At 48.4% G+C, this 60,948-nt stretch overlaps 1 protein-coding gene across 2 annotated transcripts; it reads left to right on the forward strand.

Moving 5' to 3' along the window:
- The first annotated feature begins 26,063 nt into the window (after positions 1-26,063).
- On the forward strand, positions 26,064-59,277 carry LOC143839419 (glutamate carboxypeptidase 2-like). 2 transcript variants are annotated; one of them, XM_077341410.1, is made up of 19 exons: positions 26,064-26,457; positions 27,597-27,705; positions 30,335-30,521; positions 31,431-31,532; positions 34,404-34,529; positions 35,639-35,825; positions 37,087-37,180; positions 39,297-39,395; positions 42,140-42,225; positions 42,802-42,921; positions 44,960-45,042; positions 45,813-45,876; positions 47,944-48,011; positions 51,200-51,282; positions 51,583-51,673; positions 52,911-53,175; positions 55,158-55,239; positions 56,171-56,263; positions 58,033-59,277. In XM_077341410.1, exons 1-19 carry the CDS (start codon positions 26,337-26,339, stop codon positions 58,220-58,222), a joined length of 2,250 nt encoding a protein of 749 aa, XP_077197525.1. In that variant the 5' UTR covers positions 26,064-26,336; the 3' UTR covers positions 58,223-59,277. The 2 variants fall into 2 exon arrangements, with proteins under 2 accessions (XP_077197525.1, XP_077197526.1); XM_077341411.1 differs by lacking the exon at positions 26,064-26,457 and having other exon boundaries at positions 30,364-30,521.
- The last annotated feature ends 1,671 nt before the right edge of the window (positions 59,278-60,948 follow it).

Here is a 60,948-nt window from a genome sequence, read left to right on the forward strand (position 1 = left end):
CTCTGGCTGTGACTGTAAAAAGAGAGTCTCCCTGTTTCACTCCAAACAAAACGGTCCAGAAGATGGAAAAGATTAAATTTCCTTCAAGAAAATGAATGACACATAAGCCCATTTAGCAGGGCCACACATTGTCCTGAAAGTACTTCTTCCCAGCAAGGCCATAAAACAAATCTGGGAAGTCAGATGTAAAATGGAGGGGGAAAATCGTTTGCTTAATAAAAGGAAGATGGCACAAGAGAGGCATGCAGAAACAGGTTTGCACCACCTCCTTAGGCAGCCGGTGTCACTGCTGAACAATTCTGACTGTGAATCCCCCACTACCACCAATATATAGTCGGTACCGTTCTCCATGTACTTTAAACCCATTACTGCGGGTACAGTCCTATATTCCCAACAAGAACGGCTCCCTGCCCTCCTCTAAATGACAATCTTTTGAACACATGAAGAGAGCCATCATGTCCCCTTTCAACCTCCTCTTCTCCAGGCTGAACATTCCCAAGTCCCTCAGCCTTTCCTCCTAGGGCTTGGTCCCCAGGCCCTGGATCATCCTTATCACTCCCCTCTGCACCCTCTCCATTTTGTCCACATCCTTCTTGAAGAGAGGCCTCCAGAACTGCACACAAGACTCCAGGTAGGAGTTATACCAGGGGTAGTCAAACTGCGGCCCTCCAGATGTCCATGGACTACAATTCCCAGAAGCTCCTGCCAGCATTCGCTGGCAGGGGGCTCCTGGGAATTGTAGTCCATGGACATCTGGAGGGCCACAGTTTGACTACCCCTGAGTTATACCAATGTGGTATGCAGCAGGATTAGGACATCTTGCCATTTTGCAGGGATGCCTCTGTCAATACAGCCCAAGACTGCATTTGCCTTCTTTACTATCACCTCACACTGTCTGCTCCTGTTTAGCTTACAGTCCACAACTACCCCCCACACATGGCTACACAGAACCTTTTTTTTTTTTTTTGCCAAAGTGTTTGTTTAAAAAAAGATTCAAGTGGGTCGCCGTATTGGTCTGAAGCAGCACAGCAAAACAGAACCAGAGTCCAGTGGCACCTTTAAGACCAACAAAGATTTATTCAAGGCGTGAGCTTTCGAGGGCAAGCACTCTTCCTCAGACTAAGAACTGACCATCATGACAATCATAGAATCATAGAATCATAGAATCATAGAATCATAGAATCATAGAGTTGGAAGGGGCCATACAGGCCATCTAGTCCAACCCCCTGCTCAACGCAGTGGAAATATAAAGCTTCACGCTCCCTGCCCTGTGGCTGGCCCTCCAGACGAACTGGTTGAAGCCAGTATGTGAGACAGGATGCTGAATTAGATGGACCCCTGATCTTTTCTAGCTGGGCTCTTCCTACATTTTCTGTGACCGGTGAGTTTTTACCAGCTGGACTGTCCCTGTATCTTTAATGGCTGTACAAACTAAAAAAATTTCGGCTTATCCTGCAGCACTGAGGAAAACACCGCTTGCCGACATGTTCTCTTCTGCCGGGTAACGGTGCCAGAATCCCATCCCCCTTACTATGAAATGAGCACCATGTATTTGTACAGTGCCAAACATCTGAGGTGCTTTGTAAATATTAAACCATATTTTTCAGAAAATCCCCTCCTTTCTCAGCAACGTCATGTCAGATAGACAATCTAATGACGGGGCACTGAAAATTCGGTTGTGAGAATTTCAATCTGGGCCAGGTAAATAAATCTGCATGCCCCCCTCCCCGCCCCCCAAGCTGGGGAGATCCTCCTGTCTGCCTCTTGCCTGAGGAATGGAGAGGTGCCTGATAATTAAGTCTCCAAAGAAGATGTTTGTTTTGGCCAGCGCCCTGCTTTTAATTCACACTCTTGCTCTGACATATTTGGGAGCGCCACTTCCAACTCCCTGAATGCCATTTCCTCTTTTCCACTTCCTTGCCTGTTTTGCGGCTCGCCCGTGGAGTGATGAACAATCTTCGCCAGGTGTTAATGGAAGGCGACGGAGGAAAGCAAACGGCTTTTGCATGGGGAATTAGCAAACCCGATGGCAGACGTTCAAGCGCTTTTAGCCATTTCTGGCCTGGGGAGCTTGGCTGAGAAGAAATTTGCTTGCTCACAGCTTAGCCTGGGTCCATGGCAGGCTTGGGCAACTTGACTCACCAAGCCAAAAGAATCCCATTTGCCGCATATTGTGTTGAAGAAGAGCTGCAAGTTGAAGCTGGCTTTTTATACCTCGCTTTTTGCTATCCAAAGTAGTCAAAAAGTGGCTTGCAATCACCTCCCTTTCGTCTCCCCACAAAAGACACCCTGGGAGCTAAGTGGGGATGGGAGAGCTCTAAGAGAACTGTGACTGGCCCAAGGTCACCCAGCTGGATGCATGTGGAGGAGGAATGGGGAATCTGTTGGGACTTTTGGACTTGGGTTGGTCTGGAGTCCCTCCAGAGAAACAGAGGTGCAGGGTAACAGAGTGGGCCATTCCACACAACTTAAATGTAGCCGAAGTCTTACCTTTTGTAAACACTATTCATTTAACATTCCGCATGACGTTGTAAACAAACCGCAAAACTTCCGCCAAACTCTCAGAATTTTATAGCGCTTAGGGGGAAATCCAGAAAAGTGGATTCCCCCTGAAAAAAATGCTACACTTCTGAGCACAAGCCGCAACACATCAGCAAAATACATGTGCGTTCTCAAAATAGCGGTAGAAAGAATGTCCCTCCCTCGCTCTCACCCCCGAGCTTCCGGAGACGCGATCGCCATTTCCCCCCCCTTAAACTGGCGAAACCAACGAATAAATGAGGCTTCTTCGGCTGAAGTCCCTCCACAGAAGTGCTTAACAGTCAAACAAAGCTCCCTTCTGCAATTGTCTTTAAAATTTCCGCGCACAATACAGCCACCTGTTCGACACTGCCCGTAATTTCGGCCAGAAATTGCACCCATCTTTTTTTTATTTGACGAGCGTGTAAATGATTAAGCGCCAGCGCCTACACCAGCAAAAAAGGTCTTTTTGAGACACTGAATGAACAAATATTTCTTGCTACTGGTGTTTTAAAGGGAAAGGGGCTTTTTGGGAGCACAAACACAACAGTTCATTGGCTGTTCTGTTTGATTGAAAGCCAGGGGCAGGAAGAAGCGCAGAAAAATATCGCCTCCTTTCTAGCGATTCCAGCGAGACCAGAAACCTGTGGGGAATTAATAGGTCGGGACTTCAATATTCCGCTAGAATTGAAGGTGTGCGGAATGATGAAATTCCACTATTAAATATATTGTTTCTGCATACTGCAAACATTTAGCAACATTGGTCATTGTGCGGAATGTGAAGGAGGAATGGGGAATCTGTTAGGACTCATGGACTTGGGTTGGTCTGGAGTCCCTCCAGAGAAACAGAGCTGCAGAGTAAAAGAGTGTTTTGAAAGAATGCAGTTATTAGTTATTAGTGACTTAGGCCCAGTCCCAGTTCAGGCCCACCTACCTCACAGGGTTCCTGTTGTGTGCAGAGGAAAGGAAGGTGATGGTAAGCCGCTATGAGACTCCCCCATGTAGTGAAAAGTTGTGGGGAGAGAAAAGGGAAGGAGTTTGTTAGCCCCTTTGAGACTCCTTAGGGCAATGAAAAGCAGGATATAAAACCCAACTCTTCTAATGAGTAGGACGTTTGAACTTCCATGTTTTGAGACTCTATATTATTTCAAAGAGTTACAGATCCATCGAAAAGTCATTAAAACACTCAGAGCCCTGATACATGAGCTATTCGTTCTGTCTGGTCAGTCTTACCATTACTGAGGGCCTTGCTTTAATTAAAGGCTGTTTTCCCTGATAACTAATAGCAGAGTCTTCTGAAGGAGCGCTGGGTCTGAGAGGTCATTAAGAGAACACCTAAAGCAATCCAGTGGTGCTAATTTGAAAGCCATCAGGACCCAGAGTTTTATCTGTATGTGGTTGTTTGTTGTTGTTTTAAAAGGGACCCCACTTATTAAAGCACAGAAAACCTTTAAAACAAAGGAATACTGAAAAGGAAGTGAGGATATTGGCTCACTGAGAGGAAGTGTGAGGGATGGACTAGGGCCTAGTCTGCACACAATAGATAATGCACTTTCAATGCACTTTAGAAGTTGATTTTCCTGTTCTGCACAGGAAAATCCAGCTGCCAAAGCACATTGAAAGTGCATTATCCTACGTGTGCAGACTAGGCCTAGGTTAAGTCTGTGGGTTCGGTAGACACGGACCACCAAGTTCTTGCCAAACAACCATCTCTTTATTACTCCAGCACCAACTTCGAACACCGAACATGCAACGTAGACACAACACGAACTTATATACAGCTTGGCCAACCAAAGAACCTGCTAAAGAAGCACATCTGACCTCAACCAGGGCCAGAGCTTTCTCTGTTCTGGCCCCCACCAGGTGGAATGAACTCCCTGAAGAGATCAGGGCCCTGCCGGAACTATCACAGTTCTGCAGAGCTCTTCCGCCAGGCATCTGGTTGAGGTCAACTGAACCAACAACATTTGCTGGGGGCCCCAGAAACTCCATCTCCATAGAATCATAGAAGGGACCTCCTGGGTCATCTAGTCCAACCCCTGCGCTATGCAGGACACTCACGACCCAATCACTCATCCCCTGTAACCTGCCTTCACAGAATCAGCCTCTCCGACAGATGGCTATCCAGCCTCTGTTTTAAAATCTCCAAAGATGGAGAACCCACCACCTACAGAGGAAGCCTGTTCCACTGACTATCACATGGATCTCTGTGGCCAGACAGTCTGGGGGCAGGTAGGGTGTTAGCAGCCGTGCTTGGGAAAGATGATAAAATGGTGTGTGCACTACCCCTGTGACCTGCACCTCCATCATCAGGGAGGCATCCAGGATTACTCCCAAATTCCCTGCTGTCATGCCCCCACAAAAGTGGTAAGACTTGCTATGACTTGATGTTGGAATTGCAGTCAACAAGTAATTTGGTGAAGTCAACCCTGAAGGACTTTTATTAAACTGCTAGAAAGCTAAGCTGAACCTATGCGCTCACTAGTGACACCGAATGGTCACTGCTGGGATTGCAATGGAAAAATCCCAGGCACATGACTGGAATTTCCTTTGTTTAAGCATTGCTATGACTCACATTCTCTTTTTTCAGGAAGAGAAGGTTCTTCTGCTTGCAAAGAGGAAGGACTCCTCCATTACGTTCTCAGCTCTCTCCATCTACTGATGCGTGGGCATGTAGTCCTGCTTGCAGCCTAGCCATAGGAGCTTGCAGTGTGCTTCTTTGTACCTATTTTTTAAGCTTTTGTGCACTGCTTCAGTGAGACCCAAGAAGAAGAGTATGATATATATTCATGCATAATATTTCCAGTAATTATTCCTTTTAAACCTCAAAGCACTATGGCTGGGAATCTATGCCTCATCCTCAAAAGGTGACCTATAACTACAAAGCCTCTGCAAAAACTCTGCAACTCTATTTTTTCTGGAGGGACTCAGGGCCAAGTCTTGTCCACAAATCCCAACACCTGACAGCAAAATAAATAAACCAAGGCACCAAAGATTCTCTCTATCTAATTATTTCTGTCACTCCATAATCTCTATTTCTTTTGGAATTCTGCACGATGTGCACACTTTTGATTTCCTTTTGGTACTTCACATGGCATTCCTCTTTCTGCAAAAACATAAAGGCCTAAGAATGTATTCGATGTTCATGCATGCCTCGGGTGCACAATGAGAAATATTTATTTGGGATGACAGAAGGATGAAAAATTCACAATGCAATTTTTTTGGAAATAAGCAGCATTTTAAAAAACGAGTCATCTGGAAAGTTTGACTCGAAGCTCCCTCGTTCTCTTTTCTTTGAGAAGTTGGACGGTGCGAGGTCACGTCCTTATCTAGCTATCTTTTCTTGAGATGAGCAAAACACAGAACTGGATAGTCAAACTGGATCCAGTGGGAATGTCTGTGAATGGCAGGGAGAAGCCATTTTTTGACATTTCCTATGTCTTGCTGCTGACCTCCACCTCTTCCACGCTGTTCCTGGGGGGGGGGGTGTCCATGTCCAAGAGTATCATGGGGGGGCATCTTGAACTGCAGAGGGTGAGGGATGCAGGAAGTCTCATGCTGCTGAAAGTCCTTCTCAAAGGGTAGCTGTCTTGGCCTGCAGTAGAAGAGCTAGATTTGAGTCTGCGTTAGAGAGTGACAAGATTTGTGGGGTATGAGCATTCAAGGGTTATGCCTCCCTTCATCAGATACAAATAGGAAAGGAGATACCCATGTCCTTATATCCCACTCAGAAAGTAGAAGAGGCGGTACAAAGATGGGATTCAGGAGGTAGAGCAGCCTTTTTCAACCTTTTGACAGTGGAGGAACTGCCAAAATATTTTTCAGGCTTTGAGAAGGCCTGGAAGAGGTGTCAGGCCCCTTCAGAGAAGTAAGATGTGGAAGCCAGCCGGTCAATCGATTGATCATTTACCATTTCCATTGTGGAGAAGGAAGCCTGTAGAGACTTTCCCAAGCAGGGTTTCATGAAACCCTGGGGTTTCTTGACGGCCCTGGAAGGGTTTCCAAAATGGGTGGGAATTAATTCATGTTTATATATTTAAAAATCTCGTTAAACATTTATTGGGTGATCTGGCTGTATATGGCCATGTCAACCTGCCCCCTTCCCAAAACAGGCCTGGAGGAGGAGGGGAGGGGCCATGGATGGGCGTGTCCACAGCTCTGCTTCCCAACCATATTCTGCACTGATCGTACCACTTCTGGGGTTTCTCAAAGACTGAAGAATGTTTCAGGGGTTTCTCAGTGGGAGATAAGTTGAGAAAGGTTGCTGGAGAGCAACAAGGGAAGTGGGCTCCAGTAACAGCTAGGGATGTCAGTGGCCATCCAAATTTCTGGGAAAGGCCGCGTAACCCCTGGGGAGCTCCTGCACAATGGCAGGGCTTCCTAGGAAACATGGTTGGGAGTCCCTGATGTAGAGGAACAGCACTAAAATATAATCGGCTTGATTAGAGCAGGGGAGGAATGCTTAAGGGCAGAAAATTAGCATCTGTAGTCAGAAGAATTTTCTGATTTTCTGCCCCTGAGCACCCAATTCACAACTACCTCCCCACTCACAATGACCCCAATTCCTTGCCCAAATGAAAACCCCCAGAATCCCTGCCAGTCTGGCCTGGAAGAAATTTGCCTCCCCATCTCAAAATGGCAATCGACATTTCCCTGGGCTTGCAAGGAAGGGCCACAAGAGCCAAGCTCAGACACAATCCCTTCTGCCCACCATCTGCCTAAGTACATAAAAATCAGTATTTATGTCAGATGACCATCTAGCCTCTGCTGAAAAACTTCCAAAGAAACAGAACCCACCATGTCCTGAGGAAGCCACTCTCTGTCAGGAAATATTTTCTCACCCCCTCCGGCACACAGGGGCCGTTCAGGATTTCACAAACCTCTTGGATGTCCTTTTGCATGCGATGTGCACTGATTGATACCAGTAGATGTGTCATGTTCCATTATCAGCTTGGCGTGTGTGCCTTCACTCGCAAACAGCGCATTGTGTTCCTCTGAAGGGGCTTGAAAATGTTGAGAAACTCCACGAGGTGGTGACATATTTTCAATGAGCCGTCTGTCAGGAACGTCATCCACCCTGTCTCGAGAATGCCACAGACATAACAGAGAGATTTTATCTTGAGTTCAGCGCCACCTCTGCGAAATAATGACACACAGTTCAAGGATACCATGTAATATTATCTGATGATTTGACATGACAGGACCAGGAGTAGGACAAATGTTTCCCCTTGTATTGGAGTGGTTAAGAGTGGCAGACCCTAATCTGGAGAGCTGGGTTTGATTCTATAGTCCTCTACCACATGAAGCCTCCCGGGTGACCATGAACCAGTTTGGTGTAGTGGTTAGGAGTGTGCAGACTTCTAATCTGGCGAGCTGGGTTTGATTTCTTGCTCCCCCAAATGCAGCCAGCTGGGTGACCTTGGGCTCGCCACGGCGCTGATAAAGCTGTTCTGACTGAGCAGGAATATCAGGGCTCTCTCAGCCTCACCCACCTCACGGGCTGTCTGTTGTGGGGAGAGGAAATTGAAGGCGATTGGAAGCCGCTTTGAGCCTCCTTTGGGTAGAGAAAAGCGCCATATAAGGATCAACTCTTCTTCAGTAATATCGGGGCTCTCTCAGCCTCACCCACCTCACAGGGTGTCGGTTGTGGGCAGAGGAAAGGGAAGGCGACTGTAAGCCGCTTTGAGACTCCTTTGGGTAGAGAAAAGCGGCATATAAGGATCAACTCTTCCTCTTCTTCAATCGAGGTTCTCTCAGGACTCTCCCCACCTACCTCAGAAGGAACCTGGTGGGGGGGGGGAAGAAGGGAGGGCAATTGTAAGCTGCTTTGAGACTTCTTCAGGTAGAGAACAGTGGGGTATAAAAATCTGCTCCTTTTCCTCCAACTCCTCCTCTGTATGTTTCAGGAGCAAAATGTGATATTGGGGGTCCATAATCAAGCCCCCTAACATGGAACAGAGCAATAAAACACAGCTTTGGGGTGTGTGATATAGATAGGGCTGGGACATTGGGGAAGGAGGGGTTAAATCTTCCCATGCATGCAACTTCCCTGATAGATTTCAGTAAGGTAGTTTATTCTTCCCTTTCTTTTTCCCTGCAGCCCACCCTGAGTGTCTCTGTTAGACCAAGTGGAATATAACATACTACATAGATGTGAAGCTTCTGCTGGTTGCCACAATAAAATACCTTAATCTGGTGTAAAGATCAAATTATTGTAAAATTGCAAGCAGACCTTAATGATACGTTGCCAAGACTAAAGAAGATTAACATAAGGTTGTTGATATCCCTTCCCACTGCCTATTGCCCCTGACTCCCAGTCTCAGTGGGGAAAAAACAGACTCCTTTATGGTAATGTTAGCAAGGCCTTTGTAAACCAGCAAGAAGCTGAAGCCCTTTGCTTTTGCCATCCTTTGCAGAGCCTTTGATCTGACAAAATCGGGAGATGTCGTGCTACCTTCCCTCCCCTAGAACATGCTAAAACAAGAAATAAATAGAGATAGCCTGGAGGCCCATTTACAAATGAAGAAAATGGTAATCTTACGCCGTTGAAGGTAATCTGTGTTTGTAAAAATGGTAAAGGTGAAAAGAGAGTGTGTTTAAAGGAGGGCGGCAAAGATGGTGAGGGGTTTGGAGACCAAGACGTAGGAGGAAAGGTTGGGGGAGCTTGGTCTGTTTAGCTTGCAGAGGAGACGACTGAGAGGGGATCTGATAACCATCTTCAAGTATTTAAAAGGCTGCCATGTAGAGCAGTGGTCCCCAACCTTTTTATCACTGGGGACCGGTCAACGCTTGACAATTTTACTGAGGCCCGGGGGGATAGTCTTTTGCCAAGGGACGTCGCCGCCGCTGCCTGAGCCCCTGATCCACTTGCTTTCCCATCAGCGCCCCTGACTTCCTGTGGCCCGCTGGGGGGTGCTACCAGCAGCAGCTGTGCATTGCCATGCCAAGGGGGAGCCCCTGCCATGGCGGCCGCCGGTGAGCTGGCAGCAGAGTGGCAGAGTAGCCCCTGAGGCAGCAGCCAAGGAGGAGAACGAGGAGGAGCCATGGCCCAGGACCAACTGATCAACCGGCAGGTACCGGTCCCTGGAGGGAATGGACCAAAATCAATCGGATGAAATTAATCCAAAAGAAATTCCATCTAAACATCTGGAAGAAGTTCTTGACAGTCAGAGCGGTTTCTCAGTGGAACAGGCTTCCTCGGGAGGTGGTGGGTTCTCAGGAGATTTTTAAACAGAGGCTGGAGAGCCATCTGATGGAGAGGCTGATTCTGTGAAGGTTCAAGGGGGTGGCAGGTGACAGTGGATGAGCGAGAGGGTTGTGAGTGTCCTGCATAGATGACCCAGGAGGTCCCTTCCAACTCTATTATTCTAAACATCCGTCTAAACATCTGGTAGAAGTTCCTGACAGTTACAGCAGTTTCTCAGTGCAACAGGCTTCCTTGGGAGGTGGTGGGTTCTCCATCTTTGGAGATTTTAAAACAGAGGCTGGAGAGCCATCTGACGGAGAGGCTGATTCTGTGAAGGTTGAAGGGGGTGGCAGGTGACAGTGGATGAGCGAGAGGGTGGTGAGTGTCATGCATTGTGCAGGGGGTTGGACTAGATGACCCAGGAGGTCCCATCCAACTCTATTATTGGGGTAAGGAGAGTGGGGAGTATATCCTCTAATCTGGAGAGCTGGGTTCGATTCCCTGCTCCTCCCCCTGCAGCCAGCTGGGTGACCTTGGGCCAGTCACAGTCCTGATAGAACTGTTCTCACACAGCTGTCCTGTCAGAGCTCTCTCAGCCTCGCCTACCTCCCAGGGTTTCTGTCGTGGGGAGAGGCAAGGGAAGGTGATTGTAAGCCCCTTTGAGATAGTGAAAAGTGGAATATAAAAACCAATTCTTCTTTGGGCATGAACTTAATTTGGAAAATAAAGGAATGGGGAAAAGAATAGACTGTAACAACTGTCTGGAGGAGTCAATTTGTGATTTTAAAAAAATAAGAAGGCGGTGGAGAGAGTTATACCCCCTCCTTAAAGTTGCCAATATATGGTGGGGGTGGGGGGGGGGAGTAGAGCATTTTTTTTAAAACTCCTGGGCTCTTTGCCAGCTTACTTCTTTTCTCTTTCTTTTTCCGTGAAAGCCAGAAACGTGGGCTTCCTGCCAGAATTCTTTTCGTGAAACCAGAACTTTAGCAGCATAACTCATCATCAGCATTTTTTTTTTCACTCCCGAAACAAAAGCACTTCAAAGGGAGACTCCGGTGGGAGGGGGCTGGGCTCCCCAGTTTAATTGTTCGATGGCACTCACCTGGGTTGAAGGGTTAGGGAAAGGGCTCTTGCTGGGCTACAGGTGTTAAATGAGCTTAGCACAATGGCCAATTCTTTTGGAATCCTTCTTTCAGCAGTGGGAAGTGGCATCAGGTCACAGCTGAACTATGGTGACTCTGCATCATCATCATCATCATCATCATCATTATTATCATTATTATCATTATCATCATCATTATTATCATTATTATCATTATTATTATTACTTTATAAACCACCCCTCCCTGCAAGGACTCGGGGCTCTGCACAACGTATTATAATTGACACAAAACAGATTCGATAAAATCATATGCAATAAAAAAAAGCGTTTTAATACCATCAGCCTAGAGCTGGCCTGTTCTCCCCATCAATCTCATTGGCCAGTTGTGCTGGTATGTTTGGGGGAGGGGGAATGTGTTTTGGGAGGAGGGGGAGGCCCATTGATTTTGTCGCATGCTCCGTCCTCAACCATACGTCTGGCGGAAGAGTGCCGTTTTGCAGGCCCTGCGGAACTCTGATACTTCCCTCAGGGCCCGGATCTCTGCTGAAAGCATATTCCATCAAACTGGTGGGATTTCTCAGCTCTGGCCCTGATCAAGGCTGGACACACTTCTTTGGGGCCAGAGATGGACAGCGTATTGGCATTTGATGACCTGTGCTCTTCAGGGAGTGTGTTGGGTGAGGCAGTCCCTCAGGTGTGCAGGGCGTGGACCACATATGGATCACATATGTCCTTGAACCAAAACCTTGAACCGGATCCGGAATTCTGGAATTCAACTGGCAGTCAATGCAACTGCTGGAGAACAGGTTGACTATGAGTCCTCCACAGCAGGGGTAGTCAACCTGTGTTCCTCCAGATGTCCATGGACTACAATTCCCACGAGCCACTGCCAGCAAATGCTGGCAGGGGCTCGTGGGAATTGTAGTCCATGGACATCTGGAGGACCACAGGTTGACTACCCCTGCTCCAGAGTGTCCTCCTGAGGTCACTACTGAAGAGCATTTACACTTTGGTGATGCCAATACTTGTAGACCTCTGTATATTGGATACTATAGAACCATTTGGAGAGTGAAACATCTACAGTAACATATCACCATAGGATTAAGTTTATGTTCTTCTGATACATGTTCATAGAATCATAGAGTTGGAAGGGTCCATACAGGCCATCTAGTCCAACCCCCTGCTCAACGCAGGATCAGCCCAGAGCATCCTAAAGCATCATTGATCATTGATCATCATTCATCATTGATAAGAATTCATTTAAAGAGGATCTATTGATAAAAAATATTAAGAGTATCACATATCACTGACAAAGATACTGAAAACGAAAAATACCCAGGAGTTCGTTTTGATTTGGAAAGTTTGAGAAATTGTTTCTCGGTGGAATAAAGCCACTGCCAACTTGAAAATCATTTCTTTTGCTCACGTTTTGGACCAGCTGCAGTTTCCAGATCAAGGCTGGCGGTGGGCCTGCATAGAGTGAGTGACAGCAATCTAGCTATAGGCGATCGTCACATGGATCATTGTGCCAAGATTGCAAAGAAAACCCGTAGAGTTTTCTTTGGGTTGTCAGGTTCAGCAGCATTGCTCGCAGGGGATAGGAATGCTTTTCAGGAGCTTCGTGCCATGCTGAAATCACCATGGAGTGAGGCAGGCATGCCAGAGACATTGGGAGCGATGCTCTGGCTTTTGGGCAAAACTCTATGGTAGAATTTGCTTCAGCCCATAGAGTTTTTAGAGCCTCTTGTGGCGCAGAGTGGTAAGGCAGCCGTCTGAAAGCTTTGCCCATGAGGCTGGGAGTTCAATCCCAGCAGCCGGCTCAAGGTCGACTCAGCCTTCCATCCTTCCGAGGTCGGTAAAATGAGGACCCAGTTTGGTTGCTGGGGGGCAAACGGTAATGACTGGGGAAGGCACTGGCAAACCACCCCGTATTGAGTCTGCCATGAAAACGCTAGAGGGCGTCACCCCAAGGGTCAGATATGACCCGGTGCTTGCACAGGGGATTCCTTTACCTTTACCTATAGAGTTTTACCCAAAATCTAGAGTGCCCCTCTACCAGGTCTCACGTGTCTCAAAGCAGCTGACAATCACCTTGTCTTTCTCTCTGAACAACGAACACCTTGTGAGGTAGGTGGGTCTGAGAGAGCTCTAAGAGACCTGCGAATGAGTGGGCCTGTGAATGAGCGGGGAAGGAAACCTGGTTCTCTAGAACCGAGTCCACCTTTAAATAGATACATACAAGGGGTAAAAATCAAGCAAATGGTTTATGCATAATATCAGAGTCCATCTACCAAAGCAGCTGTTTCCTCAAGGGGAACTGATTCCTGTAATCTGGTGATGAACTGTCATTCTGGGAGTTCTCCAGCATATAAATCTCAAAATAAATAAGTACAGGGCTGGCGAAGAAGAATCCTGCAGAATGCCTTACATTTCTACCAGGCCTGTCTTCAGGAGACCCTGCTGCCACCTGGTGACGTTATGCTATACTCCTGCGTACCGTTTCCATCAGGGGTAGTCAAACTGCAGCCCTCCAGATGTCCATGGACTACAATTCCCAGGAGCCCCTGCCAGCGTTTTCTGGCAGGGGCTCCTGGGAATTGTAGTCCATGGACATCTGGAGGGCCGCAGTTTGACTACCCCAGCAACTTCTCATTTTCCGAAGTGTGTGCGTCTAACTTCACAGACAATTCGAATGCCCAGAAGCAAACAAACGTCACTGTTGTCTAAAATCTCCTGTTCTTTCAGCCAATAATTACCTCTCGAAAACATGAGAGGGCATTTTTATTCCAAAGTATTGTCTGGGCCGGAGGCGTGCTTTCAGTGCAGGTCTTTCTCAGTTGCCGTATGTTTTGTCGTGATTAGCCGCTCAGCTTCTTCCCCCATTTCTTTGCCTTGGCTTCAGGTCTCACGGAGTCCGTATTGCAGAATAGGTTTGACAGATTAAGTCCTGCTTCCACTTCTCCCCGGCACTCCCTCGGAACCCAGGTTTTCTCAACCAGGGTTTTGTGAAACCCTGGGGTTTCTTGACGCTTGGGTGATAGATGACCATATATTGTCATGTCAACCCCTCCCTCTTCCCAAAATGGCCAGTGATGGTCCCAGAGGGGGTGCGGAGTGGAGGGGCCCTGGGTGGGCTTATACACAGCCGTGTTTCCTGTCCATCTTCTGCATGATCGTGCCATGTCTGGGGTTTCTCAAAGCCTGAAGAATGAATCATAGAATCATAGAATCATAGAATCATAGAATCATAGAATCATAGAATCATAGAATCATAGAATCATAGAATCATAGAAGGGGCCATACAGGCCATCTAGTCCAACCCCCTGCTCAACGCAGGATTAGCCCTAAGCATCCTAAATCATCCTAAAAAGGTAAAGGTAAAGGTATCCCCTGTGCAAGCACCGAGTCATGTCTGACCCTTGGGGTGACGCCCTCCAGCGTTTTCATGGCAGACTCAATACGGGGTGGTTTGCCAGTGCCTTCCCCAGTCATTACCGTTTACCCCCCAGCAAGCTGGGTACTCATTTTACCGACCTCGGAAGGATAGAAGGCTGAGTCAACCTTGAGCCGGCTGTTGGGATCGAACTCCCAGCCTCATGGGCAAAGCTTTCAGACGGCTGCCTTACCACTCTGCGCCACAAGAGGCTCCATAATCATCCTAAGCATCCTAAATGCTTCAGGGGGTCCTCAATGGTAAAAGAAGTTGAGAAAGGCCAACATAATCCGAGGAAGATTCATATAGGATGTTGGGTTGGGTTGCCAAGCCTGGTTCCTCTGAGAGCTTTGGAAGCGGGGCAAAGGATAGAGATGACATCGCAGGATGCCTTGACCTGGAAATGACCTCAGTGTGCCAGGTGGCCATGTGCAGTTTCCCCATAACTAAAGAGGACTAAAGGGAACATCCGTATCCAGATGCAATAGGCTTCTAGGTAAGGAGGGGCTGTCAAGAGCATCTGTTTGACACGAGGAAGTTCCCAGGTTCAAACCCCAGCATCTCCAGTGAAAAGGACCAGGTAGTAAGACCTACTGAGTAGGTGATGTGAAAGATCTCAACCTGGTGAGCCACAGAGAGGGGCCATGGCTTCAGTGGCAGAACAGCTGTTTGGCATGTAGAAGTTCCCAGGTTCAATCCCCAGCATCTCCAGTCAAAAGCACCAGGTAGTAGGTGATACGAAGGACCTCTGCTTCACTTGGAAGATGCTGTAGCTCAATGGTAGAACATCTGCAGGGCATGCAGAAGGTTCCAAGTCCAGTCCCCAGTATTCCCAGTTAAGTTGAATGACCTCCAGTCAGGACCCTCGAGAGCCCCTGCCAATAAGAGCAGACAAGGCTGATCTCAGTCATTTAAAGCAGGGGTAGTCAAATGCTGGCAGGGGCTCATGGGAATAGTAGTCCATGAACATCTGGAGGACCACAGGTTGACTGCCCCTGATTTAAAGAACCAGTCAGGTGTGGTGGTTAAGAACAGCAGCCTCTAATCTAATTGAAGAACACCCTTGAAATGGTTTTGTTTAATTTTGTAAACTATCAATATTAATTGTTAAAGGGGGGGAGGGATGCTCAATGAACTTTTGCAAAAATGGAAAAAAAACAACTGCCCTTATATGTGTGTCTCCCCCCCCCCCCACACACACACGCCTTAAATAAATATGTTTTCTACTTTGGAAACATACAGTATGTGACTAAAGCCATAGTAACTAAAGAACCAGCTTGGTGTAGTGTTGAGAATGGAGTCCTCTAATCTGGAGAGCCAGGTTCAATTCCCTGGTCCTGGCCATGCAGCCAGCTGGGAGACCTTGGGCTAGTCACAGTCCTGTTAGAGCTATTCTCACAGAGCAGTTCTCTCAGAGCTCTCTCAGTCCCAGGATGTCTGTTATGGGGAAAGGGAGGGAAGGCAATTGGAAGCCACTTTGAGACTCTTTGGGTAGTGAAAAGTGGGGTATAAAAACCAACTTTTCTTCAAAACAGGATGCTATACACTGAACCTGGCATCCTCTACACATCGACATGCCAAGCAGATGCTGTACCATTAAACCATCACCTCCCCTCCCCTAGTGAAATTAGGACTTAAAAAAACCACAGATTGTCCTTTCTGTTTTGCTTCTCATCTGGCTGATTCTCTGTCGTCTTCGTTCTTTCGGAGGCCTCCTGTGCCTTCTCCTCAGTCCTAATATAACTTTGTGAGGATCTGTCGCTATTCTATTAGAAAGACAAGTGATGAAAGATGGCTGACGAATTCCCAGGGCCAGATGTTCTCTCCAACTGCTTCTGGGAGAGACAAAGACCCTCTGCAGATATGTCACTGGGTAATCATTCTGTGCTCGACAACATCTGGACCACTTTGAGATGCCTCAGGTAACCCTCAAGGGCATCGCTCCCAACGTCAAAACCTTCTGCACCTGGCGGCTTGGGGTAATGGATGTCTCCATCAGGTGACGGTTTATTCAGAAGGGAGAAAACAAACAAGTGGGTTGAGAAGAAAACAACAACAACAACAAAGTTAGACAATTCCGTTTTGTTTTGGGTGGTTTTGGGACGTGAGCGACAGGTTGCAGGGAAATATGGGCCCATATTCAGCCGGTGCTTTGTCATCTGCACTGGTTACCAGTCTGCTTCCGGGTCAAGTTCAAGGTATTGGTATTGACCTTCAAGGCTATACGTGGTCTGGGTCCCACTTACCTGCGGGACCGCTTGGTTGCTTATGCCCCCCACAGGGCTCTTTGCTCTGTAGGTATGAATCTACTGGTAGTCCCGGGCCCTCAGGACACTCGCCTGCCCTCGACCATGGCCAAGGCCTTTTTGGTCCTGACCCCAAGCTGGTGGAATGAGCTCCCAGAAGAGCCAAGGGCCTGGTTGGGATTGTCAGCTTTCTGCAGGGCCTGCAAGATGGAGCTTTTCCACCAGACATATGGTTGAGGCTGGGGTGGAGTCCCGATGTTTCAATCTGAGGATCCCCTATGGCAGAGGTAGTCAACCTGTGGTCCTCCAGATGTTCATGGACTACAATTCCCAGGAGCCCCTGCCAGCGTTCGGGAGAGGAAAGGGAAGGCGATTGGAAGCCACTTTGAGCCTCTTTCGGGTAGAGAAAAGCGGCCTATAAGAACCAACTCTTCTTCTTCTTCTTCTTCTTCTTCTTCTTCTTCTTCTTCTTCTTCTTCTTCTTCTTCTTCTTCTTCTTGAGGGCCAACAGCAGGGCTTAGGGGCTGAGGTCTTCTCCTGAGGCTGTTTCCTATCACCAGTCATCAGAGGGTGACTAAAGTTTCCAATGCCAGGATGGGAAATACCTGGAGATTTGGGGGGTGGATCCTCAGTGGGTTGGGAAAGTGACGTCAATTGGGTATGATGCCATTGAGTCCACCTTACAAAATGGCCATTTTATCCAAGTGAACAGATTTCTTTTGCCAGGCGATGAGTTGTAATACCAGGGGATTTTCAGCCACCACCTGGAGATGAGCGACCCGAAGATTGACTGCCCCTGAATGTGGAGGTTCCCTTTAGAAGAAGAGGATTTTTGATACACTGCTTTTCACTACCCGAAGGCGTCTCTAAGTGGGCTACAATTGTCTTCCCTTTCTCTCCCCGCAACAAGCACCCTGTGAGGTAGGTGGGGCCGAGAGAGCTCTTACAGGATTGCTCTGTGAGAACAGCTCTAACAAGACTGTGACTGGTTCAAGGTCACCCAGCTGGCTACATGCAAAGGAGGAATGGGGAATCAAACCTGGCTCTCCAGATTACTTAACCGCAACACCAAGGCTTTAGTCACATGCTTTAGTCACATGCTCTATGGCTTTAGTCACATGCTTTATGTTTTCCAAAGTGGAAAAATATTTATTTAAGGTGTGCATGTGTGTGTGTGGAGGGGGGGATGCTTGTAAATGCACTTGTTTTTTTCCCTGTTTTGCAGAAGATTATTGAGCATTTCCCCCTCTTAACAATTAACATTGATTTTTTACAAAATTAAACGAAACCATTTCAAGGGTGTTCTTCAATTAACCTTGCTGTAAAAGACACGGAGCCTTCTGGAGACACTGTCTGTTTTTTTTCCCCTACCCGGCTCGTTTTCCTCTTGGTTTTGATTGGGCTCATTAATCACAGCGTCTTGTTGGAAAGATTATCCTATTTAAATAGCTGTATTATGCAACAGATGCTAACCAGGGGGCATTGTGCAGCGCGAACTCCCAACTGCTTAACCCGATTCTGATTTTCAGGTGCGCTCGTTCCAGGTGCCTCTTGGGAGACGACGCTGCGTTCGGAACAGCAACAGCAGAAAAGGGCTCTTCTCAGGACAAACAAACTACTTACAAGCAAACTTTGTTCCTTGCGAGAATTCTTTACCAGGTTGATTCAAAGAAAAGAAAACAGGGAGAGAGAGAGAGAGATGGTGATGGTCATGCGGTTTAGTGATCAGTGTCTCTGACGCCCAAGTTGACATTCCTGCACTGTCGTGAAGCACACCAGATGACCTTGGGCTGATTGCTCTCTCCTGACCTACCTCATAGGGTCGTTGTGAGGTTCAAACAGGGAAGGGCCCGCCATGTGCCACCCGGAGGACGTGGGATAAAAAAGATGCTAGATACACAATGAACACCACTCTCGCAGTTTGTGATAATATTTAACTAAAGTAGAGATGGTGTTATCCAGACTTAATTTTATCTATCTATGGATCCCATTTGAGGCCCTGTCCTTCCATCTAGGACAGTGGTAATCAACCTGTGGTCCTCCAGATGTTCATGGACTACAATTCCAATGAGCCCCTGTCAGCGTTTGCTGACAGGGGCTCGTGGGAATTGTAGCCCATGAACATCTGGAGGACCACAGGTTGACTACCCCGGATCTAGGAACTCAGGCAGAAAGCATAGGTGTTCCGCCTCATCGGTTTCATCTTCACCACGATCCTGTGAGGTGCTTGGGAAGGTGCACTCTATGACATTATACCCCACTGATGTCCCTTCTCTCCCAAATGTCAACCCTCTCCACCCCCCACCCCCCCAATCTCCAGGTATTTCCCAACCCAGAGCTGGCTGCCGTAGTTCTCATGGAAGAAATGGCTGCTTCGGAGGTGGACTCAGCATTACACTGTGCGGAAAGACTTCCTTCCCCAAATCTCCCCCCCCCCCCCGGCCTCCATATTGCAAATCTCCAGGAATGTCCAAGAACTCAAGGGCATCCAGTAAAGCTGATGGGCACTAGGTTCAGAATGGCCTAAAGGAAATACTACTTTACACAGTGAGTGATTAAAATGTGGAATTCGCCGTCAGAGGATGTAGTGATGGCCACGGGAATAAACAGCATTGGAAGGGGATCTAACAGATTAATGGAAGAAAGGCCTGTCAATGGCTACTAGCCCTATGCCTCTGATGTTCATGGCATCAACCCTATGCCCTGCTGCTGGGTCTTCATGTTCTCATGAAGGCTTCAGACTCTATTCCTCCTTTCTGGCCCTCCAGAGGAATTTGTTGGCTACTGTGTGAGACAGGATGCTAGACTAGATGGACCATTGATATGATCCAGCAGGGCTTTTCTTATGGTCTCATGAAGACTTCGACCTCTGTGTCCTGTTGTTGGCCCTCAAGAGGAACTGGTTGGCCACTGTGTGAGACAGGATGCTGGACTTGATGGACCACTGGTCTGATCCAGCAGGGCTTTTATATTCTTATGAATTTCTCAGCCACTATGTCCTGTTGTTGGTTCTCCAGGTGAACTGGTTGGCCACTGATATTCCTGCTCGGTCAGAACAGCTTTATCAGTGCTGTGGGGAGCCCAAGGTCACCCAGCTGGCTGCATGTGGAGGAGCGCGGAATCGAACCCGGCACGCCAGATTGGAAGTCCGCACTCCTAACCACTACACCAAACTATCAGAGTTCCTCAGGTGTTACACGCCCTTTTACAGAAGTTCAGATAGCTGCTGACATTACTAGACATCCCTTGAGCCCACTTCCCCTGTTGCTCTACAGGCCTAGTCTCTTCCTCCACAGTGGAAATGATAAAGGATGCCGGAAAAGTTGGAGGAGAGTGATAGATCAATAAATATAATTAGGGCTGACAGACAGAATCTGGCAGCTGGCGGGAGTCAGTGTTTGTAGAGAGACAGTGTCTCAGGGAAAAAAAATAAACAGAAAAAGAAGGCTTCCTCTTCTTACAGGAAGTTTTTACCATAGAGTTCCTGGTGATTAGGGAAAGACCTGGTGATGGAGGGTGGGTGGAGCCTGGGGATAATAGGGTTTGTGGGAGGGGAGGTACATTGTCATGATAAAATGTCAATAGAGTCCACCCTCCGAAGCAGCCATTTACTCCAGGGGAATTGATCTTGATTGTATGGAGATCAATTGTATAGTCAACCATATTGACAATTCCTAGAACACCCCCAAAGTGACAAAGGGTAGCTCTAGGAAATGCCAGGGACTCTATGGTAGGGACTTCCTGTAAGGAGAAGAACCCATGTTTTTCTTTTCAACTGGTCTCCTGCCACCTCTGGAAGCAGTAGCTGGCAACAGGGCGAGGGGAGGGGGGGGATACCTCGCCCTCGCCAGGGGCCGACAGCCCTACAAGCCTGTGTGTAGCACAACCCTCGGTGTATTTATTCTTGCACAGAATGGAAATGGCATAGCAAGAGGCAGAAAGCGGTTCTCCCGGTATCATAAATCTCAGGCAGGCGCTTGGCATTTAATTTTTATTATGGGCTGCACTGGATAGTGGAGGAAAGCCTATAAATAACAGGGTTGTTGGGTGTGTGTGTGTTTTTTTTAATGATGTCTCTCCCAAGGCCAAAAAATAAGAAAACCCAATCAAGGAAAGGTTAGTCCGGAGGGTGTTGTTTCACGATGGAGGGCTTCAAACTTTATGTTGCACAAACTCACAATTTATGAGGAGTTACAGCCTCGGACCAAACTCAAAGGAAACCCCTGCCCCCCCCCCCCACACACAGTATACTTCGCCTACTGAACTGTAAACCTTTGCTTGCTTCCCTGTGGCTGCCCATTCCATTCGTGGCTCCAGCTGGGTTTGAAGCGGTCATGTGAAGCAGCTCAGCGGCAATCCATCCATCCATCCCTCCATCTTCCCCTTCTCTGCTCTACCTGGCACAAAGCGGGAGAGATGGAGAGAAAAATGTCAACCCAGAACAAACCAGGTAACCAAAGTGCCAGGATCAAAGTGCAAATGCTGGCAGGGGCTCATGGGAATTGTAGTTAATGAACATCTGGAGGACCACAGGTTGACTACCCTTGCCCTAAGGCACAAAGGATCTTTCTGGTGGAAGGTCTGTACTATGCATGATTCACCAGTATATGAAGAATAGTCTACAGGGGGCATCAGGGGTTTAATCAACATATTTAGACTAGGAACTTCCTGGTGATTTTTTCAAATAATTTCCTCCTGTATCCTGATTGGCTCCATTGGCGATTTCCTGCTCCTTTAAGTACACTTCCTCCCTGCTTGCCTCCAGAACAGTGGTTAATCAATTAGTTCTGCCTCTCTCCTCTGTTCTTTACAAGATTGTTTCTCCTCTCGATACAGCTAGCTGTTCTTTTAGCAGCTGGTGGTTCACCCCTCCTTTTCGTATCTAAATTCTCCCAACATTTTCCCATCTCTTCAGCCCACCACCTGCCGCTCTTAGGGGAGAAGGGACCCTGAGGAATGGACATGAGGGGGTCTGCAGCAGGAAGGGGGTCTTGGCATGAATGGGCCATTTGGCCTGGATCCAACCCGTTGTCTTTCGACCCTTGTCTCAATCAACTGATGTTGCAGGCCCAACTTTTGACCACTCATGCCCACTGGAGATTTTGCTGCATGTCCCTCCCCTGCAGGAGCAAGCCGACTTTGGTGCTGAGACAGGGAGGCCATGGTCTGTCCCCTGAAAGTGAAGGCAGGGATCCCATCAGATGGAACACAGGATCCCTGACTGGCTGGAATTAATTCTCAGCTGCAGGGTAGGGCAAACAAGCAAGCAAACCCTTGAGCGCCAACGTGGCGTAGTGATGAAGAATGGCAGCCTCTGATCTGGAGAACCGGGTTCGATTCCCCACTCTCCCCATGCAGCCTGGTGGGCGACTTTGGGCCAGTGGCAGTTCTCTCAGAGCTCTCTCAGCCCCACCTGTCTTTTGCAGGGAGAGGAAGGGAAGGCGGTAGTAAGCCGCTTTGGAAATGGTGATCTAAGGAGGTGATGCTCCTAAGGAGGTGGCATAAAAACAGAATTTTCTTCTCCAGCCAGCAGTTGGAGGCGAGGGGTCATAGACGGATGGGTGTGTGTATCTCTCTCCCCCTCCTGGAAATGTTGGTTTCATGCAGCAAAAGGTCCGTATGCAAACAAATACTTAGTCCAGCTGTATCCATATTTGCCTGCAGGGAAAGGGGGCAAACAAGCGGCCAGAGGAGAAGCAGAAATCAGCATCTGTGGCTATTTGGCCTTCCATGTGATTGGTGCAATTGTTTGTCATTTCGCCTTATCCAGAGAAAGAACCGGGGTTTTCTGTAACTGGTTGTCTTGTTTAAAAGCCCAATTTGTGAGGGATGCTATTTCTTGTTTATTGCTGCCATCTAGTGGCCCACTTGCAGCACTGAGAAAAACTGAAAGGGAGACCACAGAAACTGCTTTATAAAAATATATATATATAAATAAACCTCATATTTTCTGAATGCACCGGCTTTCAGGAATGTGGGGGTGTTCTTTGATGTCTCCCTTTCAATGGAGGCTCAGATCATGAAAGTAGCCCAAATGGCGTTTTTCACGGTCAGAGTAGTTCAGCAGTGGAATAGGCTGCCTAAGGAGGTGGTGAGCTCCCCCTCACTGGCAGCCTTCAAGCAAAGGTTGGATACACACTTTTCTTGGATGCTTTAGGATGCTTAGGGCTGATCCTGCGTTGAGCAGGGGGTTGGACTAGATGGCCTGTATGGCCCCTTCCAACTCTAGGATTCTGTGATTCTGTGTGATTCTGTGAACAGCAGAGCTGGGATTGGGAGAATCAGAGAAGATTATGCCGCCATCATATTGTAATTGCTTGTTAACAGGGTTTATATTGTGATTTTATTGATCTGATACCTTGTAAACTGCCAGGAGATGGCTGTTGTTGAGAGGGATGATATAGAAATTGGAACATGAATGAATGAATGAATGAAGCACTGTCATTTTATGCCCTTTTTCCATTAAAAATATGCATTTTCAGTACAGTTCTGGAACAATGGCCTGCATTTATAAGGAGGGTAGGTCAGTTGTGAAGATGCAAAGCCACGTCAAGTGAAGAAAAGAACTCCTGATGGTTAAAGCAAAGCCTCAAAGCAGAGTTACAGTGGAAGACAAAAGCAATGAACACAGCACTGCACTCTCTCTGGCACTGATGATAAAATGATATTTCTTTGGGCAGACATTTTCCCTCTTGTCCGGCACTTGCCTTTTTTTTTTTTTTTTTTTGAAGTTTTCTTCTTGTGATCACCTGTTTATACTGAGATATGTGATATTTTTAAGAGCCTCTTGTGGCGCAGAGTGGTAAGGCAGCCGTCTGAAAGCTTTGCCCATGAGGCTGGGAGTTCAATCCCAGCAGCCGGCTCAAGGTCGACTCAGCCTTCCATCCTTCCAAGGTCGGTAAAATGAGGACCCAGCTTGCTTGCTGGGGGGTAAACGGTAATGACTGGGGAAGGCACTGGCAAACCACCCCGTATTGAGTCTGCCATGAAAACGCTAGAGGGCGTCACCCCAAGGGTCAGACATGACCCGGTGCTTGCACAGGGGATACCTTTGCCTTTTATGTGATATTTTACTCTTTTAATGCTTTGTTTGGATGGGTGTTATGGCTTCGGCTTCAGCAATAAATCCAAATCCCTTCCCAAGCAACGGCTGCTGGGGAGTCACCTAACGTTAAAGCTGATGATAAAGAAATGGGAATTGCTCAAGATTTCCTGCCCCTCATCTCTGCTCTCCATCAGAAGAGAGGCCAGGTCAGTCTGCCTGCAGCGGTGGCAAAGTGGCAACATCTGAAGAAGAAGAAGAAGAAGAAGAAGAAGAAGAAGAAGAAGAAGAAGAAGAAGAAGAGTTGGTTCTTATATGCCGCTTTTCTCTACCCGAAGGAGTCTCAAAGTGGCTTCCAGTCGCCTTCCCTTTCCTCTCCCCACAACAGACACCCTGTGAGGGAGGTGAGGCTGAGGGAGCCCTGATATTACTGCTCGGTCAGAACAGTTTTATCAGTGCTGTGGGGAGCCCAAGGTCACCCAGCTGGCTGCATGTGGGGGAGTGCAGAATCGAACCCGGCATGCCAGATTAGAAGTCCGCACTCCTAACCACTACACCAAACTGAAGAAGCAAGCAGTGACTCACAAAAACTCCCTCCCTGCCACAGATGTTGTGGTGCAACTGGACAGGTTGCTCTTTTCTCCCAAGAGCGATGGCAGACAAGAGATCAGAAGGATATTGTACTTTTTTATGCTATTAAAGGCTTGTTGTTGTTGATCAGGAGGAGACTGCGACTGGAAAGGGCAGCTAGGATGCCCCAGCTTAAGACTTAGAACCATAGAGTTGGAAGGGGCCACACAGGCCATCTAGTCCAACCCCCTGCTCAACGCAGGATCAGCCCTAAGCATCCTAAAGCATCCAAGAAAAGTGTGTATCCAACCTTTGCTTGAAGACTGCCAGTGAGGGGGAGCTCACCACCTCCTTAGGCAGCCTATTCCACTGCTGAACTACTCTGACTGTGAAATTTTTCCCCCTGATATCTAGCCTATATTGTTGTACTTGTAGTTTAAACCCATTACTGCGTGTCCTCTCCTCTGCAGCCAACAGGAACAGCATCCTGCCCTCCTCCAAGTGACAACCTTTCAAATACTTAAAGAGGGCTATCATGTCCCCTCTCAACCTCCTTTTCTCCAGGCTGAACATTCCCAAGTGCCTCAACCTATCTTCATAGGGCTTGGTCCCTTGTCAAAAGTAAGAGGGCCGTGTGTCCTTTTGCCACAATCGCTGTGCTTGTTCCTAGGTCTATGTGCAAGCTGGGCTCTGGGTTCTCAACAGTGGTAGCCAGCCTTTGGAAATTTACACATCCCCTGGCTAGTTTAACATCTTTACCTGGAGGGGCAAAACCACCCTGGACTTTTTTGGTGCTCGCCCTTGCAAACACTTTCCAGGACTGACCCTCGGAGAGCTGCCAAGGTCAAGCGACATCCTTATGTAGCAGGAAACTCTCTAACGCACTGACAACTTACACAGTCTTCCAGAAGAAGGGAGTTGTGGTCCGCACACAATGCCTTCCCTTAGGGGAGAGCTGACACAAGATCCAAGGCATTATATACCGGGAACGTATGGAAGAATATCTTTGGAGAATTCTGGATTTTTTGTCAAGAACAGGGTTTGCGGCTGGAAGAAAAGGCTGCACGACTTTTATTTCCATTTGTGTTCTGAATATGCACAACTCCACAACGGGACAAAAACTGCTGCCGGGTTCTTCCAGCACAGGGGAAGGCAGAGGACCCACCCCCTAGGTCACAGTCCAACCAGACTGGGCCTCTGAGATGAACGTAAGAGAAGCCATGTTGGAGCAAACCAATGGCCCATCTAATCTGACACTTCCATGTGCATGCATCTGATGAAGTGCGCATGTGCACGAAAGCTTCCACCCCTAATTTAATGTTGTTGGTCCTTAAGGTGCCCCTGGATTCAAGTGTTGTTCTGTTGCTTCAGGCTCACACGGCTACCCACCTGAATGTCCCTGACAGACAGATTCTAGACACATGGGTCTGCCGTATTCTGAATCCGATCCTTGGTCCAGCAAACAGCCAGCATGGTGTCGCAGTTAAGAGCGACAGACTCTAATCGGTGGAGCTGGGTTTAATTCCCCACTCCTCCTCCGCATGCAACCAGCTGGGTGACCTTGGGCCAGTCACAGTTCTCTTGGAGCTCTCTCAGCTCCACATACCTCACCGGGTGTCTGTTGGTGGGGGGGGGGAAAGGGAAAGGTGTTTATAAGCTGCTTTGGGACTCCTTCAGGCAGCGAAAAGTGGGGTACAAAAAGCCTTCTTCTTTGGTTCACACGGAGCAGTTCTCTCCGAGCTCTCTCAGCTCCAACTACCTCACCAGGTGCCTTGCTGGAAGGGAAAGCTGCTTGTAATCCACTTGGGGACTCCTTTAGGTAGTGAAAAGCAGGAGACAAATAAAATAGAGAGAGAGAAAAAAAAACCCAGCGCTTCTTCATTTGTTTTCACGGAGCAGTCCTCTCCGCCCCACCTCCCTCCCAGGAAAGGATCTCCCCTCTTCCCAGCCAGTCTCGCCTGCCCGGGCTGGCAGCGGCTCTCCGGGACCGAAGTCCGTCCCGCCGGAGCCTTCCCACTAGCGCTGCCGGGGGCTGGCCCGGAGACCCCCGCTGCCCGCCCCGGACGCCGCCCCCACGGAGCCCGCGGCGCCAAGCAGAGGCCGGCCTGCGAGGCGGTGCCAGGCGCTGCTCTTTGGACGCCGATCCCGGCTGCAGGCGCCGTCCCTCCGCTCCTGCCTGGCTGGCTGGCTGCGGGGAGACCTGGGCCCTGGCCGGGTAGGCTGGGCGGCGTCGGAGGATGTGGACGTCCCTGCGGGCGGCCAGCGCGGAGCCCGCCTTCGTCCGAGGGTCCCGCTGGCGCTGCTGGGCTCTGGCCGCGGCCGCCGCGCTCGGCGTCTTCCTCCTCGGCTTCTTCATCGGTACGGAGACGGGGAGGGGAACGGAGCCGCGTCCACAGCTGGAAGGAGATTTCATGTCACCCTTTTATAGCAGGCAACTTTAAAGGGGGATTAGGCAGACTCGCGGAGGAGACGTCTACCAGTGGCCACTAGCGACGGGGATTAAAGAGAACCTCCACATTCAGGGGCAGTCAACCTCTGAATCCCAGAGCCAGGAAGTGACAGCAGGTTAAGGCCTTGGGTCTCTGTGCGCTGCTGTTGGCCCTCTGGAGGAACTGGTTGGCCGCTGAGTGAGACGGGAGGCTGGACTAGATGGACGACTGGTCTGATCCAGCAGGGCTCTTCTTATGGAGGCCTCAGTCTCTATGGCCTGTTGTTGGCCCTCCAGAAGAACTGGTTGGCCACTTTGTCAAACAGGATGCTGGACTAGAGGGACCACTTGTCTGGTCTAGCAGGGCTCTTCTGATGTTCTCAGGAAGGCCTCAGCCTCTATGCCCTGTTGTTGGCCCTCCAGAAGAACTGGTTGGCAACTGCGTGAAACAGGAATCCAGACTAGATGGACCACTGGTCTCATCCAGCAGGGCTCTTCCGAAGTTCTCAGGAAGGCCTCAGCCTCTCTGCCCTGCTGTTGGTCTTCTAGAGCAGGGGTAGTCAAACTGCGGCCCTCCAGATGTCCATGGACTACAATTCCCAGGAGCTCTTGGGAATTGTAGTCCATGAACATCTGGAGGGCCGCAGTTTGACTACCCCTGTTCTAGAGGAACTGGTTGGCCACTGTGTGAGACAGGATGCTGGACTAGAATGGCCACTGGTCTGATCCAGAAGGGCTCTTCTGATGTTCTCAGGAAGGCTTCAGCCTCTCTGCCCTAATATTGGCCCTCCAGAGGATCTGGTTGGCCACTGTGTGAAATAGGATGCCAGAGGAGATGGTCCACTGGTCTGATCCAGCAGGTCTTCTTAAGGGCCCAGCCTCTGTGCTCTGTTGTCAGCCATCCAGACGCGCTGGTTGCCCACTGTCTGAGACCAGATGCTGGACTAGAAGGACCACTGGTCTGATCTAGCAGTTCTCTTATGTTCTTAGGTTCCCTATTTTTAATTTTGGGATCTCAATGCTGATTTTTTTTTGTCTCTATGACAAAATGTTTTGGCGTCTCTTGCAGGCTGGGTGAGTAAGCCCAAGGATCCATTGCCAGCGACGGGTTCCAACGAAGAAATGAAGAAAACATTTCTGATGGATATGAAAGCGGAGAACATCCAGCGGTTCTTATAGTAAGCAAAGGCCTTCCCTCTGCTGCTGTCCCATGGCTGCTTGTCTTTTAAGAACTGTATGAAATACTCATTAGGAACAGTGCGATTTTTCACCTGTCAAAGGCATGAAGGAAAAGGCCAGTCCCCCTCCCATTGGTTATGGGCTGAAGTCACTAAGAATTGGTAGATTAGATCTGTGGAGATTCCATGTTCCTCAGCATAGCTATGGGGAGAAAACAGGCCCCTCTCACCTTCGTTTATTAGCAGAAAAGCTGGTAGGATCCAACAGGACATTTCTAGGTACAATCACAACTGGGATTGTGACAGCTTCAGGCAGTCCACGGTATAGATAGTATACTATGTCTGGAGCAGTAATTCTCTGTATTCTTGATGCTGGGAGGAGGGAAACAGTGGGAGGGCTTCTGCAGTTCTGGCACCGCTGGTGGACCTCCTGATGTCACCTGGGTTTTGGCCACTGGGTGACACAGAACATTGGACTGGATGGGCCATTGGCCTGATCCAACATGGCTTCTCTTATGATCTAATGTCTGGGACAGAGATGTGCTTGGAGGGGACACAGTGGGAGGGCTTCTGAAGTTCTGGCCCTGCTGGTGGACCTCCTGATGTCACCTGGGGTTTGGCCACTGGGTGACACAGAATGTTGGATTGGATGGGCCATTGACCTGATTCAACATGGCTTCTCTTATGTTCCCATGTCTGGGGCAGTGATGCTCTGTATTCTTGGTGCTTGCAGGGGGCCACAGTGGGAGGGCTTCTGGAGTCCTGGCCCCACCGGTGGTCCTCCTGATGGCACCTCGGTTTTGGCCACTGAGTGAGACCATGTGTTGGACTGGGTAGGCCATTGGCCTGACCCAACATGGCTTATCTTTTGTTCTAACCCAACTCAGGGTTGTCGTTAACAACCCACGGTGATATTTTTGTAGTTTCATTGTGTTTCATTGTGCAATACTTGATCTCATCCCCCTCAGCACCAAACAATGACTACCAGACTTGGAGACTCCTTTCTCCCAACAAAGGGAGCCCAGATAACTTAATCCTGTTAGCACACGCTCTTGAGTTCTTAGGACCTTTATCTGTGTTCAGGTTTCTTTTTATCTTCAGGGATTTTCTCAATAACGTATATAAACTGAGCAGGTTTACCTGAAGGTACAGAATGCAGTAAGAAGGGGAGATTAAAATACCAGGAAATGGAAAAGCAACAATTTAAACCAGTGGCTGTGGAACCTTTAATATAGAGCAGGAGAGCTACAGGTTGGCCAACCCTGACATATATCCAAGGCGATATTCTTGTTCTAACAATATATATATATTCAGTTTTAATACAATTTATAGATACACGAAAAAATCAACTATAACGGTTTCTAGATAATTCCTGTTTTCAATATTTTCTTCAGTGATCGAGTCCTTATATCGGAGAATTTTACTAACGTTCCCTGATACCTTTGAGCCGATGGCCTATTGGTATTATTAAAACACTAATATAAGGACTCAACCACTGAAGAAGATATTGAAAATGGAAATTATCTAGAAACCGTTCTGGTTGATTCTTCATGTATATAAAAATTGTATTAAAATTGAATATATATATATTATAGAATCATAGAATCATAGAGTTGGAAGGGGCCATACAGGCCATCTAGTCCAACCCCCTGCTCAACGCAGGATCAGCCCTAAGCTCTAAGCTAGAACAAGAATATTGCTAGAACAAGAATATTGCCTTTGATAGTTTCCTTGTTTTTGTGTTGGTATCCTATTGTGAACCTTCCTGTTTTTGTGTTGCATCCCTGATATATAGCAGAGAAGGAATTATTACGCTTTAACCCTGTCAATGTCATACCATCGAATTCTCTATGTAACTTCCCCTCCTCCCAGCCTGACTCTTTGATTCCTGTTCTCTAGGCATCCCTTTGAAGTTTCCTTCTAGCTGTGTTATGCTTATCTTTGTCCTTGAAAGTGTGATGTTTCCCACCTCTGGCCATTCTCGCAGCTGGAGAACCCAAACGTTGAGTCTCTGGTTTTCGCACCGATTAGATCAAAGGGGCACTGTACAGGAACTGGTTTTCTTGCACTTTGTTAGGGGACTCACCCCTAATAGATATAAATCCTGTCTTCCCTTTGTTCCCCATCATCGCCTCTGTTCTGTGTACTTCCTGAAGATGTTAGCTCTGCTGGAACTTTCTCAATAAAGACTGTACTGCTTTTGGACTAAATGGAATCATCGGGGTTTCGTCTAGCAATGGAATTTAATTGCAGACTGCTTTCCTTGGATCATGACAGTCAATTCTTTGGAAATTTTTTAATCTTTGGAAATTTTTAAACAGAGGCTGGATAGCCAACTGACGGAGAGGCTGATTCTGTGAAGGCTTAAGGGAGTGGCAGGTGACAGTGGATGAGCGATAGGGTTGTGAGTGTCCTGCATAGTGCAGGGGGTTGGACTAGATGACCCAGGAGGTCCCTTCCATCTCTATGATTCTATGATTCTAATTTGTAGATTTTGGGAGGGCAGAATTTAGGGAAGGAGGAATGCTAGTTTTTTTGCAGAACGCTGTATGAATGTTACAGCTGGAGCACAACAAACCTGCAAATTCAATTTCTTGCTTTCCAATAAGCGTCCTTTTCTATCTTCTAGCAATTTTACACGCCGTCCTCACTTGGCAGGTACGGAAGAGAACCTGCGCCTCGCCGAAGAAATCCAAGCCCAGTGGAAAGAATTTGGCCTGGATTCGGTTCACCTGGCCCCTTACGAGGTTTTGCTGTCCTACCCTAATGAAACCAATCCCAACTACATTTCAATTGTTGACAAACAAGGGCGTGAGGTAAACGAGAGACTGCCAGTATTTAGGCTTACCGGGAACAAATGAGATACAAATCAGGTCCGATACAGTGTCATGGTTAAGAGCACTGGGTTTGATTCCCCACTTCTGTATGAAGCCAGCAGGGTGACCTTGGGCCAGTCACAGTTCTCTCAGAGCACTCTCAGTTCCACCTGCCTCACAAGGGACCTGTTGTGAGCAAAGAAGGGAAGGCGATAGTTAACCACTTTGAGACACAATGAGGCCCGATGGGTGCCCAGTCTCAGTTCACTCAGAGCTCTCAGCCTCACCTGTCTGTTAAGAGGAAAGGGACCACTTTGAGGTTCGTTAAGGTAGAGAAAAGCAGGATATAAAAACCCCTCTTCTTCTTGGCAAGCCCGAAAATCCCTAAAGGGCTAATCTCCTTCATGTAAGAGAAAGCTTGAGGGCTTCTCATCCCATTGAATGTTAAGGTGCAGAGTCCCTTGGGAGAACAGGAGCATTAGAAGCCAGGAATCGAGGCCAGATTATATCCCTCACTGGAGATCCACAGCTGGATGTAAGGTGACCAGGTTGTCCCACTTTTGGAGGGACATCTGGAGGCACCTGGCAAATTGTACTTATGTTGAAATTGAAAAAATATATCTTACAATACTATTTTTGCGTTCTATGAAACTTTTTGTTGCTCCATATAGACCAAATCTTTAATCAAGAACCCTCCTGGTGTCCCGCTTTACCCATGTTAAAATCTGGTCACCTTGGGCCAAAGCACATTTGGGGCGCAGGTATTTGTGGCAGGCGGATGAGGGGTGGGTGGGGGATCAATTCTTCCGTTGTCATTTATTTCTTCAGTAGCTGTCCTTGGCAAGGCAGAAAACGGGTCCAGATCGGATTCTTCTTTGAATATGTTGTCTCCTTTCACTCCCTAACTAGATTTTCAACACGTCCTTATTTGAGCCTCCTCCTCCGGGGTACGAAGACCTTGGAGGTGTTGTTCCACCCTACAGTGCCTTCTCAGCCCAGGGCATGCCTGAGGTAAGGAGCAGTCAAAAATAAGACCCCTAGAAAAGGATAACAGACGTCAGAATGACAAAACAAAATCAGAGCCCAGTGGCACCTTTAAGACCAACAAAGATTTATTCAAGGCGTGAGCTTTCGAGTGCAAGCACTCTTCCTTAGACTATGAACTGACCATCATGACAGTGGGATTGCATTATATATTTTGAATTCAACTCTCTGGTCCCAGGACAAGATACCTGCCAGCTCAGCTTCCACTTGTAGGAATGTTTCACACTTGTATGGAGACAGATGGGGCCACCAGTAAATGGTAGGGTGGAAGCTGTTGATCACTGGCATAGACAGTTTTATTCCTCCTATATTTTTGTAAACTACAACTGAATTTGAAGGGACTGATTGGCTGTTTCAGCAAAGAATTATCGTATGGCTATATTTGGATGTTGTGACGCAGTTTACTAATTTAACAGGATTAACTTTTGCTTATATATTCCCACTGTCATGATGGTCAGTTCGTAGTCTGAGGAAGGGTGCTTGCACTCGAAAGCTCACGTCTTGAATAAATCTTTGTTGGTCTTAAAGGTGCCACTGGGCTCTGTTGTTGTTTGTTGTGCTGCTTCAGACCAACACGGCTACCCACTTGGACATCAGAATGAAAGAGTGTTGAGGTCTCTCCAGTTTGGTGTAGTGGTTAGGAGTGCGGTCTTCTAATCTGGCATGCCAGGTTCGATTCTGCACTCCCCCACATGCAGCCAGCTGGGTGACCTTGAATTCGCCACAGCACTGATAAAGCTGTTAAAGCTGTTCTGACCAAGCAGTGATATCAGGGCTCTCTCAGCCTCACCCACCTCACAGGATGTCTGTTGTGGGTAGAGGAAAGGGAAGGCAATTGTAAGCCGCTTTGAGACTCCTTCTGGTAGAGAAAAGCGGCATATAAAAACCAACTCTTCCTCTTTAGTAGTATCAGGGCTCTCTCAGCCTCCCTACCCCACAGGGTGTCTGTTGTGGGGATGGGAAAGGGAAGGCGACTGTGAGCCGCTTTGAAACTCCTTCGGGTAGAGAAAAGTGGCATATAAGAACCAGCTCTTCTTCTTTAACTAACACACAGATGGGGGTATGAACCAGAGTTCACTTTGTCAGCTAAGGTGAATGAATGACTCCCAGGGCGCTATCAGCCAGCTCTTACAGGTTCATTTCCCTCATGATGTAACAGGTCAGCTTTCTAAGTTCCACAGCCTTTTGCTCCCTAAGTGATAAAAGGAATAGCACTTGCCCTTTGTTCCACAAGCTCTAAAGGTTAACCCCATCCGTTCACCCGAGGTAGCACTGAAACAGTTCATAGAATCATAGAGTTGGAAGGGCCAAGGCTACATAGGGGCCAGGAATCAAACCAGCCCATTTCCATGAAGTATATGGACAGCGGAATACGTAGCACTTACCCAAAACAGATTTCAAGATTTAAGGTCCCCCATTTCAGTAGTTAGTTTAGGACTAGGATGAGAGAAACCAAATCCCTCCTCAGCTGTCAAGCTTGCAGGACTGACCTTGGCCGGAAGGCTTTCTCTGCCCTTTAATTTTCTCACCCTGTTGTGGTGAGGATTTAGAATTCGGGTGGGGGCGCATAAGGCGCCCTGAATTACTTGGAAGAAGGGTGGGATAAAATGTGAGAGATTCCAGGTGCACATCAGCCGCAGGTTACATCAACCTAGGATTATGTTAGCCATGTGTCAATTTTTTTTTTGTCTTGTTAAATGACAGGCTGATACAAAACCCAGAGATGGTTCCTGAAGGTCAACACTGAGAGCGGTTTTAATAGACTGCTGTAATTATCCTGGCTTTCCCTAAAGAATCCTGGGAATTGTACATGGGTGAGGTATCCGTTAGAGACCTCCCTCCCCACAGCTGAACTGCCCTTTTATTTATGGAGTCTTTTTCGTTAACGCATGTGCTGTGATATGGAACAGATCAAGGGATCCCCTGATGGATCAAGGGGAAAGCACTGATCTTTTCCAGCTTCTCACTGACCGTTTATGCACTGGGAACTTTACTACCCCAGCTCCCGTGCAGGAGCCCAAATTGAGGGCGGATGAGGTGCACCAGGTCAAATGCTCCCCCATGTGGGTGCAGGAAGAGGTGGGGCAACCTGCCACAACTAAAACTCCAGCCTGCAGCCTGGCATGAAACCTCCAGTGCATAAACGGTCACGGTGTCAATTGCAGAAGGCTTAGTTCTAGCCATGATGATAGCCCTCTTTAAGTATTTGAAAGGTTGTCACTCGGAGGAGGGCAGGATGCTGTTCCTGTTGGCTGCAGAGGAGAGGACACACAGTAATGGGTTTGAACTTCAAGTACAACGATATAGGCTAGATATCAGGGAAAAAAATTTCCCATTCAGAGTAGTTCAGCAGTGGAACAGGCTGCCTAAGGAGGTGGTGAGCTCCCCCTCACTGGCAGTCTTCAAGCAAAGGTTGGATGCACACTTTTCTTGGATGCTTTAGGATGCTCTGGGCTGATCCTGCGTTGGGGTTGGACTAGATGGCCTGTATGGCCCCTTCCAACTTTATGATTCTGTGATTCTGTGATTCTGTGACTAAAGGGAGCAAAGATTCAATGGGGCACAGAATGTACACAAAATATAACAGGCTGAAAAACAAAGTGATTGTGTGTAACAAGGCCCCACAATTAATATATTCTCACAATCCCCCACAATAATAAAACCCCCAACCCCCACCTTCCTCAGGCTCCGCCCCCCCCCCCAATCACTAGGGATATCCCACCCTGGAGCTCACAGGCCAATCCCGTGACTCCAGGGCAGTCTTGTCCTAGAAACAAGGGATGTTTGCATTCCCCTCTTTTGGCTCGCTCTGAAACCGCGTGTCTCTTTGCGCTCCAGGGAGAGCTTGTGTACGTGAACTACGGCCGCATAGAGGACTTCTTCAAACTGGAGCGAGAGATGGGCGTCAATTGTTCGGGGAGAATTGTCATTGCCCGATACGGAAAAATCTTCCGAGGAAACAAGGTGAAGGCGCCGTCTAGCTCCCCAGCGATTTAGCGATGCTTTTTAACTTGGTGTAGCGGTTGGCGTAGTGCAGGGGTAGTCAAACTGCGGCCCTCCAGATGTCCACGGACTACAATTCCCATGAGCCCCTGCTGGCAGGGGCTCATGGGAATTGTAGTCCGTGGACATCTGGAGGGCCGCAGTTTGACTACCTCTGGTGTAGTGGTTAGGACTGCGGATTTCTAATCTGGTGAGCCGGGTTCGATTCCACGCTCCTCCTCTACATGCAGCCACCTGGGTGACCTTGGGATTGCCTGACCAAGCAGGGGCAACCCATGAAGAAAGGAACTGTGCAGATCAGCCAAACAAATTTTCTGTCTGGGAAACCGAAGCAGCTAGTTTTGCTGAAGGATTGGGGCTCCTTTTGCTGTGCCTTACAGCTTGTGCTTGCAAAAAGCCTTTCTGATCTTCGGCGTCTTCCACTAATATGGCAAAATGGCTTCTCTTCCAAGCCGGACTCCTTTGTAAGGCTGCTGACACAGAGTTGATTCTCCTCAGCAACTCCCACACTCTGCCAGATCAAGGCAGTATCCCCTGTGTGCGCATAAGACCAGCACAGATGTAGCACCCAAATCTGTCCAGCTCTGGCAAAGCAGTTAGTGTATCAGACTAGGTTCTAAAAGACCTGGGTTCAAATCCCCTGCCTGACCTTTGGCTAGTCACCCTCTTACAGCATAATCTACCTCATAGGATCGATGTGAGAGCCAGCTTGGTTAAGTGCGCCAGCCTCTAATCTAGTGAGCTGGGCTTGATTCTCCACTCCTCCACATGCATCCAGCTGGGTGACCTTGGGCTAGTCACAGTCCTCTTAGGAGCTATTCTCACAGAGCGGTCCTGTCAGAGCTCTCTCAGCCCTACCTACTTCACAAGGTATCTGTTGTGGGGAGAGGAAGGGAAGGCGATTGTCAGCCGCTTTGAGACTCCTTCGGGCAGGGAAAAGCGGGGTATGAAAAACAACTTTAAAAGAAATAATAAAAAAGGAGGAGTCCAGGAAAACATATGCCATTCTGAACACCTTGTAAAGGTAAATGTAAACTGTACCAAGTAAATAAGAATAATTTTTCTCCTAGGTGAAGAATGCCGAGATTGCTGGAGCGAAAGGTGTCGTTTTGTACTCTGACCCTGCAGATTCCTGTGCTCCCGGAGTAAATCCTTACCCAGAGGGCTGGAACCTTCCGGAAGGAGGAGTCCAGCGTGGCAATGTGCTCAATCTGAACGGGGCAGGAGATCCCCTCACCCCAGGGTATCCAGCCAACGGTGAATCTCCCTCACAACTGTGTTTTTATTTCACCCTTTCTCAGAGCTCACAGGGGATACTTCGGGCCCAGTGAGAAAGGCAGTCTGTAAATAATGTAAATAAATGCTTTTCTAACCTGTAGTTATCTTACCAACAAGCCTGTGAGGTCAGCTGGGCTAAAAGGTAGAGGGTCGCTCAGTTGGCTTCATGTCCGAATGGAGATTTTGGTGAGAGAACCCCGGGAAACGGAAAGTTTTAGGATGCAGAAAAGGCCAGATACTCCCCCTCTGCTTCCCCCCCACCACCAACCTCTTTCTCCACTTTTCCTTATGCTACAGCTTGACTTTTTTGGACCCCCCCCCCCTGCAATTTCTCATTCCTGCAGCCACATATTGAATGCTTAATTGGGTTGCGAGGTAAAAAAAAGGTAAAGGTAGAGGTATCCCCTGTGCAAGCACCGAGTCATGTCTGACCCTTGGGGTGACGCTCTCTAGGTGTTTTCATGGCAGACTCAATACAGGGTGGTTTGCCAGTGCCTTCCCCAGTCATTACCGTTTACCCCCCAGCAGCAAGCTGGGCACTCATTTTACCGACCTCGGAAGGATGGAAGGCTGAGTCAACCTTGAGCCGGCTGCTGGGATCGAACTCCCAGCCTCATGGGCAGAGCTTTCAGACTGCATGTCTGCTGCCTTACCACTCTGCGCCACAAGAGGTTGAACCTCCAAAACGCTGCAAGATTTTTTTTGGTGGTTTAGTTAGTCACGGTTCTTTCAGGGTTGTTCTGACTGAGCATTTCTGTCAGAGCTCTCTCAGCCCCACTTACCCCATAGGGTGTCTGCTGTGGGGAGAGGAAGGGGAAGGTGATTTTAAATTGCTTTGGGGTTCCTTCCGGTAGAGAAAAATTGAGTATAAAAAAACAGCTCTTCTACCAACAGCTTCAGCTGGTTGAGGAGGGAGGGGAGTTAATCCATCTTTTTCTTCTCTTACGATTTTTCTGTCGACCTGAGATCCCGCCCGGGTTTGCATACAAATGAGCAAACAGCATAATCTCTCCCCTGCAGATTTTTGTATCTGGATCCGTGGGACTGGGGGGCACCTGTCCTGGGACCGATCAATAAATGGTAGAGCCAACTTTTGCTCCTTGCAAAACAGTGGGCATAGTCAGGTGTTTTTGAGACAGAACATGAGAAGACCGTGCATATGGATTGCCACTTAATTCTTATATAGTGCGTGGAAATCAGGACACAAACGCCAAGGGTGATAATGCCTTTTCTGTTCCAGAATATGCCTTCCGCTACGATGAAGACAGAGCAACAGGCCTCCCAAATATCCCTGTCCATCCTATCAGTTACCGTGATGCGGAGAAGCTGCTGAGGTGGGTGCTCTGGTTTGAGGGGGAAGTTTTAAGACTAGAGATGTTTGGAGGGAAGTTGCTATGGGCTTTCTCTGCAAAGCTCTCCTGGGCTTCCTTGGTGTCGTCGTTAAGAGCAGTGGCCTCTCATCTGGGGAACTGGGTTTTAGTCCTCCTCCAATAAGGCTAGCTGGATGACCTTGGGCCAGTCACAGTTCTCTCCGAGCTTTCTCAACCGTCCTAACCTCATAGGGCATCTGTTTTAGGGGGCGGGCGGGTAGCCCACTGTAAGCAGCTTTGAGATGCCTTCAGGTAGGGAAAAGCAGGGCTGACCCTGCTTAGCTTCCGAAATCTGACAAGTTTAGACTCGCCTGGGCCATCCAGGTGAGGGAGGCATGATTTACAGGCTTAGCCAGTTCTGCAATAATATTTACAAGCAGTGCTGTTTAACACGTAGAGTGATGCTGAATGGCACCTGAGTCATTTACCTGGGCTCCTTGTCAGGTGGATCAATCACACTCCTAATTTCGTTGAATCCCGTGGGGTTTTCTTCTTCTACAAGCCCCTGCCATCTATAGCAGCACTGTTCACAGGTTACAGCGAACCCCCCACACTTTGGATCCCCCTTGGGAAGAAAGGTGGAGGATATAAAGAAATGACCTGCCCTTCAACAGCTGTGATACTTGCAGGTTGAATTTCAGATCAGGTTCAAGGTTTTGGTGTTGCTCTTTAATGCCCTACGCAGTCAGAGTCCTGTATATCTGAGGGACTGGCTCTCTCAATATGTGAATTTGTTGGTAATCCCTGGCCCCAAAGAGATCCACCTGACCTCAGCCAGGGCCTTTTCAGTTCTGGCCCCAGCCCGGGGCCCCTCTCCTCCCTACCCCCTCCAGGCCCACAATTGGCCAGTTTGGGAGAAGGGGCAGGTTGACATAACAACACGGTCATAAGGTAAAGGTAAAGGTAACCCCTGTGCAAGCACAGAGTCATGTCTGACCCTTGGGGTGACACCCTCCAGCATTTTCATGGCCGACTCAATACGGGGTGGTTTGCCAGTGCCTTCCCCAGTCATTACCGTTTACCCCCCAGCAAGCTGGGTCCTCATTTTACCGACCTCGGAAGGAAGGAAGGCTGAGTCAACCTTGAGCCAGCTGCTGGGATCGAACTCCCAGCCTCATGGGCAGAGCTTCAAACAGCATGTATGCTGCCTTACCACTCTGCAGCACAAGAGGCTCTCAACATGGTCATATCTCTGAATAAATATTTAACCAATTTTTAAAAATATATAAAATATTTTTTAAAAAATTAATTAACTCCCATCCATTTGGAAAACTCTTCCAGGGCTGTCAAGCAAGCCTGGGCTGAAGAAATCCATCTGAGTCCTTAAGCAGAGCCCTCTCATGGTCCTCTCCCTCCCTCTCTCTTCCCAGCTGTCTTCTGACAGCCCCTTTCCCCAAAGGAGAATTCTAACCTGGGGGGCTCAGGGAGTTCAAACGAAAACAGAGACCGGACTTCTGTCACACCTTGTCTTGGAACGGCCAGTAATAATCTTTGTGGCAAAACAGCGGAGGGGAAAGAACGTCCTGTGCTGGTGCCCGTTTTCAAGCCCCTTGTCTTGTGATCCTCTTGGATCGAGCCAGGAGGGGAGCGGGTGGGTGGGAACGCTGCTTAACTCTGAGAACAAAAAGGTCAAAGATCGCCTTCAGATGCAAGGCTTTTTAAAAAAAGAAACAACCTGGAACACAAAGTTCATTTATGGGTGCAGACGGTCTGTGGACTCTCCGCTCGATTGTTTTGCTTCCTTTGAGGAATCAAAACACAACCATACGAACGGTGCCCCTCCTCCCCTCAATTTCATCCACGTGGCTACGTACTCATTTAAAGAAATAACTCTCCGTCTTTCTCGTTGGAAGAGCACTCAGTCTGGCTGTTTCTCTATGCTCAGGCAGCCCGTCTTCCCGGGCAACTCTTTGGGAAGCCCTTCGATAATTTGCACAGAGTGGCATCCGTTTGGAGTCCTTGTTAATAATAAAGAACAGGACGTTTCCTGCTGGTGGCAAAAAAAAGGACCTTTGTTTTTCATGTAACAATATTTGGGGGAATTCTAAGGGACCGTCCTGTTCTCGTTTTTTCCCAACAGCGATTTGGAAGGGCCTCCCCCTCCGGATGATAGCTGGAAAGGAAAGCTCTCCGTGCCTTACAACATTGGGCCAGGTTTTGGAGGAGGTTCTGCAAAAAGGTGGGGCAGAAATCCCTCTTGTGTTTTAGGGACAAGTTTGTCAACAGGAAGGGACACAAAAATCATGAGATGTTTCAGCAGATGGTAAAGGTAAAGGTAAAGGTACCCCCTGTGCAAGCACCGGGTCATGTCTGACCCTTTGGGTGACACCCTCCAGCGTTTTCATGGCAGACTCAATACGGGGTGGTTTGCCAGTGCCTTCCCCAGTCATGACCGTTTACCCCCCAGCAAGCTGGGTACTCATTTTACCGACCTCGGAAGGATGGAAGGCTGAGTCAACCTTGAGCCGGCTGCTGGGATTGAACTCCCAGCCTCATGGGCAGAGCTTTCAGACTGCATGTCTGCTGCCTTAACACCCTGCGCCACAAGAGGCTCTACCTTCAGCAGATGAGAGCCATACAATTGCTGTTTTCCTCTCTCCACAAAACCAGGTTGGCCAAGCCGCTAATTGGGGCAGGGATCCCACCACCCTTAGCCCCTGTTACTTGCTGCCACGTGAAACAGACACTGGGCTGGGGAGAAGGGATGTCAACCTGATGACATCACTTCCTGGGAAAACCCAGAATCAATGGCAGTAGCTCTAGGAATTACTTGAATCTCTATGGGTTATTTAGGCCTTTTCTGCACACAATAGATGATGCTCTTTCAATGCACTTTAGAAGTAGATTTTCCTGTTCCGCACAGGAACAGGTTGAACTAGATGACCCTGGAGGTCCCTCTGTGATTCTATGATTCTATCTACACCCCTTCCCCTGAAGATCCTTATGTTCTACTAATACCAGCCAATTGGTAGTCTCTGGCCCCAAGGAGATCCACCTGGCATCAACCAGGGCTTGGACATTTTCTGTCCTGGCCCTTACCTGGTAGAATGAGCTCCCAGAATACACCTGGGCCGTGTCAGAACTGACAGAAGTCCTTCAGGGACTTCTGACTTTTCTCAAAATGTACACAACAAAATTCTCGGTGAGGAAATACAGCCGCGGTGTAATGGATCAGCTTGGGAGGTGACCTCTGTTAGAGATAAGGTGCTCCCCTGCCCCAGTTCTTCAGTCCCAGCGAGGGTTACCAACATCCAGGGGGGGCCTGGAGATCTGGAATTGCAACTGGAGATCAGTTCTCATGGAGAAAGCATTTGGTTTGTAGGGTGGACTTTAGGGTATTATACCCCACCAAAAGGCCCTTTCCCTTCCCCAAACCCTCCCCTCCCCAGGTTATACCCCTAAATCTCCAAGAAATTTCCCCAATCCTGAGTTGGCATCCCTAATCACTGCCTCATTACATTATGTTTTTTCACTAGGAATCTTAGACTCAAATGTGGTTACCAAATTTGGTAATCTACTTCTGGACTGATTAAATAGCTTTGTTTGACTAGGAATCCTGGCCTTTTAGGTTCAGACGCTACCATACAGCTGTTATCATGCACTGTAGTCAGTTTACTGATTGACCAAGTGGATCGGCTGTACTTGCAGTCCCTTTGTAGTCTTGGCGAGAGAGGCAGGCTGTGGATGAAAAGAAAACGGATTGCTCAGTCGATAAGCCCCGGCCACCAGGTCCCCTGCACAAATCGTGTTCACCCATCCTCAGGGCTTGGGGCTGGTCCCGCATGGAGCACGGAGCTGGACTAGATGGCTTGTATGGCCCCTTCCCACTCTAGGATTCTATACAGCTATATTGTTCTAGATGTCTTGTTCTGTTCTGTTCTTGGATATCAGTTCTCGGGAACACGAGGGTGCAATTTGGACAGGGGTCTCAGTATATGAGGGGAGGGGGCTTCAGTTCCCACATGCGGTTTGTCAGTCCAGGTGGGACTTGAAGATCTCCCACTGTTACGACTGGTCTCCGGAAGAAAGGGATCGGTTCCCCCTGGGGAAAAATGGCTGCTTAGGAGGGCTGGCTCTGTGGCGTTGTACTCTACGGAGGCCCTTCTCAAGCCCCACCCCCGAATTGTCATGCATTTCCCTACCCAGAGAGCCAGCTTTGTGTAGGGTTAAGAGCGATGGCTTCTAATCTGGCAAGCCAGCTTTGATTCTCCGCTCCTCCCTGTGCAGCCAGTTGGGTGACTCTATCACAGTCGCAGTCCTGATAGAGCTGTTCTCACAGAGCAGTTCTGTCAGGGCTCTCTCAGCCTCGCCTACCTCGGGTAGTGAGAATCAGGGTATAAAACCCAACTCTTCTTCTACTACCCAGATCTAGGAGCTCTACCACACATCAATGCTGTTTTTATTACCTGAAATGGCCCCAGAGAGGTGGGCTGGTGGTAGTGATGGTGGTCCCCATCATTTCCCCCTAGTGATGCCCACTCTGGGAAACGCCTGGAGATTTAGGGGTAGAACCTAGGGAGGCCAGTTTGAGGTTCCAGATTCCAGGGAAGGGAAGGGAAGGGAAGGGAAGGGAAGGGAAGGGAAGGGAAGGGAAGGGAAGGGAAGGGAAGGGAAGGGAAGGGAAGGGAAGGGAAGGGAAGGGAAGGGAAGGGAAGGAGTTCAGCTGGGAGGGGAAGCCATAGAGTTATCCCTGTTTTCCCCAATGGTACAGTTTACCTTTGCAACTCTCACAGCCCATCTGTTTATGTTAAACGGATTTCAACATGCTGACTGTTGGGGTTCAAGGTGGGACCTTAAGTCTGAAATGTTTGATCCTCACGTGTCTTTGGGGTAAGTGAAGGACCTGAATTGGTTTAACTTCGGAAAGATGCTTTCATTTCTTTTATCTGATGCCTACTTGCATGCCTTGTTTTACGGTATTAGGAAGGTCAGAATGCATGTCCACAGCTCTAAGAAAGTGACCAGAATATACAACGTGATTGGTACCCTCCGAGGAGCGATAGAACCAGGTAAAGCTAGTTTTCTGGCTGGGTTCCTCATCAGGTGGGAAGCACACGTTTTTGTAATGTTGTACTCACAAAAGCGGATCTATTTTAGGATGGCTTTTGTCTCCCACCCTACCCAAAGGATTTTGTGCTCCAGATTGATTTCTCTTTGCCCCAAGATCATATGAGAAGCCATACTGGATCACGCCAATGGTCCATCCAGCCCAACGCTCTGTGTTTTACAATGGCCAAAACCCAGGTACCATCAGGAGGCCCACCAGTGGGGTCGCAACTCCAGAAGCCCTCCCACTGTGGACCCCCAAGCACCAAGAAAACAGGGCATCACTGCTCCAGAAATCAAAACATAAGAGAAGCCAATGGCCCACCCCGTCCAACACTGTGTCACACAGTGACCAAAACCCAGGTGCCATCAGGAGGTCCAAAAGCGGGACCCGTACTCCAGAACATCTTCCCACTGTTGCCCCCCAAGTTACAAGAATATCACTGCCCATGAATGAATGAATGAATGAATGAATGAATGAATGAATGAATGAATGAATGAATGAATTTTAAAACACACTGCTACCTCCATTTCTCCAGACAGGTATGTTATTCTGGGAGGCCACCGTGATTCTTGGGTGTTCGGAGGAATTGATCCTCAGAGCGGCGCTGCTGTCGTGCATGAGATCGTCAGAAGCTTCGGACAGCTCAAGCAGAATGGTAAGATGCCCCAAGCCCACGTTTGGTGTGGGGTGTACCAGCTGCACTGTCAATGCAGAGAATCTGAAGAAAGTCACATTCAGATCCTCAGTAAAATTGCCAGGCCAAATCTGGGAACCCCGGTGGAAAGCTCAGAAGTTCAGACATTTATTTTTTTTGGGGGGGGGAGCTGCAATCACAGAATCATAGAGTTGGAAGGGACCTCCAGGGTCATCTAGTCCAACCCCTGGACTGTGCAGGACACTCACAACTACCTGCCCACCCACAGCGACCCCAATTTCATGCCCAAGTAATTCCCTCCCACCCCCTAAAAAAAACCTCCAGAATCCAGCCTGTCCTGGAGGAAATTCACCTCCCATCTTGCAGCAGCAACTAGCAAGTTTGAAAGTTTAAGTATATTCCTACTTAGTAGCAATGATCACAGATAAATAGTAGGGGTCTTTAAATAAGATTTGTCACAGTGGTCACTTGCTTGAAGTAGTCCGTTAGGAAATTCATCCTCTTTTTTGCTTTTCAACCTATAGTAACCCTTACAGAATGCAAACATTTGATTTGCGTAGCCTTTGTGGCATATGGGAATTCCGTTCTTTCACAGCTACAGAAACGCCTGTGTTACAGTTTTCAAAGGAAAAAAAAATCCTGCAGCTGGATGAGCTAAATGCTGTGCCAAGGAACATTTGATTCTGCAACACACATAAGTTATGCAATTGAACAAAATTGCATTCCCTCTTTGCTTTGTGCACTAATTATTCTACGGTGTTCCTCTTTTGTGCGTTTTTCCTGTTTTGCTAGTTATGGGATCTTACAGCAGGGCCCAATTAAGATATGCTGAGGCCTTGACATCAAGTTTAAGAGACCCCATAGTACTACCCCCAAAAACTGTAATATAATTTTAGGGGGTTAAAAATTATTTAGAGGTCTCTGAGAATCTGAGGCTCTAAATTGTAGTTTATTTCATTTCTGCATAAATACCTACAGATAGGATTGTTTCAAAACTGCCACTCCACTGGGTTTGAGTCCCTACTCCTCCCCATGCAGCCACCTGGGTGACCTTGGGCCAGTCACAGTTCTCCTAGTGCTGTTCTCTCAGAGTTTGCTTGGCCCCCCCTACCTCACATGGGATCGGTTGTGGGGAGGGGAAGGGAAAGGTGTTTGTAAGCCACTTCAGGTAGAGAAAAGTGGCATTAAAACCCCCTTGTTATTCTTCAGTGTAAATACTTAAAAAGAAATACACATGGCTCTTATGACCAATCTTTATGGCAAATAATTGAAACTGGTTTGACTGGTATGGCTTCCCCCGAAGAATGATGTGAGGAGAATTCTTTATCAGGGAGTATTTATTCGCACTGTCTACCCTGTCCCCCCCCCCACCCCCCAGCATTTTTTTGACTCAGTGTCCTGGGCAGATGCCCATTTTTCTGCTTAGAAAAACCTGGATTTCTGCCAGACAAAACCCTTCAGGAAAGATAAAACATTTTTGGCTGTGATCACGCTCAGGAAAGGCCAAGCCTCAATATTGTTTTGTTGCTAACTTCCATCTCTGACGAATGACACATTTATTGCTCCTGGAAATAATAATTATGTCATAGATAAAGACACTATACTATAGTAAAAGCCAGCGTGGTGTAGTGTTAAAGCAGGGGTAGTCAAACTGCGGCCCTCCAGATGTCCATGGACTACAATTCCCATGAGCCCCTGTCAGTGTTTGCTGGCAGGGACTCAAGGGAATTGTAGTCCATGGGCATCTGGAAGGCCGCAGTTTGACTGCCCCTGGGTTAAAGAGAGGCTGATCTGGAAAACCAGGTTTGATTCCTCACTCTTCCACATATAGCCAGCTGCGTGACCTTGGGCTAATCACAGTTCTCACAGAGCTGTTTTCTTAGCAGTTCTCTTAGAGCCCTCACAGACCTACCTACTTCATGAGGTGTCTGCTGTGAGGAGAGGAAGGGAAAGGTGTTTGTAAGTAGCTTTGGGGTTGTGAATGGTGGGGTATTAAATCCCAACTTTTCTTCTCTTCGCTATAATTCTGCTGTTTTAGGATGGAGACCCAGAAGAACAATCATTTTTGCCAGCTGGGATGCTGAGGAATTTGGCTTGTTAGGATCCACCGAGTGGGCTGAGGTAATTTGGGAAAATATCCCACAAGAGGTCTTCCACAGCTAGATGCATGAAACTTGCTTTTTTCTATTCTCTTTGCTGAAGAAGAAGAGCTGGTACTTATATGCTGCTTTTCTCTACCCAAAGCGGCTTACAATCATCTTCTCAAAGTGGCTTCCAATCACCTTCCCTTCCTCTCCCCACAACAGACACCCTGTGAGGGAGGTGAGGCTGAGAGAGCCCTGATATTACTGAAGAAGAAGAAGAGTTGGTTCTTATATGCCACTTTTCTCTACCAAAAGGCGTCTCAAAGTGGCTTACAATCATCTTCCCGTTCCTCTCCCTGAAAAATACTCATGGCTATACAGCAGTTTTTTCAGGTGAGGCGGACTGTGTAACATGTGGTTGAGCTCTTGTTGTTTCCTCAGTTTTTGATAGCTCCCAAATGTGTGTTTGGAATTAAAATTCCAGCCAGCTCGGTGTAGTGACTAAGAGCAGTGGCCTCTAATCTGGAGAACTGGGTTTCATTCCCCACTTCTCCCCCACAGGCAGCCAGCTGGGTGACCTTGGGCCAGTGCAGTTCTCTCAGAGCTCTCTCAGCCTCACCTGCCTCACAAGGTGTCTGTTGTGGAGAGAGGCAAGGTGGGCGATGGTCGGCTGTTTTGAGACTCCTCCAGGTAGTGAAAAGCGGGATATAAAAACCAGGTCTTCTTCTTCTTCATGTTGGAACTGGTGCCTAGAATAACCCTTTAGATGTGGGAAAAAAATAACATTTCCATTTTTTCCTGTTACAGGAAAACGTCAAACTGTTGCAGGAGCGGGCAGTGGCCTATATCAATGCTGACTCCTCTGTAGAAGGTAAAACGCACTGGTTTGTAGCAAAGCGGGAAGTCACTTGAGAGTAAGATGACCAGATTTTAACATTGGTAAAGCGGGACACCATTGCCTGGGAGGGGGTGTGTGTTCTTGATTTAAAATCTGGTCTCTATGGAGCAACAAGAACTTTCATAGAACGCATAGAACGCAAAAATAGTATTGCAATATATATATTTTAATTTCAACAGAAGTACAATTTGCCAGGTGCCCCCAGATGTCCCTCCAAAAGCGGGACAATCTGATCACCTTACTCACGAACTGCAGTCCCTTTCCTCCGGGGCAGATTTCATTGGACTCAGAAGGCTTAACTCTTCTCAGGATGACACTAGAACAGGGGTAGTCAAACTGCGGCCCTCCAGATGTCCATGGACTACAATTCCCAGGAGCCCCTGCCAGCATTCGCTGGCAGGGGCTTCTGGGAATTGTAGTCCATGGACATCTGGAGGGCCGCAGTTTGACTACCCCTGCACTAGAAGATTTCTATCAAGTGACTCCACTATCCCCCCACCCCCCAATTAGCCAATTTGGATAGTTTCTGTTGTTTTGGTTTATTTCTTTTTTCTAGCACTTGGGATAAAATCAGGAGATGCTCCCTTCCAATCAGACCCAAAGCTTAGTCCCGAACCAAAACCCCTGAACTCAAGACGTCCCAACTCCGCTGAAACGAACCAGATTGGGCCAGTTCATCTCGCATCCCCCTACTTAGAAGCGGGAGAAAGGGAAGCAGCATGGCAATATAACTTGTAGCATGCCCTGCTGTCAGCCCCAAATTCATGAATTGATTTTGCAGCCTCCTGCTTGGAAGTGTGTAAAGGGGGGGGGGGGAGCGGAAGAGACGGCTGAAAAGTTGTGCCGCCATTTCAGAGTGACAGTTGGGCATGCGCCCCCCGTCTTCTGTCAGCCTAAAATGGCCGCCAGCCAAAGCCCTGAACTGAACCGGACAAAGGTCTGCGAAACGTTCGAGGGAGATATCACGAACCAGGGCACAAACCAGAGCATTTTCATGAGCTAGCTTGGTGTAGTGGTTAGGAGAGGCGGTTTTGTAATCAGGCGAGTCGGGTTTGATTCTGCACTCCCCCACATGCAGCCAGCTGGGTGACCTTGGGCTCAACACAGCACTGATAAAACTGTTCTGACCGAGCAGTGATATCAGGGCTCTCTCAGCCTCACCCACCCCACAGGGTGTCTGTTGTGGGGAGAGGAAAGGGAAGGCAATTGTAAGCCGCTTTGAGCCTCCTTTGGGTAGGGAAAAGCGGCATATAAGAACCAACTCTTCTTCTTCTTCAGTAATTTCAGGGCTCTCTCAGCCTCACCCACCTCACAGGGTGTCTGTTGTGGGGAGAGGAAAGGGAAGGTGATTGTAAGACACTTTGAGACTCCTTCTGGTAGAGAAAAGCGGCATAGAAGAACCAACTCTTCTTCTTCTTCAGTAATATCAGGGCTCTCTCATCCTTTCCTCCCTCACAGGGTGTCTGTTCTGGGGAGAAGGAAGGGAAGGGGATTGTAAGCTGCTTTGAGACTCCTCTGGGTAGAGAAAGCAGCATATAATAACCAGCTCTTCTTGTTTTTCAAATTTGGTTCATGCCCTGAGAAGTGTCCATTGCTACTGAGTGCCTCCCTAGACAGCGAGTTTTCCTGCTGAACTACTCTGGCTGTGAAACTTTTTATCCCCTAATACCCAGCCGGTTCCTTTCCCCCTATAATTTAAACCCATAATTGCAAGCCTGTCCTGTCCTGCCAACAGGAGCGGCTCCCTGCCCTCCTCTGACCGCCTTTCAAACACATCAAGAGAGCTTATTGTTTTATTTTATTTATTTCCCAGTTTCCCCCTCCCTCCCCCCCCTTGTCAGTTCACAGTGACCTCTGGTATCATTTTCCACCTTACCCTCCTCCTAACAACAAAGTGGGACTAAGAGATTGGGACAGGCCCAACGTTGCCCAGTAAGCTTCCCTGGTAGTGGGGAGGACTTTGTACACTGTGGATCAGGCCTTCAGATGTCTGTTTTCAATCAGAGTTTCGCTTTATCAATAGCAAGGCCTTTCTTTTAGGCAACTACACTCTTCGGGTGGACTGCACCCCGCTGATGTACAGCCTGGTGTACAACCTGACTAAAGAGGTAAGAATGTCTGCAGGAGAAAAACAGATTCATAGAATCAGAATAGTAGAGTTGGAAGGGACCTCCTGGGTCATCTAGTCCAACCCCCTGCACTATGCAGGACACTCACAACCCTATTGCTCATCCACTGTAACTTGCTAGCCCATTGAACCTTCCCAGAATCAGCCTCTCTGTCAGATGGCTCTCCAGCCTCTGTTTAAACATTTCCAAAGATGGAGAGCCCACCACCTCCCGAGGAAGTCTGTTCCACTGAGGAACCGCTCTGACTGTCAGGAACTTCTTCCGGGTGTTTAGACGGAATTTCTTTTGCATTAATTTTATCCCATTGGCTCACTTGTACTTCTATAAACCTGAACTCCTAACTTCTCTCCTGGGTAGAGTTGCCAGCCTCCAGGCGGGAGGCTAGTGACCATCCCGAATCTCAACTGATCTTGAGACTAGATAAGAGGTTCCAGTCAATATTCCCACTAAGCAGACTTTCTAGGGGGAAAAAAATCTTTATTTAGGAATGAGCAAATCAGGAATTCTCTAATTCTTTGCTAAAACTAAAGCATCTCTACACAAATGCCCCTAAATCGTCACATCCCCCTTTCTCCCCCCCCCCAATTCCAGCTTTGGATACATTAACTCTAGTTGACACCCCCTCCCAGCTCTTCTCAATGTAAATCAAAGCTAGCTGCCAGACACCTGGGCTCCAAGGACTCAGAGATACCCTGTTCTCAAACACCTGGCAGATTTACGCCCTATCCCTCCCAGTGGGATGGCAGAGGTGGCAGATAACAATTTTGTTCCTCCCTCCCACCTCCTGAGCGCTCTGTGAAGTCACCCCTGCTGCTACAGGCCTAAACTGGCAGTAACAGTGAACCAGCCTTTTTCAACCTTTTTACCATTGAGAAACCCCTGAGACATCTTTCAGACTTTGAGAAACCCCAGAAGTGGCACAATTCATGCAGAATATGGTTGGGAAGCAGAGCTGTGGACACGCCCCCCTGAGTCCCTCCCCTTCCCACCCCCTCCAGGACCATCATTGGCCATGCGGGGAGGGGGCGGAGAAGTCAACATGACCATATATAGTCATGTCACCCGACAAACGTTGAACAAATGTGAAAATATATATACAAATTAATTCACTCCCACCCATTTGGGAAACCCTTCCAGGGCTGTCAAGAAACCCCAGGGTTGAGGAAGCCAGAGCTAAACAGACGAAAAGGTGTTAAAATAGCCTTGGCAAAAGCGTGTGAATGCAGGGTTTTGACACTACAGAGGGCAGTTTCTCTGGAGAGAACGGCTGCTTTGGAGGGTGAACTCTGTGACGTTAAGGTTGCCAGCTCTGGGTTGGGGAAAACCAGGAGATTTGGACCCTGAGGAGGGGAGGGTTTGGGGAGGGACCTCCATAAAGCCCAACACCTAAAACAGGGGTAGTCAACCTGTGGTCCTCCAGATGTCCGTGGACTACAATTCCCATGAGCCCTTGCCAGCAAACTCTGGAAGGAGCTCATGGGAATTGTAGTCCATGGACGTCTGGAGGACCACCAGTTGACTACCCCTGATCTAAAACACTGGAAAGCTACGTTGTCTGTGCTTGCTGATCTAATTTTCGTACTGGGAACCAAAGTGATTTGGAAAACAGTAATTAAAGCCAGGTTTGTAAATAACAGGGTGACGAGAAGCAGAGGTAACATGTTGTGGGGGGTAATGACAGGGTGCCGAAGACGCAAATGGATTCATCCCTGATATCAGCTGACATAATTGTTGGGTTGGACTGCACACCTGAGAATATTGTTATCCCTTGGCAAGCAGAGAGCCTGCTTCACTAACAGGAGACCCAAAGTGTGGGAGGGCAGTTAATGGCGCAAGCCGACCTTTGTTATCAGCACTGGATGGTGAAATTCCTAGAGAACTGGGTGGTGGAGGGTGGAGCTTGTGAGAACAGGGTTTTGGAAGTGGGGGTATAATGCCATAGAGTCACCTTCCAAAGCAACCATTAAATGCATGGTAATAGACTTCTTTTACCCAGAGATCAGTTTTACCCATAGCGCTATACTCTATTGAGGTCCCTCCCGGCCCCCAAACCCAGCCACTCTTGGCTCCACCTCCAAAGTCTCCAGGTATTTTCCAACCCAGAGCTGGCAACCTTATACCATCCATCCATCCATCCATCCATCCATCCATCCATCCATCCATCCATCCATCCATCCATCCACCCACACTTCCTTCCTTCCTTCCTTCCTTCCTTCCTTCCTTCCTTCCTTCCTTCCTTCCTTCCTTCCTTCCTTCCTTCCTTCCATCCATCCACCCACCCACCCACCCACCCTTCCTTCCTTCCTTCCTTCCTTCCTTCCTTCCTTCCTTCCTTCCTTCCTTCCTTCCTTCCATCCACCCATCCATCCATCCATCCACCCACCCTTCCATCCACCCATCCATCCATCCACCCACCCATCCATCCATCCATCCATCCATCCATCCATCCATCCATCCATCCATCCATCCATCCATCCATCCATCCATCCATCCATCCATCCATCATATTTTTAGCGCACCACTCTCGGAAGACTTGTGGCAGGTTACAATATACAAAACTCCATAAAACGTCATAAAACCCCCAGCCTATAAACAAACAAACAGAAAATGAGCAAAAAAATAGATAAAACAAGATTGATGGTGTAATCCCACCCCCCATCCCAGCAGCTGTACACCCCCCCAAGGGGGTATGCTAGCGATTACTGCATAGCCTGAGGAGGGGCCCCGTTGTTCCAAGCCCTGACCTCAACCAAAGACCCTGCAGAACTCTGGTAACTCTGTCAGGGCCCTCAGCTCTCCCGGGAGTTCATTCCACCAGGTTGGGGCCAAGCCAGAAAAGTCCCTGGTTCAGGTCAAGGCCAGGTATGTTTCCTTAGGGCAAGAGACCTCCAGTAGATTAGCCCCCACAAAATGGAGAGCCCTGAGGGGAGCATAAGGAGACAACCAGTCCCTGAGATAGGCAAGGTCAGCACCAAACCCTCGAACCTGTTCCAGGCCAGAACTGGCAGCCAGTGCAGCTGCCTCAGCACAGGCTGGGTCTGGACCCTCCAAGATGTACCAGTGAGGACCCTGGCAGCTGTGTTGGCTTCTGCTCCGGTTGCAGGGACACAGCCAGAAGCTGGAGGGGTGGGGAGGAGCTCACAAACTGAAACTTGTGTCTCCCTTAGATCCCGAGCCCTGACGAAGGGTTCGAAGGCAGATCGCTTTACGAAAGCTGGTTGAAGAAAAACCCATGGAAAGACGTCCCCTGGTAAATGCCGGAGGGGGAGAGGGGATCTTAATAGCATCAAGTCCCCCTAATAAGATTTTGTTGAAATCTGAACTCTCTCCTAGGTCTTGTGCATGTAAAAACACGCTCAGCTGCAGTGCGCCTGAAAAGCTCTCTCCACTAAAATCCGAAAGTGATATTCCCCTACCTGCATACTTGAAAGGGCTTTTCTGTGTGGGAAGGGTTGAGGATCAGGCTCCCCGATTGTGCCGTATTGACTTGGAATGATAAAACGTCACCAAATATTTACACGCCAATTCCTCTCCTTTGTCTTCTGAAAAGGATCAACAAACTTGGTTCAGGCAATGATTTCGAAGTCTTTTTCCAGAGGCTGGGAATTGCATCTGGCAGAGCTCGCTACACTAAAAATTGGGTAAGCTTTTTTTTTCTTTAATCAGCTGCATCTTCTTTTTCTGACCCACCCTTATTGCTGTTTCATATGCTTTTTATGATGTCTTTTTATTTATTTGTTTTTATACCACCCTCCCATACGTCTCAGGTTTTAGTTGTTTTGTTTTTATGGTAGCCTTTCAGATTGTTTCGTTTTGATCGTTAGCCACCTAGCTGACCCTCATAGGGAAGAAAGGTGGCCTACAATCTTTTGTAAATAAATGAAAATAAGGCATGGGATTAAAAAAAAAAATGTGGATCAAAGAAATGGCAGACTCAATACAGGGTGGTTTGCCAGTGCCTTCCCCAGTCATTACCGTTTACCCCCCAGCAAGCTGGGTACTCATTTTACCGACCTCGGAAGGATGGAAGGCTGAGTCAACCTTGAGCCGGCTGCTGGGATTGAACTCCCAGCCTCATGGGCAGACAGCTTCAGACAGAATATCGCTGCCTTACCACTCTGTGCCACAAGAGGCTCTGGGCTATAGTCTAGACTTCTGTAAATGGGTGCGTTCAGTTTGGTGCAGTGGTGAAGAGTCAGTGGTCCCCAACCTGCGGGCTGCGGCCTGGTGCCGGGCCGCAAAGGCCATAGCACCGGGCCGCGGCTCCCTCTCCCCGCCCCCCCTCCAGTAAAAAACTACCCAGGCCGCAAGCTTGTGGTCCAGGAAGCTTCTTACTGCGGGAGGGCGGGGAGAGGGAATCAGGGCTGCACCGCGCACTGCGCTATGCGCGGCCGAAATCACACTTACGCGGCAGTTTTGCGCATGCGCGTGCGTGAAAGTGCTGTGCAGGCATGATTTTGGCCACGCATGGCGCATGGCGCATGCGCATCCCGGCCGTGCATGCGCGATGCATGGGCGCGGCCCTGCGCATGCGTGATGCACGGGCGGGGAGTTGCCCTGCCGGTCCCCAGGCTCAGAAAGGTTGGGGACCACTGGTGAAGAGTACGGACTTCTAATCTGGTGAGCTGGGTTCGATTCTGCACTCCCGCACATGCAACCAGCTGGGTGACCTTGGGCTCACCACAGCACTGATCAAGCTGTTCTGACCAAGCAGAAATATCAGGGCTCTCTCGGCCTCACCCACCTCACAGGGTGTCTGTTGTGGGGAGAGGAAAGGGAAGGTGACTGGAAGCTGCTTTGAGACTCCTTCAGGTAGAGAAAAGCGGCATATAAGAACCAACTCTCCTTCTTGTTGTCATGTTTCTTTTCTTCCCACAGAAAGTGGACAAATTTAGCAGCTACCCGGTTTATCACTCTGTCTACGACACCTATGAGATTGTGGAGCAGTTTTATGACCCCACTTTCAAAAACCACCGGGCCGTGTCCCAGGTCCGGGGAGGGCTAGTCTTTGAGCTGGCCGACTCCCTCGTCCTCCCTTTTGACTGCCGGGATTATGCAGGAGCGTTACGGGGCTACGCTCATGTCATTTACAACATGACCCAGAAATATCCAACTCAAGTGTCAGCATACAGTGTCTCATTGGGTACGTACTGTTGGGGGGGGGGGTTGTACCAATCAGCTTACAGCACTCAAAGAACAAAGTAGTATTTCGGAAAGAGCCATAGAGAGGCCTTTGGAAAAGCTACAGTTATTTTTTAATTATTTACATTTACAGAGCCAGTTTGGTGTAGTGGTTAGGAGTGCGGACTTCTAATCTGGCATGCCGGGTTCGATTCTGCGCTCCCCCACATGCAGCCAGCTGGGTGGCCTTGGGCTCGCCACGGCACTGATAAAACTGTTCTGACCGAGCAGTGATATCAGCGCTCTCTCAGCCTCACCCACCCCACAGGGTGTCTGTTGTGGGGAGAGGAATGGGAAGGCGACTGTAAGCCGCTTTGAGCCTCCTTCGGGTAGGGGACAGCGGCATATAAGAACCAACTCTTCTTCTTCTTCTTCTTCTTTACAGTTGGCCTTTCTCATTAGTACTCAAAGTGTATTACGCAGAATGAGTCAGTACAATCACCATGTTGGAACATTCTTTAAACAATTACCTCCTAATTAGGAATGTAGAACATATGGAGCAGAGGCCCTTGAGTGGCTCTTAGCCACATGGTATAGAGAAAATGCTATGTCTGGGGCTTGTGGGGCAACAGTGAGAGAGCTTCTGGAGTTCTGGTCCTACTGGGGGACCTCCTGATGGCATCTGTGTTTTGGTCACTGTGTGATACAGAGTGTTGGTCTGAATGGGCCATTGGTCTGATCCAACATGGCTTCTCTTCTGCTCTTGTGTCTTTATGTTGACCAGAACTGAAGCAAAGCAACAGTGCTAACATGACACATTAAGACCGTTTATGCACTGGGAACTTCACTGTCCCAGCTCTCATGCAGGAACACAAATCTGGAGCAGATGAGGTGCATCGGCCCAAATGCTCCCCTGTGTGGGTGCAGAAAGAGGTGGGGCAACCTGCCACAACTAAAACTCTAGCCTGCAGCCTGGCATGAAACCTCCAGTGCATAAACGGTCTAAATGATGCAAGGTTACACAGAAAACTTACTCTGTGACTCTACTAGAAAAAATTATGCATCTGTTATGTAGGTCCTCCTTGGATAAGGATGGTCAACACTGAAACAATGATTTTTTTTTGCTAGGACTAATGAGAAAGCTTTGTCCAGCAAGGCATTCAGTTGCACAGACTGTGCCAGGTTACGTCTTGATTTAGAAGATTGTAGGTTGAGAAAACCCTCTGGAGAATCACTGCCAGTCACGGTAGACAATATTAGGGATGGGCACAAACAGTTCTTCATGAATTTGGGCTGGTTCGTAACGCCTGCAAACTGAAGCACTTCCACGAACTCCCAAAAATTTGGTGTTCGTGAAGAGTAGACTAAACCCCTGCTTTCCGCTCCTCATGAAAAGCAGCAGGGCACCGGGGAGCGCAGCTGTTTTGTTTAAATGGCTCGGAGCTTATTTAACCACTGCTTTCTGCTCCCCACAGCAGTCCCTGCTGCTCAGCTTTTCTGAACCCCCTGCTTTCTGTTCCCCACAGCTTTTCACAGGGAGCAGCAAGCAGGGTTTTAACTTTAAGTGGCTCACAGTTAAGTTCGCTAACTGTCATACCCATTTGTGGTTCAGCCACAAAAATGGGTTTGTTCCTATCCCTGAACAACAACAACAACTAGAAGGACCAGTGGTCTCACTCACTTAGAGGCAGCTGTATACATTCTTGTGCTTGGAGACCATTTTAAAAAAGGAGGAGAGACGGCTTGTTCAGAACAGTTCAAAGTGGTTTGCGTGCAAGTTCCATAGATTCACCTCCAGATTCCCTCTTCAAGTCTGATTTTGGCCCGCCAGTTACCACTCACAGATTCCTTGCTTGTCTTTGAGAGATCTTTGCTTCCTTGAAGTCCCTCTTCTGGCAAATGGATCTGAGTGATTCCCCTGAGTCTGCATCCTCTACGCCTGCAGATGCCGCAGATGTAGAAACAGGAAGCGCAGAATCCAGCTTTCCCTTCTCGTCCTTGCAGATCCTCTTTTGTCTGCAGTGAAGAATTTTTCAGAAGCTGCCGATGACTTTCACAGAAGGCTTGAGCGACTGGATACCAGAAAGTAGGTCTGATACGTATTAGGGCAGCAAAATTATTCATCCCTTGCGCATAACTGTCCTGAACTAATGGAGAAATGTATGCCAAAGACAGCCATGTCTCAAGAGCCCGAGAGAATTCTGTTGGGGAGGTCCTCTTCCCAGGGGGCTACCTTCTAAAGACCAATGGACATTTAGGATGGGGCTGTAGCTCAACAGAAGTTCCTCTCTGGGCATGCAGGAGGTCCCATGTTCAGTCCCCAGCATCTCCACTGGAAAGGACCAGGCAAGGATGATGTGAAAAACCTCAGCATTAGACCCTGGAGATTCACTACCCCTTTAAGAAGACTGTACTGACCATGAGGGACCAAGATGTTAATGTCCGTAGCTTTAATAAGTTAATGGGTTCTGTTTGGTTTTGTCGGAAACCTTTCACATGCAAAGTTTTTGGAGTGAGGTGTAGTGGTTAGACCAGGCTTTCTCAACCAGGGTTTCATAAAACCCTGGTAATTTTTGATGGCCCTGGAAGGGTTTCCCGAATGTGTGGGGGTGAATTAATTTTTTAAAATTATCAGTTGATATGATCATATATGGTCATGTCAACCTGCCCCCTCCTCCCAAAATGGCCAATGATGGTCCTGGAGGGGGTGGGGAGGGGAGGAGCTTCAGGTGGGCGTGTCCACAGCTATACTTCCCAACCACATTCTGCACAATTGCACCACTTCTTGGGCTTCTTGAAGCCTTAAGAATGTTTCAGGGGGTTCTCAGTGGTAAAAACTTGAGAAAGGCTAGGTTAGACTATTAGGTTGGAAGACCTGAGTTCGAATCCCCAGGTGGCTGCATGTGAAGGAGCAGGGAATCAAACCCGGCTCGCCTGATTAGAAGCTTCCTCTCTTAACCACTACACCAAGTTTGCCCCCAAAGCAATAACATTTATCCCTGTGGTCTAATTTTCAGTCTGCTGGCAGTGAGATCTCGGAACGACCAGCTGATGTTTCTGGAAAGAGCGTTTATCGACCCTCTCGGTTTACCTGGCACGCCATTTTACAGGTAAGAGGACAGGAAAAGCCTTTTGCCTACTCCCTGCTCTTGAAGTCCATAGGCTTTACTGTACTTGGTTTCCATTTAAAACAGAACAGGGTTGCATTGACAAAAAAAATTCTTCTAGAGAGTTTTGCACTGAGCGCCACTTCAGATTTGGTCCACGACAGTGGCACCATTACTCAATCCACTATGGAGAGGTGTTACTCTATTATGATACCTGTAATGGAAATACTGGGGTTTTGAGCATGTATGATAAAAAAGGTGCATTTCCCTATGGGCACAGAATGGCAGCTGTGTGTATCAAAGAGGACTACAAGCAGGGCTCTCTCCCATTATGTTGGTTGGTTGGTTGGTTGGGAGGGAGGGAGGGAGGGATGTTGGTTGGTTGGTTGGTTGGTTGGTTGGTTGGTTGGTTGGTTGGTTGGAAGGGAGGGAGGGAGGGAGGGAGGGAGGGAGGAAGGTTGGTTGGTTGGTTGGAAGGAAGGAAGGAAGGAAGGAAGGAAGGAAGGAAGGAAGGAAGGAAGGGAGGGAGGGAGGGAGGGAGGGAGGGAGGGAGGGAGGGAGGAAGGTTGGTTGGTTGGTTGGTTGGTTGGTTGGTTGGTTGGACGGATAGATGGATGGATGGATGGATGGATGGATGGATGGATGGATGGATGGATGGATGGATGGATGGAAAGGCAAGCTCAGTCAGAATCCATTCAACCTGAATTCTCCACTCACTGCTCTGAATTTACATGGAGCTCTGTCCCATAACGGGAGACAGCAGGAACCCAAAGCAGATGGTCTACCACTGAACTTACACCTCCCCTGTTGAAGGGAACCACTTACAATGGAGGTGGCTTGCCATAAAAGGAGACAGGCTTGAGGATTTCTCCCAGCTAGTCCCATGATGTCTTTGGATATTGCTTCCACTTACTGGATAAGTGAAAAGGAGATTCTGCTGGTCAGCTGACTCATTTGGTTTCAACGGGCTGTTTCACTCATCAGTATACGCAGAGTATTGTGTTAGAAAAGGACCTCTGCCTTAGAAGAAGAGCTGCTTTTTCATACCCCAATTTTTACTACCTGAGGGAGTCTCAAAATTAGCCCACAGTTGTCTTCCTTTCCTCTCCCCATGACAGGCACTGTTATGTCTGTGGGCATTTGGCCACTGATGCAAATGAGGGCTCCAGCCAGCCAAGGAACTAACCAATCAAAGGAACCTGATCGCTCTGCTAGAGCCAATCTGATTGCTCTGCTTAGGGCCAATCGGATTGCTCTGCTTTGGGCCAATCAGATTGTTCCGCTTAGGGTCCAATCGGATTGCTCCGCTAGGGCCAATCAGATTGCTCTGCTTAAGGGCCAATCGGATTGCTCAGATTGCTCCGCTAGGCCCAATCGAATTGCTCTGCTTAGAGCCAATGAGAGGCAGCAACTGGCTGCCTGAAAGGTATACAAGTGCATGAGGACACTCACAACCCTATCGCTCATCCACTGTCACCTGCCACCCACTTGAACCATGATCAAAACGGCCTCCCAGGCATATTCTTTCCCACATTTTCAAATACTTCTTCAATGATTGCCACGGCAGAGTCTGTAATCCATTTAACAGTTACCTGTGAATTTCTGTGATTTATACACCAAACAAGAGTGTCTGCGAGACTTATCATTTTGGCCTGCTGATTTCATTTTTCTCTCATCTGTAACGTTCGGAAATCTACGGTGCAGCTCCTTTTCATTGAACCCCCTTGAACCTTCACAGAACAGGTTGCTGTTCTTTCCCCCTCTCTCTTCAGACACATCATCTTCGCTCCCAACCGCCACAACAAATACGCCGGAGTGTCCTTTCCGGGGATCTACGATGCCCTGTTTGATATTGGCAGCCAGGAAGACCAACGGAAGGCCTGGGAGGAAGTGAAGAGGCAGATCTCCATCACCGCCTACACAGTCCAAGCAGCCGCAGGGACTCTGAGAGAACTGTCGTGACATTAGAAGAAGAACAAGAAGAGTTGATTCTTATATGCCGCTTTTCCCTACCCGAAGGAGGCTCAAAGCGGCTTACAGTCGCCTTCCCATTCCTCTCCCCACAACAGACACCCTGTGAGGGAGGTGAGGCTGAGAGAGCCCTGATATTCCTGCTCTGTCAGAACAGTTTTTTTTATCAGTGCCGTGGCAAGCCCAAGATCACCCAGCTGGCTGCATGTGGGGGAGTGCAGAATCAAACCCAGCATGCCAGATTAGAAGTCCGCACTCCTAACCACTACACCAAACTGGCTCTCTGAAGCTGGGAGGAAGCCTGCCTTAATCTATGAAACCTTGTTCGGTTGGGAGTCCGGGGACCCTCAAAACGATCCCGCCTTCAAGGGAATTAGGTTAGTCCACACTGTCTTGGTCACGATCTTCAGAAAGATAGAAGGAGCTGGGGATTTTATACCCCGCTTTTCACTACCCGAAGGAGTCACAAAGCAGCTTACAAGTACCTTTCTCTTCTTCTCCCCACAACGGACACCCTGCGGGGTAGGAGGGGCTGAGAGGCCCCTGAGAGAATAGTTCTAAGAGAACTGTGAACATCTCACGGTCTCCCAGCTGGCTGCATGCAGAGGAGCAAGGAATCCAATCGTGTTCTCCAGATTAGAGTACACTGCTCTTAACCACCATACCAGGTTGGCTCTCAGAGGCGTTGAAGAGCTGGAGAGCTGGCATTCGTCTCCATCGAAATCTGTTTTAGTGGAATTCCTTCTCTCCGCAGTCAAGGCCTCAGTTCAGATAGCAGCTCCAGGACGATATCCAGACTACAGGGATCAATTCCCCTGGAGAAAATGGCTGCTGCGGGGGGGGGGGGGGTCCCGCGTCTCCTCAGAATCCACCTTCCCCAGGCCCCAGGAATTTCCCAACCTTGAGGCTTTGGCAAGGATCTAAACCTACTTTGTAAAATCTCTTAATTCTAGTTTTATTACAGGGGTGCACCCCAAATTCATGGGGATGTGTGCATTTTAGAAATGGTTTGTTTTTTAATTATTAATAAAGGACTATGGATGAGACAGCTGTGGAAATTTTATTGATTTACTTTGTTTCCCGCTCTTTCTGTGGCATGCATTTCTGTTTGGACTCCTCTAATAAAACAGTTTTGTCCTTCGTTGCCTATTTCAATAGTGACAATGGCGCCCCTTACGTTTGGTCTCTTGTGACATCTGAATGTAAAAGAAGAGTTGGTTTTTATATGCCGCTTTTTCTCTACCAGAAGGAGTCGCAAAGCATCTTACAATCACCTTCTCTTTCTTCTCCCCACCACAGAAACTCTGTGAGGTGGGTGAGGCTGAGAGAGCCCTGATATTACTGAAGAAGAGTTGGTTCTTATATGCTGCTTTTCCCTACCTGAAGGAGTCTCAAAGCGGCTTACAGTCACCTTCCCTTCCTCTCCCCACAACCGACACCCTGTGAGGTGGGTGAGGCTGAGAGAGCCCTGATATTACTGAAGAAGAGTTGGTTCTTATATGATGCTTTCTCTACCCAAAGGAGTCTCAAAGCGGCTTACATTCGCCTTCCCTTTCCTCTCCCCACAACAGACGCCCTGTGAGGGTGGTGAGGCTGAGAGAGCCCTGATATTACTGAAGAAGAAGAGTTGGTTCTTATATGATGCTTTCTCTACCCAAAGGAGTCTCAAAGTGGCTTACATTCGCCTTCCCTTTCCTCTCCCCACAACAGACCCCCTGTGAGGTGGGTGAGCCCTGATATTCCTGCTCGGTCAGAACAGCACTAGTAGGGCTGTGTTGAGCCCAAAATCCTCCAGCTGGCTGCATGTGGAGGAGGTGTGGGGAATCAAACCCGACTCGCCAGGGTAGAAGCCACTGCTCTTAACTGCTCCAGCACGCTGGCTCCTTTGTATTTTCAGCCATCCAAAGTACTGAAGTCTCTTTACAAAAACAAAAAACAAAACCCAAAGCGTGATCGTCTCTTTAACTGTGCCCTTAACAAAAATCATCTTCTTCTCATTGCCCTGGATAATAGATCCGGTGAGTAGGCATGTGGGTCTGAAGCAACCGAATTACGTTTGAGTCCAGGGGCACCTTTAAGACCCCCAAAGTTTAACTCTGGGCATAAGCTTTGGCATGTGTGCTAACACATCATAATAATACCAGGACAGCTTTGCAGCTGCAGTCTGCAGAAGTGGCATTCTGTCTGGTGCACACGCTTCAGGCGTGATTGACGGGAGCAGGAAAGCTTTGGCGGGTCTGTGTTGCGATGGTTGTTTTGTGAGATGTCGGTTTTGAAAAAGGCACACACAATCCAAACCGCCAGTGTAATGACCACCTTTGCACACAGAGCCTAATCCCTTTCAATGACTATCAAACCATGCCCGGCTCTGAGAGATTAGGGGGAATGGAGGACATGGCTTTGAGCTGCTGTGAAGCCCCGAATTTTGCATCTCCAGGACTGAATGACCTCATGCAGAGGAAAGGACGCACAGTAATGGGTTTAAACTACAAGTACAACGATGTAGGCTAGATATCAGGAAAAAAATGTTTCACAGTCAGAGTAGTTCAGCAGTGGAATAGGCTGCCTAAGGAGGTGGTGAGCTCCCCCTCACTGGCAGTCTTCAAGCAAAGGTTGGATACACACTTTTCTTGGATGCTTTAGGATGCTCTGGGCTGATCCTGCGTTGAGCAGGGGGTTGGACTAGATGGCCTGTATGGCCCCTTCCAACTCTAGGA

Source organism: Paroedura picta, chromosome 6, assembly GCF_049243985.1.
Source record: "Paroedura picta isolate Pp20150507F chromosome 6, Ppicta_v3.0, whole genome shotgun sequence".
Lineage (NCBI taxonomy): Eukaryota > Metazoa > Chordata > Lepidosauria > Squamata > Gekkonidae > Paroedura > Paroedura picta.

Bases quoted from the DNA above. Each gene is read 5' to 3' on its own strand.
- LOC143839419 (XM_077341410.1), top strand. From the start codon at position 26,337: ATGTGGACGTCCCTGCGGGCGGCCAGCGCGGAGCCCGCCTTCGTCCGA. The intron at 26,458-27,596 runs GTACGGAGACGG...CGTCTCTTGCAG, and splicing joins CCTCCTCGGCTTCTTCATCG to GCTGGGTGAGTAAGCCCAAG. The intron at 31,533-34,403 runs GTAAGGAGCAGT...TTTGCGCTCCAG, and splicing joins CAGCCCAGGGCATGCCTGAG to GGAGAGCTTGTGTACGTGAA.